This window comes from Dendrobates tinctorius, unplaced genomic scaffold (genome assembly GCF_039654945.1).
Source record: "Dendrobates tinctorius isolate UK_male_01 unplaced genomic scaffold, ASM3965494v1 ptg000043l, whole genome shotgun sequence".
In the NCBI taxonomy this organism is placed as follows: Eukaryota; Metazoa; Chordata; class Amphibia; order Anura; family Dendrobatidae; genus Dendrobates; species Dendrobates tinctorius.
In genome coordinates this window covers 4,859,337-4,931,425 of record NW_027361711.1, presented here as the reverse complement: position 1 = coordinate 4,931,425, position 72,089 = coordinate 4,859,337, and the positions used below count along the sequence as shown (strand labels likewise).

At 45.1% G+C, this 72,089-nt stretch overlaps 1 long non-coding RNA gene across 1 annotated transcript; it reads right to left on the bottom strand.

Annotated features, from left to right (window-relative positions):
- Positions 1-17,239: 17,239 nt before the first annotated feature.
- On the bottom strand, positions 17,240-65,731 carry LOC141089003 (uncharacterized). Its single transcript, XR_012232126.1, has 4 exons — positions 65,699-65,731; positions 65,347-65,564; positions 38,555-38,726; positions 17,240-17,329 (listed from the first exon to the last, which is right to left on the bottom strand). It is a non-coding gene; the product is annotated as an uncharacterized lncRNA (long non-coding RNA).
- Between the last annotated feature and the right edge of the window lie 6,358 nt (positions 65,732-72,089).

The window sequence follows — 72,089 nt, the reverse complement described above, 5'->3', positions numbered from 1 at the left end:
GAGGAAATACTCAAAACAGAGTGGAGACAGAGGGCAAATCAGAGAACATATTAAATCAGAGGTAGTCAGAAGTTGTAGGCAGCAGGAGAGTTTGCCGTACACACAGCAGGGGATCAGCTGACGTTACCGAACCCCACTTACACATGAGCGAGTGTTTTGTCTGTGCGGACAGCACTTCTGAGCAACAACGGGCGTTGCTGTAGCCCAGGAAATAAAGTTCTGGTCATAGAAACATGAACACAACAGGAGACCTGGATCCTGTTGCCAGCCAATTATTTATTCTGGAAGAGGACTGGCAAATTCAGGTGAGATCCAGGCCTTGTTCATTTTCACAAAAGTAAGCCGGTCAACATTATCGGCGGATAGTCGCGTTCGACGGTCTGTTACCACACCACCTGCAGCACTAAAGACACGTTCCGATAATACACTGGCAGCAGGGCAAGCCAGCACCTCCAATGCATACTGGCTAAGCTCTGGCCATGTATCCAGCTTAGAGACCCAATATTTGAACGGGGAAGAGCCGTCTGGGAGAACACTAACAGGGCACGACAAGTAGTCTGTCACCATCTGACGGAAACGTTGCCTCCTGCTGACTGGAGCCGTCTGTGATGGTGTAGCCGTGTCACGCGGGCTTAGGTCCACTAAGGCAGAAATACCCAGGGGCCCCTGAGGTGTCCCTGTCACTAGGGGAAACCCTGTCTGACCCTCAACTCAGGGTTTTTGCTGATGGTGCAAATGCCTGAGCCTCCACCCTTTCCTTATCTCCTGCTCAGCCCTAAGCTTAACCCTCCACCCTCCACCCAGTGACGAGACAAACCACCAAAGCCCCACACAATAATGACAGACAGGGAGAACTTAAACTGCACCGCGCCGCATACACACAGGACTATACAGTAATGTGAACAGGGCACATCAAAACACAAATATGGGAAGGCGAGAAGGTAACAAAGGATCATACGACATCAGATAACCCCCGATAGCCTGAGAAACTCAAGCCGGCGCCACTGAGGCTATCGTGGACGGAGGTGGAACTACCTCTGCCTGCCGGACGCTGTGGTGTGAATAGCGTCCGACATGACAAGTGGACGGAGGTGAAACTACCTCTGCCTGCCGGACGCTGTGGTGTGAATAGCGTCCGACATGACAAGTGGACGGAGGTGAAACTACCTCTGCCTGCCGGACGCTGTGGTGTGAATAGCGTCCGACATGACAGTACCCCGTCTTCTACGAGGGACCCCAGGGCCCTCAAGACTCATAGGACCCGGCTTGTCCGGATGACGACGGTGAAAAGAACTGACCAGCCGATCCGCATGTATGTCCGAGGCTGGTACCCAAGACCTCTCCTCCGGACCATACCCCCGCCAGTGTACCAAATACTGAAGAGTACGGCGCACTACTCGAGAGTCCACTACCTTGGAGACCTCAAACTCTAAATCGCCATCCACCATGACCGGAGGTGGCAACGGCGTCGTGTCCACAGAGCCTACCACCTTTTTTAATAAAGCCCTGTGAAACACGTTGTGTATCTTGTATACTGCAGGAAGTTCCAACCGATAAGCAACTGGGTTAATGATGGCAGCAATCTTAAAAGGCCCAATAAACCTTGGACCCAATTTTAAAGATGGAATTTTGAGTTTTATGTTTTTAGTCGCTAACCACACCCATTCACCCACACACAGGTCCGGACCTGGCACGCGTCTACTGTCAGCCACCCGTTTGTACCTCCCACTCATGCTCAACAATCACTGTTTCACCCTCCTCCAGACCGATGATAATTGAGCTCCTAGCTGGTCCTCCTCCGGGACGCCCCCCGAGTCACCCTGACGTAAGGTACAAAATTGAGGATGTTGACCGTAAACACAAAAGAACGGAGACTCTCCTGATGACTCTTGGCGGTGATTATTTAACGCGAACTCGGCCAGAGGAAGGAAAGTAGACCACTCCTCTTGGTTGTCGGACACAAAGCATCGTAAATACTGCTCCAGATTTTGGTTCATGCGCTCAGTTTGACCATTTGACTGTGGATGAAACGCCGATGAATGTGACAACTTGATCCCCAAACATGAGCAAAAAGCTTTCCAAAACCTCGCAACAAATTGAGTTCCCCTATCAGATACTATGTCCGACGGAACTCCGTGGAGTCTGACGACCTCCTGCACAAACACCTGAGCCAACGTCTTCGCATTGGGCAAGGAAGGCAATGAGACAAAATGCGCCATCTTTAAAAATCGGTCAACCACCACCAGGATGACCGTGTTCCCCGCCGAGGCTGGCAAGTCAGTGATAAAATCCATGGAGATTTCTGTCCATGGCCTATTAGGTACCCCCAGAGGCTGTAGCGTGCCAGCAGGACGGGCTCGGGGCGACTTGGCCCTAGCGCACGTGATGCAAGCTGCCACATACGAGACCACATCCTGCCGGATTTTGGGCCACCAGAAACGACGTGATACCAGCTCCAAGGTGCCCTTAACCCCTGGATGACCAGCCAGTACTGAGTCGTGATGTTCCCTCAACACCTTAAGATGAAGATGAAGGGGTACAAATGATTTGTTGGCGGGAAGTTCTCACGGTACCTCCTCTTGGGCCTCGGCAATCTCCGCCTCTACCTCAGTCGTGAGAGCCGAAACCACTACACCTTCCTGGAGGATGGGTACCGGCTCTTCCCGAGGTTCTCCCCCCGGAAAACACCTGGACAAGGCATCCGCCTTGGTGTTTTTAGCCCCGGGACGGTAAGTCACCAGAAAATTGAAACGTGTAAAAAACAATGCCCAGCCAGCCTGCCTAGGAGACAGACGCTTGGCCGACTCCAGATAGAGCAGATTCTTATGGTCGGTGATGACTGTGACCTGGTGAGCCGCCCCCTCCAAGAAGTGTCGCCATTCCTCAAAATCCAATTTGATGGCCAACAACTCCCTGTTGCCGATATCATAATTCCGTTCGGCTGGCGACAGCTTCTTGGAGAAGTAGGCGCATGGATGCATATCGCTCAAAGATGAGCCCTGTGACAGTACTGCCCCCACTCCCACCTCAGATGCATCAACCTCCACCACAAAAGGTTTAGACACGTCCGGTTGCACCAGAATGGGGGCTGAAGCAAAACTGTTCTTCAGACGCTCAAATGCACGTATTGCACCTCAGACCAGCTAGTCAGATCGGTACTTTTTTTTGTCATGTCCGTGAGCGGTTTGGCTATAGTAGAAAAATGTTTTATAAATTTCCTATAATAATTAGCAAACCCAAGGAACTGCTGGAGCGCTTTCAGATTATCAGGCCTTTCCCATAGTAGCACCGCTTGCACCTTCGCGGTGTCCATTTTAAACCCTGCGGCGGACACAATATATCCCAAAAAAGGCAACTCCTGAACAAAAAATAAGCATTTTTCCAGCTTAGCATAGAGCTTATTCTCACGGAGCAACTGTAACACCTGCCTGACATGCTCTAAATGAGTGTCCCGGTCGCTCGAATAAATGAGGATATCATCCAGGTATACAATCACAAATTTCCCCAGGACATCAGCAAATACATCATTAATAAAATGTTGGAAAACAGCAGGCGCGGTTGTCAACCCAAATGGCATAACCAGGCTCTCAAAATGACCCTCAGGAGTGTTAAAGGCAGTCTTCCACTCATCCCCCTGACGGACCCTTATGAGGTTATACGCCCCCCTGAGGTCAAGCTTGGAAAACCACTTTGCCCCCGCCACCTGGTTGAACAAATCAGGGATCAAAGGCATCGGGTATGGATCACGGATCGTAATCTGGTTTAACTCCCGGAAATCCAGACACGGGCGTAACCCCACATCTTTCTTTTTAATGAAGAAAAACCCCGCTGCTATAGGCGAGGACGAAGGCCGGATGTGTCCTTTGCTCAGACTCTCCGCGATGTAGTCTTTCAGAGCTTGTCTCTCTGGACCAGAAATATTAAACATCCTGGCCTTAGGTAATTTGGCCCCGGGTTTTAACCTAATCACACAGTCATAGGCTCGATGTGGAGGCAGTTCTGAGCAACCCCTCTCAGAGAATACATCCGCGAAATCCTGCAAAGCCTCCAGAAGGCTGGGCGTCACAGCGGACACACATGTGGCCAAGCAATTGTCCTGGCAGAAACCACTCCATTGGACTAGGTCTTGAGTTTTCCAATCAATCACCGGGTTGTGCCTGGACAACCATGGAAAACCCAGGACCACTTGTGCTGGGAGATTACGGAGGACCCTACATGTAACCCACTCAGAATGTAGGACCCCAATGTGGAGTTTCACCTCAGCCACAAACCCCGTAATCTCCCCTTGTGGGAGGGGAGTGGCATTAATGGTAACCACCTGAATAGGATGAGGGAGTTTTTCGATCTTAAACCCGGCAGTGCGTGCAAACTCCTCATCTATGAGATTGGTGGCAGAACCGCTATCCACAAACACTGATATTGGTAGCTCTCTGCCCGCGGTAATAACCTTGGCAGGGAGCATACATTGAGAAACCATCATGGAGGATATGCATATGCTCAGTTGGGCCTCCTCCATACCCACTGAGCTTAGCAGTTTTCCGCCGGTGTGACCTTCTTCGGTAGCACAGGACAAGCGTTAATATAATGATTTCTTTTACCACAGTAAAAACATGCTCCGGGCTTCCTTAACCCAGTAACGCGACGCTTAACCTGTGACACCCCCTCAATTTGCATAGGTTCAGTGGGCTCACCTGCAGCAACCACACTTGCACCTCTGCTTTCCCCCAGGGGTAGCGTCTCCTGTGCCCCCTGACGCAAACGGCGATCAATACGTATAACCAAACTCATGGCAGACTCCAACGATGCAGGAGTCTCATACATCAGAAGGGCCTGTTTAACTCTTTCTGAAACCCCATGAATAAACTGACTCCGCAGCGCTGGGTCGTTCCACTGTGTGTCTACTGCCCAACGATGAAATTCTGAGCAATAGTCTTCCGCCATACGTTCCCCCTGACGGAGGGCGCGGATTTTAGATTCCGCTAGAGCTAATCTGTCAGGATCATCATAAATGAGCCCGAGTGCAGAAAAAACATTATCGACAGAATGAAATGTAGCAGAGTCAGCTGGTAAGGAAAATGCCCATGCTTGGGGGTCCCCACTCAGTAACGATAACACCAGACCCACCCGCTGAGCCTCATTACCTGAGGAGACCGAGCGCATGCGGAAGTATAACTTGCAGGCCTCCCGAAATATGACAAATTTGCTGCGTTCCCCTGAGAATCGTTCTGGCAGCGGGATCTTCGGCTCTGCACCGATACCTGCAGATGCCGTTTGCACCTTCGCTACTACCAAGCCCTGCTGCTGAACTGCCCCTTGCAACTCGGAGACCTGTAAGGACAGCGCTGCCAACTGGCGGGTTATGGAATCCATGGGATCCATGGGCTCCTGAAAAAATATAGGCCCGATTATAATGTCACGCGGGCTTAGGTCCACTAAGGCAGAAATACCCAGGGGCCCCTGAGGTGTCCCTGTCACTAGGGGAAACCATGTCTGACCCTCAACTCAGGGTTTTTGCTGATGGTGCAAATGCCTGAGCCTCCACCCTTTCCTTATCTCCTGCTCAGCCCTAAGCTTAACCCTCCACCCTCCACCCAGTGACGAGACAAACCACCAAAGCCCCACACAATAATGACAGACAGGGAGAACTTAAACTGCACCGGGCCGCATACACACAGGACTATACAGTAATGTGAACAGGGCACAACAAAACACAAATATGGGAAGGCGAGAAGGTAACAAAGGATCATACGACACCAGATATGAATCTCTCTATCTCCAATACCTCCACTCCAGACCGGAACCACTTGGTATGACACACAAGCTATAATCGGCGACGCCCATAGGCCAGCACGACTATTTAAAGACCGTGGGTGTGACCAAACATCCAACCTGATCTCCAGCTAGATTAACCCCCGATAGCCTGAGAAACTCAAGTCGGCGCCACTGAGGCTATCGTGGACGGAGGTGGAACTACCTCTGCCTGCTGGACGCTGTGGTGTGAATAGCGTCCGACATGACAAGTGGACGGAGGTGAAACTACCTCTGCCTGCCGGACGCTGTGGTGTGAATAGCGTCCGACATGACAAGTGGACGGAGGTGAATCTACCTCTGCCTGCCGGACGCTGTGGTGTGAATAGCGTCCGACATGACAAGCCGTTTGTGGCGGTCCCACAAAACTTTTCCACATTTGGGCCATACTGGCCTTGCCTTGTCCTGCGGCACTGCCTCTGCTACCTCTTTGTGCAGAGCTTCCTCCACTGCCTCTACCCACATGGCTGGTTTGAAAAGCACTACCAGCAACACTTGTGGGGGGAATGGAGAACATGATGGCCTGCACAAGTGTTTCTTGGTACTCCCGCATTTTTCGCTCCCGGATCAACTGTGGTATGAGGCTTTGTAAGTTGTCCCGGTAGCGAAGATCTAGGAGGGTGTACACCCAATAATCAGCCGTGTGGAGAATGTTGGCGATGCGGCGGTCATTTAACAAGCACTGCAGCATGAAATCAACCATGGGCTGCAGACTGCCAACTGGACCGGAAACGCGGTCCCCAGCTTGAGGCAGCATCTCTGCCTGCTCAGCATCACCCCACCCTCGCTGTACACACTGACTACTAGAGCCTTGTGTACCTCCCTCCTCTGGAGAGATGTGTTCCTCCTCCTCTATTGACTCCTCGTCATCCTCCTCACTAAGTGTCCCCTGCCTGGGCCTTTGTGTGGAAGCACGTTGCGCAGACTTGCCAGAAGCAGATGGCATTTCTGACTGCTCATCCTCAACCTCTTCAAAAACCTCCTCACTTAGTGCTTGTAAGGTTTTTTGAAGCAGACAGATGAGGGGGACAGTCATGCTGATTAGTGCATCATCTGCACTGGCCATCCGCGTGGAGTCATCGAAGGCACGCAAAACTTGGCAGATGTCCCTCATAGTGGCCCACTCAGTGGTGGTGAAGTGTGTCCGGCGCACAGTGCGACTTGTTTGCGCCTGATGCAGCTGGTACTCCATTACTGCTGCCTGCTGCTCACACAACCGCTCCAACATATGTAACGTTGAATTCCACCTGGTGGGGAGGTCACATATGATGCGATGTTCTGGCAGGCGGAATCGGCGTTGCAGAGATGCAATGCGCGATCTTGCCATGCTGGAACGCCGCAAGTGAGCACACTCTAGGCGAACCTTGTGCAGCAGTGCATCAAGATCCGGATAGTCCCTCAGAAAGCTCTGCACGACCAAATTGAGCACGTGTGCCAGACATGGTATGTGAGTGAGGTTGCCTAGGCCCAGAGCTGCCACTAGATTTCGGCCATTGTCACTCACTACCAAACCTGGCTGGAGATTCGCTGGCACAAACCACACATCACTCTCCTGCTTGATGGCATTCCAGAGCTCCTGTGCTGTGTGACTCCGATTCCCCAAAGAAATTAATTTAAGGACGGCCTGTTGACGTTTGGCCACACCTGTGCTCATATCTGGCCTAACAGGCTCACGCAGTGCTGATTCCGAGGAACTAGAGTAGGAGGAGGACTCAATATGTACAGACTGCATTCCTGCAATCCTTGGAGTTGGCAGAATACATACAGAGCCACTCTCCAGATCTGTACCCGGCTCCACAACATTGACCCAAAGGGCAGTGAGGGAAAGGTATCGTCCCTGTCCATGGCTACTGGTCCACGCATCGGTGGTCAGGTGGACCTTGCTACTGACGGCATTTAGTAGTGCATTTTTAATTTTTCCCTCCACATGCTTTTGCAGGGCAGGGACAGCTTGCCTGCTGAAATGAAAGCGGCTGGGCACATTGTATTGTGGAACTGCCAATGACATAAAGTTCCGGAAGATGTCAGTCTCCACCAGCCTGAATGACAGCATCTCAAGGGCCAGTAGTTTGGCAATGCCGGCATTCTGAGCCAGTGCTCGGGGATGGTTTGCTGAGTATGGCCGCTTTTTCTCCCATGCCTGTGCTACTGATTGCTGGTGAGTGGCCTGGGAGTGTGCTGATGACTGCGAACGTGGTTCAGTGGGTGGAATTTCACTGGGTCTCTGGACAACAGTGGCAGTGGTTCTTCCATGGCGTTCCAGTGAGGAAGCCGAACCAGCTGTGTGTGAGCTGGAGGAAGAGGCCCCAACACGAGCTGAAGAGGTGGTAGGTGCTGCTGAAGGTTGGCCTACATCTTCAGTGTGTCTGTGTAACTCCACCTCGTGCTTGGTACGCACATGTTTCCACATATTTGTGGTATTGAGGTTGGTCACATTTTTCCCTCGTTTCACTTTCTGATGACACAGCTTGCATTTGACAAAGCAAATGTCATCTGCAACTGTGTCAAAAAAAGACCACGCACTGCAAGTCCTGGGAGCGCCCGTTTTGTGTTTTGGAAGAGGATTGCTCCTCACGGGTGCCAAAGTGGAGGCTACAGGCAACCAAGTCTGCCCCCGCCCTCTCCCTCCTCTTTTGGCCGTTCGGGGAATCTCTTCCTCAGAGCTGCTCCCACCACCTTCCTGTGGCTGACGCCATGATGGGTCAAGGACCTCATCATCTCCACTCCCCTCTTCAAGCACCGGCTGGTCCTGGGTTGTCTCGCCAGCACCGTACGCACCAGAAATTGGCAACTGAGTCTCATCATCATCTGATGCATACTGAGGTGTGCTGACCATAGGCACTGGCCCACCCGCCTCTTCAGATTCAGAGGGACAAAGCAGTTGCGCATCATTGCATACTCCCTCTTCTTCACGCTCTAGAATGCTGCTTGGCTGGCCACCTCTTTCCAAGCCAACAGATTCTGAGAACAGAAGTAAAGATTGAGATGGCTCCTGTCCAGGGCTCTCAGACTGCCTGGGCAATTTGGCAGGTGGTGAAGAGACAGATGGTTGCTCTTCAGTGCTCTGGCCTTGGGAGGATGCGGAAGTCATTGAAGTGGATGCGTTAGCTGCCATCCATCCGACAACGGCTTCAATTTGTTCATCACGCAGCAGTGGGGTACGGCGAGGTCCTACAAAGCTGCACATGAAGGACTGTTGCCTGGTAAAAGTGGGGGATGCCGGGTCACTGGTGGCCGCAGCAGATACAGAATCCCCACGTCCTCTCCCTGCTGAATCCCCCCGTCCTCTCCCTGCTGAAACTCCACTGTCACGACCACGTGCCTTACTCCCTGCCTTCTTCATCTTGGTAGACTGATAAAGATAGGCAGAAAAGGAAAAAAGGGGTGGCTTAGTGTTCTTATTCCTGAACACCTGCTAACCAGTATAAGAAACACTAATTTGGCTAAGAGTGTGTGTACTACTCTTTAATATGATCTAATGTGGCCTAGACAACTGTAAAGTGGAGTGTTTGGTGAACTTTATTTCCTTTTTTTTGGGTGGGTGGAAAGGAAAGGATGTGACCAAAGTTTGAAAGCTATAGTATCACAAACTTTTTGGAGCGATTACAATGCAGGAAGCTAACCTACAATGCAATTGATGAGGCTCCAAAAAATAGGGTGATACTAGCCTGGCTGGCCCTGAAGGGCACAAGCCAGCAAGAAGGCTCCTCTATCTAATCCTATATAGTGTTTGCCACCAACCAATGACAATGGATGCGGTTGGAAGCACACTAATATAGGAGCAAAAATCTGGCTAAATTAGCTGCAAAAAAAGGACTATGTATGAGGCAGTGACGCACGCTGAGCGGACTACAGCTAGCGGTGGCTGTAGAACACACTGCAACGTGAGCTGCACTCACACACAGAGAGACCTATCAGACAGCCAAAAACAGTGCAGAGAAATGGGCTATAGCACTGAAAGGCTGCTGAAAGGCTCCGCTGTCCACTCCTTTAGTGTTTGCAACCAACGTATATGGATACGTATGGAGGCACACTATACAGGAGAAAAAAAAAGCAGCAATAAAAGAAAAATGTGTATGAGGCAGAGACACACGCTGGCCGGCCTACAAGCAGACGTGCCTGCAGGACACACTACACAGCGTGGGTCTGCACTCACACAGCCCTTGCAGACAGCTGTGAAAACAGTGCTGCTAGGGAAAAGCAAGCTACAGTGGTGGTTTATGTAGCCTGGGTTAAGCACTATATGTTTTGTGGAATCGCTATTTCTAACTGTCCCTCACAGTCTTCAACAGCAGCCTGTCCCTAACTGAATTCACAGCAGAGTGACCAGAAATGGCGGCTGCAGCGCTTTTTATAGTGCATCATGACATCATTTCAGCAGCCAATCACAGCCATGCCAGTAGTTAACATGCCTACATGCCTAACAGGGTATGCCCACACTTCTGAGGATCCCCATTGGCTGAATCAAATCGAGCGGGCTCCTAGCATTATGGGAACTTCCGATTCCGGTATTCGATATGAAAAAAGTATCGGAACTAAGTATCGGAATTCCGATACAGCTAATATCGGCCGATACCCGATACTTGCGGTATCGGAATGCTCAACACTAGTTGTCAGCAATTTATAGAATGAAAGAGCAATTTACATTTTGTTCAAAATTTTTTCTTTTTTTCCACCCCCACCTGCCTTCTTAATATTGGTGTCTATTTGTCATCTGCAACTTTGCTGGTTATTTATATATATTGTCTGTGCTGGCATTTAATAAAGGATTTTGATATTTTTAATACTACTTGGATTCGTTTGCTCCCTTTTTTCTCCTAAATTTTTAAAATGAAAATAATATATATATATATATATATATATATATATATATATATATATAGATATATATATATATATATACTGTGTATATATATATATATATATATATATATATATATTGTGACGTAGTGATCACTAACGGGTTGGGGTGTACTCGTTTGGCAGCAATATAACCCCGGTCAGCACAACACAAACTCCTGTCCGATACCTGTTGGTGTCGGCCACACAGGTTCCCGGATGCCTCTTCTCCTCAGAGGTATCTCACAACGTCTCTCACTGACCCCGGTCAGTATCACTCACAGTTGTCAGTCCGTCCACTTCGTAGGTATCTCACATACCACTCTGTAGTGCTCAGCCAGTACACAGGAAGGTCTGTCCACTCTCACAGACTCCCACACACTCACTTCCATGTGCTAAACACACCTCAATTACATAGCCTGTAACCACACCCACAGGTGAAGTATAGATCACGTGGGCTGGTCACATGGTCATGATCTCTGTTCTGCCCATTCTGTGCAGCAAGACATTTCTTAAGTGCTGTTCCAGCTATGGCCATTAGATGTCATAGTTGCCCTGCTTTTTCCTGTTCATGGATTCAGAATCCTTTGTTCTCCCTAAATGGTTAATCTGTTCAGAACCGCCCCTTCTTCCTTCCCTGGTCAACAACATGTAACCATTTCTATCGGATCTCTGAGGAGTTCACATGTGCTCAGCTCCCTGCAAAACCACTGCTTATTTCAAGCAGATTCCGGTAAGGGTTTAATGCATTTATGTAAAATATGCTATGCATCTGTGTTAGCTGGCCATAGTGCATGCCTTATGATATTTGCAATGCATGTTCAGCTTCTGTAATGCTATTACAATGCATGTTAGTTACAGTATATGCATCCTCTGTTCAGTGAATGCAAGGCTGGCAGCCATAAGTTGTTCGGATATTTCTTTCTCTTTTACTGCTGTCTATGTTGTATTGCTCAGCCTCTATATAAAGCATGCTACCGATATAACAGCATCCTGTATCATTGCTACTGTTGTGATAGTACCCTGTATTGCTGTGATATTGTCTGCCAGTACTGACATGCTGCATTATCTGTTTCTTATAGTTTTTACCCGAATCATCCATAACTGTGTACAATAATCTCCAAAATCATCTACAACTTTGTTCAACAACCTCTGATATCATCTACTACTGTGTTCTACTATACCATCTGTTATCATCTCCCATTATTGTCCATATCATCCCAATAAACTAAGCACCCATACAGTCTTGTTTCTGGGAGTGGATGAAGGGTTTAGCCATATGCTGGAATCCACACAGCGTCATACGTGGAAGAAGGCAGAACAACCTCACTGCAGGTCCTTAACATACACAACCACACAGGCTTCATTAGTTATTCAGGCACACACACCTTGGGTGAGTATGTACAGTTGTGGCCAAAAGTATTGACACCCCTGCAATTCTGTCAGATAATACTCAGTTTCTTCCTGAAAATGATTGTAAACACAAATTCTTTGGTATTATTATCTTCGTTTAAGTTGTCTTAAATGAAAAAACACAAAAGAGAATGAAGCAGAAGGCAAAACATTGATCATTTCACACAAAACTCAAAAAATGGGCCAGACAAAAGTATTGGCACCCTCAGCCTAATACTTGGTTGCACAACCTTTAGCCAAAATAACTGCGACCAACCTCTTCCGGTAACCATCAATGAGTTTCTTACAATGCTCTGCTGGAATTTTAGACCATTCTTCTTTGGCAAACTGCTCCAGGTCCCTGATATTTGAAGGGTGCCTTCTCCAAACTGCCATTTTAGATCTCTCCACAGGTGTTCTATGGGATTCAGGTCTGGACTCAATGCTGGCCACCTTAGAAGTCTCCAGTGCTTTCTCTCAAACCATTTTCTAGTGCTTTTTGAAGTGTGTTTTGGGTCATTGTCCTGCTGGAAGACCCATGACCTCAGAGGGAGACGCAGCTTTCTCACACTGGGGCCTACATTATGCTGCAAAATTTGTTGGTAGTCTTCTGACTTCATAATGCCATGCACATGGTCAAGCAGTCCAGTGTCAGAGGCAGCAAAGCACCTCCAAAACATCAGGGAACCTCCGCCATGTTTGACTGTAGGGACCGTGTTCTTTTCTTTGAATGCCTCTTTTTTTCTCCTGTAAACTCTATGTTGATGCCTTTGCCCAAAAAGCTCTACTTTTGTCTCATCTGACCAGAGAACATTCTTCCAAAACGTTTTAGGCTTTTTCAGGTAAGTTTTGGCAAACTCCAGCCTGGCTTTTTTATGTCTCGGGGTAAGAAGTGGGGTCTTCCTGGGTCTCCTACCATACAGTCCCATTTCATTCAGATGCCGACGGATAGTACGGGTTGACACTGTTGTACCCTCGGACTGCAGGGCAGCTTGAACTTGTTTGGTTGTTAGTTGAGGTTCTTTATCCAACATCCGCACAATCTTCCGTTGAAATCTCTTGTCAATTTTTCTTTTCCGTCCACATATAGGGAGGTTAGCCACAGTGCCATGGGCTTTAAACTTCTTGATGACACTGAGCACGGTAGACACAGGAACATTCAGGTCTTTGGAGATGGACTTGTAGCCTTGAGATTGCTCATGCTTCCTCACATTTTGGTTTCTCAAGTCCTCAGACAGTTCTTTGGTCTTCTTTCTTTTCTCCATGCTCAATGTGGTACACACAAGGACACAGGACAGAGGTTGAGTCAACTTTAATCCATGTCAACTGGCTGCAAGTGTGATTTAGTTATTGCCATCACCTGTTAGGTGCCACAGGTAAGTTACAGGTGCTGTTAATTACACAAATTAGAGAAGCATCACATGATTTTTCAAACAGTGCCAATGCTTTTGTTCACCCTCTTTTTTATGTTTGGTGTGGAATTATATCCAATTTGGCTTTAGGACAATTCTTTTTGTGTTTTTTCATTTAAGACAAATTAAATGAAGATAATAATACCAAAGAATTTGTGTTTGCAATCATTTTCAGGAAGAAACTGAGTATTATCTGACAGAATTGCAGGGGTGTCAATACTTTTGGCCACAACTGTAGGTAACTGGACCCACCCGTCTCTCCAAGTCACCTGGAAGCCTCCCAATGTATAGAAAACCCCTCAGCAGTAGATATGCTGAGCAAAACATGCCCAGAATTCCATCACAGGGCCTCCCACCTCTGCAATACATACCACCCATCAACCACATGCCCAGTCACCATGTCACAATATATACTGCTCAAAAAAATAAAGGGAACACTTAAACAACAAAATGTAACTCCAAGCCAGTCACACTTCTATGAAATCAACACTGATTGTGATTCAATTTCTGCTGTTGAGCCAATGGAATAAACAACAGGTAGAAATGATAGGAAGATCACTAACATCCATGTGTCTGCTCAGTAAATGCCTTCCCTTTATTTTTTGAGCAGTGTGTATATATGTGTATATATATATATATATATATATATATATACAGTATAACACCAAGTTAAGTTTCATACCTATAACTGATCATCACAATAGATGCAAGAAATATAGTCAGGCAACTCCATATTATGATAACACCTACAAAAGACCTGCTGAGCTACAATGCCCAAAACAGTATTTACTCTAACGAGAAATCACACAAAACCATTGTTTTTGTGCAAAAATATACAATCAATTTTATTATATAAAATACATATCATCACAAATCCAATGAGTATATATAAGGTGGAAACAACAAACCACTCGACACAATGTGCACAAGATTTTAGCCAGTAAATAACGTACCCTGTACCAGATGCTATTGGTACCAGACATTAATACTCATTGGATTTGTGATGATATGTATTTTATATAATAAAATTGATTGTATATTTTTGCACAAAAACAATGGTTTTGTGTGATTTCTCGTTAGAGTAAATACTGTTTTGGGCATTGTAACTCAGCAGGTCTTTTGTAGGTGTTATATATATATATACAGTATATATATCTTTTTCTTAATTTTTTGTATTCCTATATATTCCTAATACTCGCACATGTCTTATAATAATACCACTGCTTGCCACATTTGTGAAATAAAGGCAATTTTATTGGAATACATGGTGTCCAGTATTTCTTGCTAGCCCATTGTTTCGGATATTTCGTTGGTTCTAATAGGTGTCCTGTGGATAAATTCTCCCACCTGAGCTGCAGATTAAGATCCTCTTGTTGGCTTCTCTAATTAGTACTCCCCTTGCTTGGTTTGTCATTTTAGGTGGACGGCTACGTCTTGGTAGGTCTGCAGTTGTGGAATACTTTCTATAGTTATATAGTTGTGGACTGTTTTCTATAACCTAACCCCTGCTTTACACTGCTCCACAACTTTATCCCTGACTTGTCTGGTGTGTTCAATGGTTTCATGATGCTGCTTGATCCCTAATGTTCTTAAACAAACCCCAGAGGCCTTCACAGAACAGCTGTAGATATACTGAGAATAAATTACACACAGGTGGACTCAACTTACTAATTATATGACATCTGGGGACAATTAGTCACTTAGGATTTTATTTAGGGTGTCAGACTGCATGGGGCTGAATACAAATGTAAATTAGAATTTTTAGATTTATACTTTTAAATTTATTAAAAAAAATGTATCATTTCCTTTACACATCACAAATACTTGCTGCTTGTTCGCATTTCACATAAATATAAAAAAAGGCGTGGGGACCTCTCTATTCTTGATAACCATTCATTATAAAACTGACAGCTGAGGGTTGCAGCCCACAGCTGTCAGTTTTGCAATGCTGGTTACTAAAAATAGAACAGACCCAATGTCTTTTTTTTGTAATTGTATCAAAAATTGTGTTGTATTTTTGTATTGTTTTATAGTGCAGGTGTCGGTTAATGGATATTCCCATCAGCGACAACAGGCATACGCTGATGCGGGTAGTATTCTATCATCAGCCGACGCCTGTGACTGGAGGTAAATTTTTTACTGTCGGTTACAGCTGATGGCTCACATTCTCATTTTGCAGCATGGGAACCACAGCTTTCTAACAAGCAGTAATGATCTTAGGCCTGTTTCACACTTCCGTTTTTTGACGTCAGTCAAAATCCGCCAGTTTTAGAAAAAAACGGATCCGCCCCTTTTTTGGCAGATCTGTTTTTTTCCCCATAGATTTGCATTAGCAGCGGATTTTGACTGACGGTCGTCCGTTGCATTCGTTTTTAGACGGATCCGTTTGAATTGTAGCGGATCCCGGGGGGAGCAGACGGACTTTGAAACTTTTTGTAGTGACGGTCCGCTTTTTGCAAGTGCGCATGCCCGGAAGATTAGTTCAGAGAAGAATTTTAACCCTGAATATTGCTCTCTCTCTCTCTCCTTTTCCAGACCGCGGTTTCTTTAAATTTCCTGCCCTTTGCAACTTCGCCGGATCCGTCCAAAAAACGGTCTGCTGACATCCGTTTGTTCAATAACGGAAACTGATCCGTTTTTTTCATCTTTGGCGGATTTCAACTGATCACAGAAAACTGAAGTGAGAAAAAGGCCTTATCAGGCAGTATTTGTTGTGCTGTCATGCAGATGACAGTGTGGCAAACAACGGATGTTCCACCCACCATTCATCTGAATATGGTTTAGATTCCGGGTACTGTTATGGTACCCGATCCAAACTTTTTTAATTGTAAAGCCGAACCCGCTGGACCCGAGCATCCAGGATTTCTACCCTCACTAGTTAATAATACTTTTTCATGACACTATATGTGCAAAAGTTTCCCTATACATTCCACATTGATATAATCGATGGTCATAGAGACGATCATTTCGATTCACGGAGAATCAAATTTGAGTTGAATGTTCGGAAATTCACAGGTCTATCTGAATTTGAACAGTTTTCAATTCTAGTAGCAAGGATGCCCTTTACACACACACACACTTAAAAAAAAAATAGAAAAAGAAAAAAACAATGGCCAGCATCATTTCACACACACTAATGAAGAATAACAGAATGGGATAATGACTTCAGGGGATGCCAGTCAGGCTTTCCTGTAACAGCCAGAATAAAATATGGGGGTCAGTAAAGCAGTGGTAGAGGTCAGAGCTTACAGCTCATGCCAGAAAGGGAAAGAAAAAGGGCAAAATTGAAGTGTGATAGACTACTGCACTGGTGTTGAAGAACATTGAAAAAAGGAGTGGTAGTCAGTCTGTGGCTAATAATGTACAGATTCAAGTAAGAAAGGTAGCTGCTGTGCTGTAATATGTATACACAGTATATAATATTACATAATAAATAATATACATAATATTTCAGTTTGGCGAAAGGATTCACAAAACCCTTTTCCAGCCTTTTGTTAACCATGACTCAACTTTTTGAGATGTGTTGCTGCCATCAGTTTCTAAATGAGTTAACATTTTTCAAATGAAATAGAAAAATGTCTTTCAACTTCTGATCTGTGTTCTATGTTCTCTTGTGAATAAAATATGGCTATAAGAAATTTCCAAATCATTGCATTCTTGTTTATGTAACAATTTACACAGCATCCCGACTTATTTTGGAATTGTGATTGTATTTATACTTATATGTAGCGGATGGTTGCATGAAAACCAATAGACATTTTAAATTACATTTTATTTAGTAATACTTACCGGATGATCTTTGTTGAAATTTGGCTCAAATTCCATACAAAGGTGCTGGCACTTATCCAGGTCTTGGACTTTTCTTGGAAAAGAAAGAGCTGTTTGAATGACATAATAAAACATACATTAGAGTCACAAGAAGAAGCTCAAATATACAATTATCATCAACTTTCAACATGCTTTTCTCAAATGATACATGATGATGTAAGACTGGAATATGTATAAAGTTGAAGGTCCTATATTAAGCATTAACATAAAAGGGCTGTCCATTTTTGGAAACAACTTTGCAATTATTTGGAGATAGAGATTATTTTTCCATTTGGGTTTTATTTAAAATGTTGCATCATTTAGCTTTTACAGGTTCTTGGTTTCCCATCTCATTCAACTTTGCTGTGATCATCAGTGTGCGATGCAACGGGATGGGGTGAGGGAGCTGGTAAAGGAAAGCCCTGATGATAGAGGGGAAAGATGGTGACCCCTCAACATTCCCCTTATGGTGAAACCTGCGTTTCAATCGAGCCATTGAAGCAGGTCACCGCCTGAGTGACGTCACGGAGGGCTCTTTTGCAACATCCTCCTTACAGCTCGTCACCTCAAGGCCCCCCTAATAGACAAAGACTATGTCTGAAATGGTAGATCTCCTTCTGAGAATATTTATTAGAACACGTAGGGGACATTAATAGGATGGAAGAGAAACCAGTGACCAAACACTTCTAGTCACATCATGGTGGGGACGCCCACTGTCTTAGGTTCCAAGGAGTAGAGGATGTCTGCCCGTCCTTTGACAACAGTGTCCTGAGTAAGGAGGCAGAGTGGATTTTCTGTTTTAATAGTGTAAGCCACTGGGTCTCAATGATGCCATCTCATATGTCCAATTTATTTGAATTTGGAATGACTCCTCTTTAATGTACCATTTCAGTGGCTTTATAATCTCCTATAAGTGGCAGTGCTAATTTCACAGCAGCATTTTATACTGTCTCTGCACATTATAATAATCCAACTTTGCTGATGGAGATGGTTTTAGTACTTTACCATCTCCTGTCAAGTATGTACAGTATATACATTACCACCTTATTTTATGTTGCTGGTGATGACTTTAACTCACTATAGTGGGATTTGTGTGAAATTGCTCATTTATTAGAAAAGTTATGTCTGGTTAATGACTGAAACATTTAGCCCAGTATGAAGAGGATGGTTCAATTGGATGTTGCGGACAAGCCACCCGTGACGTCACTCTGGCGGGAACCCGATTCTGCGGTGCAATTGGTCCAGGATGAACGTATTGCATTTGCTTCCGGTTATAACATCAGAATAGAGGCAGGGCCACATGGTTAACAGGGCCTGCTGTGGAACCATGGGGTCATATAGACCCCAGCGCTGAATAAATTGAAATATTTCTAAAACTGGTAAATCTCAGACATTGACCTTCTATGTATTTTCAAGTAACATATTTCTGCTTATGTTAATATTTTGAATTTGTTTTTCAATTTTGTTTCAAAGTTATTTTCAATTTTCTGTGTTTGGGACTCTCCTGACCCCATAGTACCTTTATTGTCTGACATTTTTTGGGGGGGAATATTTTCTGTTTATTCAAAGGTTTTGTAATATAATTGCAAATAAACAATGGCTAGACGAACTGTGATGACTCCTGATGAAATATTGGCAGCTTTGGATGCTTCTAGTGATGTGGATACTGATAATGAAGGTAATTTGGAAGATAATTTGAGCTGGGTCGAAAGTGATGCAGATCTCGATGCCGCATCAAATTCAGACAGTGAACAAAGTGCTATTCTGTCTGACATTGGAGACGCTAATTCCTCCGATGATGAGGACGACAATGATGATTCTTCACATGAAAGTCTTGGCAAAGATGGCTATAAGTGGTTGCTACAGCCAAAGACTATTTGATGAACTCCAATCCGAAACATTGTCAAGGCCAAACAAGGACCAAAGGGTGATGGGCGTCTTGCGGATACACCCTTGAAATCATTCGAACTTTTTTTCAACAATACTTTAATTGAAGAAGTAGTCAAATGGACGAACCAAAAAATTCAAAGTACTAAAATGAAATACAAGACCCAGTCTGGATATTTGTATGACACAAGCATTTTGGTATAAATTTCAGTTTGTGTTTGATGATGACAAATAAATCACTTCAAAGTTACGTTTGATTTCATTACTGTGTCCTGAAATGATGACAGAATAAAACTTGATTATTCTGAACAGCCAGCATGCTCATTTTAATGAACTATGACGTTTTTGAACCTGGGGTCATATAGATCCCATGGTACCAAAGCAGCATTTTTTTCATGGTTCCACAGCAGGGTTAAATGTTCGGTGCCTTGCCAGTGCCATTCACTATACAGAATGTAGGCAGGACACATCTTCAGCATCCTGCCTTAATGTACTATTATGTGGCACAGAAGTTATTTCGGAGCTAGAGGTGAACAGTCAGAGTGAGGTGTTAGGAACTCTGCGATACAATTATTAAATATAAATACTAATATGATTTTCAATTAGAGAAAGGTTAGATGGTGAAGTCCAGAAAGGATTGGTCAAGGGCAACAAGTTATAAACAATAACGTGTCCTGTACAAAGCAAAGAAAAGAAGTGTTAATGTTAAATAGCTATAAACAATGTGTCGTATACAGAAAATGGCAGCCCTTCCCCAAAAATAAAATATTGGGGGGGTTTCATGATAACACAGACCCTAAATAATCAATTTTGGTCATGGTGTTTTCATTGATTCTTGGTATTTATGGCCTCTAACAGCCACGGGTGGAATAGTCCCATTCAAAATTAAATAATTTAAAAAAATAAAAAATACACATATTTTGTATCACAGCGTTCAGAATCTTCTGATCTTTGAAGATATAAAAAGAAATAAACTGATCGATAAACGTCATAGCGAGAAAAAAAAGTCAAAGCGCCAGAATTACATTTCTTTGGTCGCCGCAACATTGCATTAAAATGCAATAATGGACGATCAAAAGATCGTATTCATCCCACAATGATATCAATAATAATAATAGTTTTCTATTGCGCCGATATATTCCACAGCACTTTACATTTCAGAGAGGACTTGTACAGACGATAGACATTACAGCATAACAATAATCACATAGATCATAACGGATACCAAGAGGAATGAGGGCCCTGCTTACAAACTATGAGGAAAAAAGGTAGACACGAAAGGTGGGTGGTAACAGTTGCCTTCATTGTTTGGACCAGCCATAATGTTAAGGGTGTAACAATACAGACACAGAGGGCTAATAGATGCATAAAGCATGTGGGAACATGATGCGGGGAACCTGGTTATGGTAAAACTTTTGATTGCGCCACACAGGGATAGTTAGGTTAATGTGTTGAGGCGGTAGGCCAGTTTGAATAAATGCGTTTTTAGGGCACGTTTAAATTGTGGGGATTGGGGACTAATCGTATTGACCTGTAAGTGCATGCCAAAGAATTGGCACAGCACGTGTATAGTCATGGAGACGGGAGTGGGAGGTTCTGATTATTGAGGATGCTAACCTCAGGTAACCAGCAGAACGGAGGGCACGGGTAGGGTGGTAGACTGAGACAAGGGAGGAGATATATGGAGGTGCTGAGCCATGGAGAGCTTTGTGGGTGAGGGTAATAAGTTTGTACTGGATTCTGGAGTGGATGAGTAACCAGTGTAATGACTGGCACAAGGTAGAGGCATCGGTGTATCGATTGGCGAGGAATATGATCCTGGCTGCAGCATTCAAGACACATTGGATGACATGTTTTATTTTTTTTAACAAACTTTGATTTTTTTTTCACCACTTAAATAAAAAACAACCTATACATGTTTGGTATCTATGAACTCATAATGACCTGAAGAATCATAAATGCAGGTCAGTTTTAGCATTTGGAGAACATGGTTAAAAAAAACCTAAGGCTGGTTTCACATTTGCGTTTTTTTTCGCGGTAATTTAGCGCTAAATAGCGCATGCGTTTTTTTTTCCTATACTTTGCATGGGATGCGCTTATGTGCGCATACACATGCGTTTGTACGCGTTTTACCGCGCATGCGTTTTTTTGCGGTATGCGCTCGGGCGCACAAAATGCAACTTGTTGCATTTTTTGTGCGTCCGATTTGCCTCAAAAAAACGCATGCGCGCGCAATGCGTTTTTTTACAGCAAGACACCCATTATAAGTCTATGGTGAGCATATGTGCGCATTGGCATGCTTATGTATGCGTTTTTTTGCACATGCGTTTTTTTTTTTACCATTAGTTTAGACAATGGAATTTAGGGGTTTGGGTAAAGTTAGGGTTAGTTAAGGGGGTTTAGGGTTAGGGTCAGGGTTAGGGTTAGGGTTAGGGTCAGGGTTAGGGTTAAGTATGGTTTGGTTAAGGGTTAGGGTCAGGGTTAGGGTTAGGGTTAGGGTCAGGGTTAGGGTTAAGTATGGTTTGGTTAAGGGTTAGGGTCAGGGTTAGGGTTAGGGTTAGGGTCAGGGTTAGGGTCAGGGTTAGGGTTAAGTATGGTTTGGTTAAGGGTTAGGGTCAGGGTTAGGGTTAGGGTTAGGGTTAGGGTCAGGGTTAGGGTTAGGGTTAAGTATGGTTTGGTTAAGGGTTAGGGTCAGGGTTAGGGTTAAGTATGGTTTGGTTAAGGGTTAGGGTTAGGGTCAGGGTTAGGGTTAGGGTTAAGGTTAGGGTTAGGGTTAAGGTTAGTTAGGGTTTGGGTTAGGGTTAAGTATGGTTTGGTTAAGGGTTAGGGTCAGGGTTAGGGTTAAGTATGGTTTGGTTAAGGGTTAGGGTTAGGGTTAGGGTTAGGGTCAGGGTTAGGGTTAGGGTTAGGGTTAGGGTCAGGGTTAGGGTTAGTAAAGTCATGGTTTGGGTTAGTGTGAGGGGCCACCTAATGTTGGAAAAAACCGCAAACGTGGTAAAAACGCACTAAAAACGCATACAAACGCATAAAAACGCTGCGTTTTTTTCATGCATGCTCATAAAAATGCTTGAAAAAAACGCAGCAGTTGTATGCTTTTGTATGCGTTTTTCAATGCGTTTTTTTGCGGGAAAAACGCGCTGCAAAAAAAAGCAAGTGTGAAACAGGCCTAAAACAGTTGTGGAATTGCACTTTTTTGCAAGCTGTCACTGACAACCATAGAGGTCTCCAGGAGACCTCCGGTTGTCATACCAACATGGCAGTGACCAGCGATCACATGACATGGGTCTCCGGTTGGCGTATTTCCGGCGTGATTGCCGTAAACTTTTGTTAAATGCCGCTGTCAGAGTTTGACAACAGCATTTAACTAGTTATTAGCCACGGGTGGATCACGATTCCACCCGCGGCTATTGCGGGCACATGTCAGCTGTTCAAAACAGATGACATGTCCTGGGAAAGAAGTGGACTCACAGCCGGAGCCCACATTGAAGGGAGGGAGTCCGACATTCGTGTAAATGTACGCCCGATGTCGGAAAGGGGTTATGCAAAAAAAAATATTCTTTCATCTTTTACATTTTAAAATTTACAAAAAGGAAATTAGGGTGATGCAAAAATTTGGGCACCCTGCATGGTACCTATTAGGACCCCTTTTGCAAGTATCGCAGCTTGTAAATGCTTTTTGTAGCCAGACAAGAGTCTTTCAATTTTTGTTTGAGGGATTTCCATCCTTTCCTCATTTGAAAATGCTTTCAGTTCTGTGAGATTCCTGGGTCATCTTGCATGCACTGTTATTTTGAAGTCTAATCACAGATTTTCAGTGATGTTCAGATTGGGGGACTGTGAGGGCCATTGTAAAGCCTTCAGCTTGCACCTTTTGAGGTAGTCTATTGTGAATTTTGACATTGTGTTTAGGATCATTATCCATTTGTAGAAGCCATCCTCTTTTAAACTTTAGCTTTTTTTGAAGATGTGGTTATGTTTGTGTAAGGATGTGAACAGGACTGTGGGTACCTGCATGACTGGTCCGGAACTGGAAGGGCTGCATCCTTTTTTTCCGGGGGAAGCCTGAGGGAGGCAGACCTTCCCCTGCTGCAGGAGGGAAGCAGAAGAGAGGTGGAGATTCCTGCTGACAGGAGGGGTGGAGAGGGCCTAAGGAGAGCACGCTGATACAGGAGGAGAGAAAGGAAAAGCATGCGCTGCAGGAGAGGTTGGTGCTAAGTAAGTGCAGCGTGCAGAGCAGAGGGGAGGGTGCTCTGCTTCCCCGACTCGAGTGTGCTGGCCCTGTGACAGGTCATGCTGCTGCTGTCCAGAATAGAAGCTGTGGTGCAGAAGGGATTAGTCATTCCAGTAGTGGAGAGCGGAGCTTGCAGAGCCATCTCAGCAGAGCGAAGTGTGCAGAGCCATTTCAGCAGAGTGGAGCCGTGTCAGCAGAGCGGAGTGATTGAAGTTAAGCCAGGTGCCGTACACTATGAGACAGTGAGTGCCGCACCCTCTCTGCCCAAGACTGACCGCATACTCGAAAGGGCCATCCGGCTGAGGACTGAGACAGACAGTATGTGGTGAGCGCCCTTTGTGTGAACGTGGACCCGCCAGCCTCCATGACCAGAGGAGACTCCACTGACAAGCCTGAGACAGATGCTAGTGCCTGCAGGCCCGGCGTGCACAGTGACAGACCTGATCCCTGAGAGTAGTAGCTGGACTGACCGAGGAGCATGGCATCGTTCCTACGGTGACACGTTCTGAGTGTGGACTTGTGACTAAGAGTGGTGAGAGCAGGACCCACTCTCACTGCCCAGCATCCTGTTGCTTTCCCTGGAGGCCATTTCTTCATCCTGGACAGAGACTTGAGAAACTGCATGTGCAGCTGTTGACGGTGCCAACGTTGGAGAATTAGACCCTAACATCCCTGTAAATAAACCCTAACTCTGCTTCTTCGTGCGTGACTGCATCCTGCGTTCCTGCAGGTTATTACATTTGCATCAAGAATTTGTTGAAATTTCATTACATCCATTTTTACTTTTACCCATGAAATGTTTGCTGAGACATTGGCTGCAACACAACCACAATTCATGATTGATCCACCCCTGTACTTAATGGTTGGCGAAATGTTCTTTCATTAAAATTCTGTGTCCTTTTTTTCTCAACACACACCTTTGATTATTGTGGCAAAACAGTTCTATTTTAACCTCATCGGTCCACAGGACTTTACAAAGTTTGTTGAAATTTCATTGAATCCATTCTTCCCTCTACCTGTGAAATGTGCACTGTACCATTGGCTGCAACACAACCCAAACTCCATGAAGGCCATATTTGTGCAGGTGCCTCTGAACAGTAGATCAATGTACCACAACTCCAGAGTCTGCTAAATCTTTCTAAAAGTCTTTTGCAGTCAAGCGGGCATTCTGATTTTTTTCTCTAGCAATCGTACAAGCAGCTCTCACTAAAATTTTTCTTGGTCTTCCAGACCTTACATTAACTGTTCCAGAAGCCACCTTCAGCAGCACTACGGCTGCATTCTGTGAAGGTGGCTCTTTTGTTTCTGATCCCCATTAACGCCAAAATATAGACTTTTATAAATAGGTCCCCATGCCTGCATTCCGTCACAGAGGTATGGAGTGTCCCTCTGTTTAAGCCATTCCTCGAAAATAGTCATAACAAAATAGTCGAAAAAAAGGGTGACAGATTCCCTTTAAGTTGCCCTTTTCTCAGTTTAAATTTGAATTAAGAAATTGTAGTTAACAGGAACAGTGGGGGTTAATGTAAGGTTTGCAAAAATTTTAGTGAGAGCTGCTTGTAGGACTGCTAGAGAGGAAAATCAGAATGCCCTCTTGACTGCAAAAGACTTTTAGAAAGATTTAGCAGACTCTGGAGTTGTGGTACATTGATAACTCTGGAACGCTTTAATGGATCCCGCTGATTCTGAGACTGTTTTTTTGTGACATAATGTATTTCGTGATAGTGGTAAAATTTCTTCAATATGACTTGCATTTATTTATGAAAAAAAACAGAAATATGACACTAAATTTTAAAATTTAGCAATTTTCAAACTTTTAATTTTTATGCCCTTAAATCAGAGAGATATGTCACACAAAATACTTAATAAATAACATTTCCCACATGTCTACTTTACATCAGCACAATTTTGGAAACAATTTTTTTTTGTTAGGAAGTTATAAGGGTTAAAAGTTGACCAGCGATTTCTCATTTTACAGCAAATTTTACAAAACCATTTTTTTAGGGACCACATCACATTTGAAGTTACTTGATGTACATGACATAAAATAGCCAAAAATGACACCATTCTAAAAACTGCACCCCTCAAGGTGCTCAAAACCACTTTCAAAAAGTTAATTAACCCTTTACGAGTTCACAGAAACTGAAGCAATGTGGAAGGAAAAAAATGAACATTTAACTTTTTTTTTTCACAAACATTTTATTTCAGAACCATTTTTTTTTATTTTCACAAGTGTAAAAAGAGAAAATGAACCATAATTTTTTTTTGGAATTTTTCATGAATATGATGATATCCCATATGTGAGTGTAAACCACTGTTTGGGCGCAGGGCAGAGCTCAAAAGGGAAGGAGCACCGTTTGACTTTTTCAGTACAGAATTGGCTGGAATTGAGATCCGACACAATGTCACGTTTGGAGAGCCCCTGATATGCCTAAACAGTGGAAACCCCCAACAAGTGACCTCATTTTGAAAACTAGACCACGCAAGGAGCTTATCTAGATCTGTGGTGAGCACTCTGAACCCCCAAGTGTTTCACTAAAGTTTATAATGTAGAGCCGTGAAAATAAATAATTTCTTTTCCACAAAAATGATATTTTAGCCCCCAATTTTTTATTTTCCCAAGGGTAACCAGAGAAATTGGACCCCAAAAGTTGTTGTGCAATTTGTCCTGAGTACGCTGATACCCCATATGTGGGAGGAACCACTGTCTGGGTGTATGGCAGAACTTAGAAAGGGAAGGAGCGCCGTTTTGGAATGCAGACTTTGATGGAATGGTCTGCGGGTGTCATGTTGCATTTGCAGATCCCCTGATGTACCTAAACAGTAGAAACCTCCAACAAGTGACCCCATTTTGGAAAATAGACCAGCAAAAGAACTTATCTTGATGTGTTGTGAGGACTTTGAACCCCCAAGTGTTTCAATAAAGTTTATATCGCAGAGCCGTGAAAATAAAAAATAATTTTTTTTCCACAAAAATTATTTTTTAGCCCCCAATTTTTTATATTCACAAGGGTAACAGGAGATAATGGATCAAAAAAGTTGTTGTCCAATTTGTCCTGAGTGATACCCCATATGTGGGGAAAAAAACTACTGTTTGGGGCCATGTCAGGGCTCAGAAAGGAAGTAGTGATGTTTTGGAATGCAGATTTTGATGGAATCGTCTCCAGGTGTCATGTTGCGTTTGCAGAGCCCCTGATGTGCCTAAACAGTAGAAACCCCCAACAAGTACCTCATTTTGGAAAATAAACCCTCAAAGGAACTTATCTAGATGTGTTGTGAGAGCTTTGAACCCCCAAGTGTTTCATTAAAATTTATATCGCAGAGCCATGAAAATAAAAAATCATTTTATTTTCAAAAAACTGATATTTTTGCTCTCAATTTTTTATTTTCACAAGGGTAACAGGAGAAATTATACCCCCAATTAGACCCCCAAAGTTGTGCAATTTGTACTGAGTACGCCGATAACCCATATGTGGGGGTAAACCACTGTTTGGTCGCACGGCAGAGTTCGGAAGGGAAGGAGCACTGTTTGAATTTTTCAATGCAGAATTGTCTGGAATTGAGATTGGATGCCATGTCACATTTGAAGATTCCCTGATGTGCCTAAATAGTGGAAACCTCCCAATTCTAACTCTGACCCTAACCCCAACACACCTCTAACCCTAATCCCAACCCTATTCATAACACTAACCCCAACACACCCCTAACCCTAATCTCAACCCTAATCCCAACCCTAACCCTAATCCCATCCCTAACCCTAACTCTAGCCACAACCCTAACCCTAACTCTAACTTTAGCCCCAGCCCATCTCACTTTATCCTAACTCTAACCCTAATGGGAAAATGGAAATAAATACTTTTTTATTTTAATAAAAAACTAATGTTCTAATATAGTGATAAACCCATATACAAGCGCAAATCCACTTATCATTACCAAATTCTAATACAACAAAATGACCATAGGTAGTTATATTACTAAGCTCAAAGAAGAAATGGTCTCAAAGAATTTTTTGTTAAAAAAAATTACATTTTATTTGATCATCGTATTTAAAACATAAGAAAGGTGCAGAAAAGGAGGAGAATAGAGAGACCGGAATATGTAAATAAATTTTGCAACAGGTAGGTGGCCAGTGAATAAGTAGATACATAATTTGACGAATCATTTGAAATAAATTCTTACTGATTGCACAAAAGCCACATATCCATATTATTGCACAAAATCCCAGAAAATAGTCATCTGGAGTTGGAAAGCTCTTTTTTCCTATTATGTTTATTGCTCACGATGAAAATCATTTTTAAGGTAAAAAGCATCAAAATTAAAAAAGAGACTATATTCCATTCAATTGAGAAGAAGGCTAAAAAATAGACTATTAAATCATTAGGAGATTCCACGCTATATATAGCAGCAGCGCAATAAACCATTAACCATAACATATCATCAAACAAAAAACATATTGGAGCTGGAGTTTAGTACCTGAAGTTATGAGCAATGTGTGAAGGTTAAACACACCGGTCCCTCTGCCCCCTGTCTTTTATTCTTGCTGAGATGGCCTACGTGATTAGCTGTGCTAGACAATTTGATGTGATACCTGCATTGCATTATGTGGAAGCCTGCCTGGCTATTATTAGCGCACAGCAGTGTGTGATATTCCCTCATTTTTATTTTTGACTGATTGAATCGCAGTGTTCAAATTTGTGAGGTCTTGCATGTTTCAGGACATTTGACTGAAAGTGAATTTTCCATTGATTGACTCCACTCAATTTTAAATCTCAGTTAACTGAATTCTGCAACATAGAATGCAAATGGAGGAAAATTTTTAATGAAATCCAATTACTAAAAATACTTTTAGCGTCAAAATACATTCATGTAAAAGTAAGCATGCTCTGGGTCATTTATACCTAGGGTTTACTTGTATATCACTTAATTATATATTGCTGCATGATATTTCATTATTCTTGTGGCTTGTGGATTAAATGTTGGCGGATATGCACTGTCCAGTACAAATGACCGTAGATTACTGTCCTGTAGTCGCCCCTCACTTCTCTGCACGTGCGCGGTATTGACTGTCACTGGGTGCGCGGCATTCTCTATCTTCTCTATCCCACTAGTGGTACAAGGAATTGTCAGCTGCAATCCATTGCAGCGCAAGCGCTCAGGGTGCGCTGCGTGCTGCTCACCCTGCTGCACTCCTCCTAACAGTGGGAAACTCTGCTTCCCTTTGCACACTTTCTGCTTAACTTCCGGTTCACTGAGGTCCCCTCCTTATCAGTCATGGGACCTGTCCGATCCCCTATTCTTTCCCGTGGGCAACATAGGACACAGCCTCGACAGTTCCGGACCCGGCTCGGTACAGGTACCAGCAGCCCTGTCTTCCGCTTTACACTCCCCTTCTCCTTTAGCTCACTATTTCACAGGCGAGAGTTCCTCCAGTAGACGTTGAAACTCCTCCATCTCTCGAACGATCCGCTGCCAAATAAATTGTTCTTGTTCATAAGGAGTGAGAGATATTCCAGCTGTCGTCCGCTCGGTACGGCGTAAGTCGGGTCGAATGGTAGAGGATGGGGCTACACCCGGGTTCAATGGAGCAGCCATCTCAGGAGTTTCAGGCTCACGTACTTCTCCTGTACTGGTGGGTGACGAGCCATCCATGACAGAGAACGAGGCAAGTGGTTTTTCCTCATCCTGGCATTTCAGGGACACTTGGTGCTCTCTCCCCTCCTTTGGTATCTTGTGAAAGGCAAGACGCAACATATATCGGTGGACTATTCGGGTAGGCACCTCTTCTTCCCCTTCGGGTTGAACTTCATAGACGGGACCTTTGGATCCAATTCAGCTTTTCACTCGATACAGAGTCTTTTCCCATCAATGTTCTAACTTGCCTCAAGGTCGCTTGTCTCGGACCAATACTCGGTCTCCGGCCTTGAGAGCTGTCCCTCGAAGGGGCATCACTTCACAGTTTTCAAATTCTCTTAACTTAGTCTGCACCAGCAGATGAAGAGTCTGCAACTGTAGTCGATGTTCACGAACCCAAGAAGACATCCCCGTCTGTGTTAAGTCTTCTTCTAGATCCAATTCCAACTCTGCAATTTCCCATCCTTTTCGCCCGACCAGCAGGGTGTACGGCATATATCCAATTGTACTGTGCACCCGATTGTTGTATACCGAGACCATTTCAGCCATGTACTCAGGCCAATGGACTTTCCTATCTTCTTCTAATGTTCTCAACATCTGAATCAACGTCCGGTTGAAACGCTCACAGGCACCATTCAATTGCGGATGATAGGGCATTGTCCTGGACTTCTTGATCTGGTATAAGTGGTGGAGCTCCTCCATCACTAGGCCTTGGAAACAAGCGCCTTGGTTGGAATTAATCCTCTTTGGACAACCGTACACCCAGATGAAGTCCTGAAAGAAAGCCTGTGCAGCTGACTCGGCAGTCTGATCCCGGGTCATAGTCACCACAGCGAATTTGGTAAAGTGGGTAAGCGGTCCTCAAGGTCAGTTCTGTCTCTGGAAGGGTTCGGAGCCACAGGGGAGACTTTTCTGAGGCCAGACCACTCTTCCCGCATTTCCTGTATTGCCTTCTGGATATCTCTGACCCATCCTGGTTCAGCTGCGGGTGAAGCGGGTACCTCCACACGTCGGACTATCCCTGCTGAGGCTGCCGTCCCCTGCTCCAGCTCGCATGCGGGTGCCTCTGTCCTGATCTCCAAAAAAAATGTGCAGATTAACATGCAAGTGTTCCCACAAGACCTGCTTAAGCAGTGCATCCCTGAGACCTGCTACGTTTGTCTCTCAAAATCACGTCAGGAGGCCCCACGCCCACTCATTCCGCTTGGTGATCACTGTGTGGACCTCTTGTAACACGTTCATATATTGGGTCATGGATTCCCCCTCCCTCTTGATGCGTCTAAAGAAGTGCATCCACATTTCTCCGACATCTGTGGGGTCCCCATGCATCTCTTCCAAAATTTGCAAAACCTTGGTGAAAGTGTTCGGATCATTTGGGTCCGGAAAATGATGGAACATCTAGCTTCCCCATCTAGGGCCATCACGTCAATCTCTGCCTGCATAGCGGGGGTCATGGGTTGTATCCTTAGCATGCTTTAACCTGCTCCATCCAGTCCCACAGCATTGAATTGCTCCCTGTAAACTTTGGGAGATTGCTGATCATGGCCCCAGCGGCAAGCTGGCCCTTGGGGCACTCATGATCGCTTGGTCTGCCGCCTCTGCACCAGTGGACTGCATCCTGCCGACTATGCCAAATGTAAGCAGGTTGCGGGATACAGTGACACAAGGAAGGCAGTGCAAGTGGGTCGTCCTCACACACCCAGGCCAGCAGGGTACTTGGTATTGGGCCAGTGTCAAGGCGGGAATGTGTCACAGCAGCGGTGACCCGGTCCGTGGCCCTGGATGCCCAATATCAATGGCGGTGATGTTAATGGTGTTAAAGTCTATTAGAATAGTTCGTGATGCCACCCGTGGTGTTTGGCAAGTAAGACGCTGCATGCAGATCCGCTGGGACTGATGGTGTGGTGCAGCAAAGATGGTGTAGCTCCCCATAGGTGGAGCTGTAGTCCCAGGGCAGTGTAGGTGCAATGGATGAGGAGAGGCGCAGAATGGTATAGATGTTGTTACCCAGGTGCTGGAATAACTGGAGGACACCAGGGTGTGCGGTTCCAAGGCTTTACTCACTGTTTGCAGTTCACACACACGCCTGCCTCCGTACTGTGTTCTCCAGGTCAGGGCTCCAGCCAACCTCCAGGCCAGATAGGGTTCTCCCTTCCACACTCCGCCAATATGTACCTTCACTGAACGACTCCTCCAATGCGCCTTTAGGTGCGAAGCACTCCAGCACTTAGTTACCCTGGAATGCCTCTCTCTAGGTGTTCCTAGTCTCTACTTGTATGACAGACAGCTGTAGCCTGCTTCGGGGACTACTCACTGCATCCCGGCTTTCTATTCAGTTGCTGTTGTGTCCCAAGTCTATGATGGGAGCAAGGCGTTAGTGGCTCACTACTCCTCCGATGTCTGTTGCCGGACATAAAGATCCAATCAACCTCGGGGACTGGGCCCCGGCCTATGCGCTCTGGACAGGAAGGGTTCTATATCTTTCTTCAACGAGCTTCCCACCGTCCTTCTATTCTCCTTCGTTCCGATCTGTTCTATCTCTTTTATGGAAGGTTAGGTTATCAATCTTATCAGTCTCTTTCTCTGGTCTTTCTCGTACCAGCAGCCCAGATCACTGGGACCTGCTGCAGCACATCCTTCAGACACCCATCTTCACTCTTCTCTCTCTCTCTCCAACTAACCAACTAACTCTCACTCTTCCCACTCTTTTGTATCATCTCACTCCACCCGCCTCCCACCACATCTCGTGTTACGAAGCAGGGTTCCATGAGGGGTGCTCGGCTAACCCCCAGCCTGAAGCTGTTAGGTGGCCCCACTGAACTATCCTGTGTGTGGAATGCAGGTGTGGAGCGTGGTCAGGAGTTCCCACCTTACCTGGATGGTGGGACACTACACCTTAGGAGAAGGTGCAGTACCTCTGTGGCGACAGAAGCCTCAGGGGCGCCACACAAGGGTTATCAATTTAATTTTACAGTGGAGGTACTCCTTGCAGGGAGATAAAAAGTTAAATGGGGAACAGATAAAGTAACATGGCAACGTAGCAATAGTTCACTTAGGAAACTTATCATGTCCGTGGTTTCCTCAGCCGTAGATGATCCGTTGAGGGTCGTAGTACCAGCAACGGACGGAAAAATGTCCTCAGATGGGGTTCCACAGGCAAAGGTCCAACTTCTGGCGGCAACAGGCGGTCTTCGGTTTTACCTGTTGAGCCCCTAGTCCATGAGCCTGTACAGCCAAAGTAATAAGAGCTGCGGCAATCCTGGGGTTAAACGTGGGAGGATATGCACTGTCCGGTAGAAAGGACAGTAGATTACTGTCCCTCACTTCTCTTCACGTGCATGGTATTGACGTCACTGGGCGCACGGCACTCTCTATCCTCTCTATCCCATTAGCAGTATTGGGAAGTGTCAGCTGCTGTCTGTCACAGCACCAGCACTAAGGGCGTGGAGCATGCTGCTCTCCCTGCTGCACTCATCCTGAAGGCAGGACACTCTGCCTCCCTTTGCATACTTTCTGCTTAAATTCCCTTCCACCCGGGCCCCCTGCTTCTGGGTCATGGGACCTGTCCAGTCCCCTATTCTTTCTCCCGGGCAACATGGGACGCAGCCTTGACAGTTCCGGACCCAGCTCCATAAAGGTACCTGCAGCCCGGTCTTCCTCCTTACATAAGTAACAAAAAGAAACAGCCTCAAAGGTGAACAAGCCCTTTAAGTAGAAAAAATCTGATATTGTCAGATGTAAAAATAGATAAACTGAGTGGAGCGAGGGCTGTCATTAAGTCTGAGGCTGCAGATAAGTCCATAGTTAAAAGCAATTTCATAGTTGTAATAACTGTGTAACTGTGGTAATGTTGGGGAATTAGCTGTGTTGATTGTCTGGGGGAGGGTTAGAGCCTGTTTTAAGAAAAAAAAGGGGGGGGAGGCTGTGATTGGTGCATGTGATCAGACATCTGTGAGGTAAGTGTTTGTTAAAGAACTTTCCAGCAGAGAAACCTGTGCAGTGCTGCTGAGAGGACTACAAGTTTCAGACACTAAGCGAGGGCTGCTGAGCGGCGTGAGGGCTGTCATTAAGTCCGAGACTGCAGATAAGTCCATAGTTAAATGCAAATTCATAGTTTAACACAAGAGCATAGTTTGGTGTTTTTCTTACTAGCTTCAACTGTCTAATTTTGTTCTGCTTTTATCTGTACGGTTCTCTTAATTGAATATGTGCTTTATGGAAAATGCCACCAGGTGTGCATCTTGTGAGATGTATGTATGCCTTGAACAGCCATTTGAGGATGAATATGTCTGCACTCGATGCAAGCGAGTTACATGTTTGGAAGCCCAGGTAATGGATCTAAATATGCAGCTGGCAACACTCAGGAGCATTGCAAACCTGGAGAGGAGTTTTAAGCTTACTGAGCTTGTGCTGGCTGGGGCAAGTGATATGGAGGAGGGTGGAGGTGTGGAAAATCAGAAAAGGGAAGTAAGCAGCTGGGTAATTGCTACAAGAAGGGGTAGGGGTAGGGATAAAGTGTCAGGGAGCCCAGTCCTGATCTGGCACAACATCATGACTCTTCTGTCGCTGCCCCATATGAAATGAATGGGACCCGAATTTTGAATCATCCATGCCAATCGAACCTAAGCACCTCCTGAATATGGCTATAAACTGGAATTTAGACAAAGTCAGACCATCCTGATGAATCAACAAAGAACCCCTGGCACAGCCCCTTACCAACAAAAATTGAGACGTTCTATATACTGGGCACTCCATTAATCCTTCCTCCACCCACAGTTCCACCATACAATCCTTTCTATAGATATCTGTCTTCGACCTTGGAAGTATACAATGGATAACTCTGGGTTCACATACCACATTATGGAATTGCAAACCCCCTTGATGACAACAATTCTTACTCACTAATTCGCTTATTCAAAAAGCGCCAAAGAAAGCTAAACTAAAAGCCATCTGAAACCGCAAAGTCTCATATTTAGACAGACACACATTCTCCAACAGTGCTAACAGTCTACCCAACATATGAAATGAGATCGCATGCCTCCAATCCCAAATCGCCCTTCCTTTCCTGTTCCCCTTCAATGCTTGTCATATCACAAAAGCCTTGGTAACGTCTTCCACGCCAGACAATTTGAATAAAAATGCCATTGCTGTCATTCGATCATTTGACACCGACACTCCTTCCCTTTCTCACATGACCTGCCGATCATGTATAACAACAGATCCATACTATCTTCATCTGACTGACAACTCCCTGTACTCGACTTCAACCTACACCAATGGTCCCACACTGAATTATATCAATGCCATGTCCCAGGAGCCACCGATGCCGCAATTAACCTCATTGCTGATCCGATACCAGATTCCATAAGCTCGACGACCATTGTGTTCCATGCTGCTCCGACTCTGGCGTCAGCTTCCGAAACAGACCCCACTGAAAGCGAGAAATTGCATCAGCAATCGAGTTTTTGACTCCTGGGACATGCTTCACCCTCAACCATACATTCAAATGCAAGCATTGAAGTACCAAATGACGCATCAAATTCACCACAGGGGGAGAATAAGCTGACAAGTAGTGTTGAGCATTCCGATACCGCAAGTATCGGGTATCGTCCGATATTCACTGTATCGGAATTCCGATACTGAGTTCTGATACTTTTAGCATATCGAATACCGGAATCGGAAGTTCCCATAATGCTATGAGCCAGTTTGATTTGATTCAGCCAATGACAATCCTCAGAAGTGTGGGCACATCCTGTTAGGCATGTAGGCATGTTAGCTAATGGCATGGCTGTGATTGGCTGCTGAAATTATGTCATGATGCACTATAAAAGCCGCCACAGCTGCCATTTCTGGTTCACTCTGCTGTGAATTCAGTTAGGGACAGGCTGCTGTTCAAGACTGTGAGGGACAGTTAGAGATAGCGATTTTCACAATCATAGTGTGCTTTACTCAGGCTACATAATCCACCACTGTAGCTTTCTTTTGCCTTGCAGCAGTGTTCACAGTTGTCTGCAAGGTCTGTGTGAGTGCAGCTCACGCTGAGTAGTGTGTCCTGCAGCCACGTCTGGTTGTAGGACGCTCAGCTTGTCACTGCCTCATACATATTTTTATTTTTTTGCTGCTCATTTTTCATTCTCCTATTAGTGTGCACTGTGCATCCATCCGTATCCATATACGTTGGTTGCAAACACTATAGGAGTAGACAGCGGAGCCTCTCTGCAGCCTTTCAGTGCTAGTGCCCAGTTTGCTGCACTGTTCACGCCTGTCTGAGAGGTCTCTGTGTGTGAGTGCAGCTCACGCTGAGTAGTGTGTCCTTCAGCTATGTCTGGTTGTAGGCCGCCATTGCTACAGCCAACCTCCTGGTAAATATTCTACCCATGTGTAAAATCCTGCATGCAAAATTCAATTTACTCAGTAATGATTGCAACTGGCACAACCGAATCTTGCGGGCTCTCAACTCCTCGTGTATGACCATTTTCAAATCCTCCAGCTTCTCAACTGGCAAACAACATTCCATCAATGCCGTATCTATCTCAATGCCCAGAAAACACAGAGTGGTAGTTGGACCCACAGTCTTCTCTGCGGCCAAAGGAATCCCAAACCTCTCAGCTACTTGTTCAATCGTTTGCAATAATATTGCACACACTGGAGACCCAGCTAGTCCAATACACAAAAAATCATCAAGATAGTGAATAACAGAATCTGCGCCTGCCTCTGTGTGAACCACCCATTCAAAAAAGGAACTAAAATTTTCAAAATATGCACATGAGATAGAACAATCCATGGGCAAACAACAATCAACATAATAATGTCCTTCCCAAAAACATCCCAACAGGTGAAAACTGTCAGGATGAACCTGCAACAATTGAAAAGCCCCCTCTATGTCCATCTTGGCCAACAGTGCACCATGACCATACCGCCTTACCCACTCCACCGCCTTTTCGAATGACACATAAAACACCGAGACCAACTCTGGATCAATGCCATTATTGACCGACTCCCCATCTGGGTACGATAAATGATGTATCAACCGATACTTATTTGGTTCCTTCTTTGGGACCAAACCTAACGGAGAAATCTTTAAACGCGGTAATGGTAATTCCCGAAACGGACCGGCCAACCTGCCCAACTCCACTTCTTTACCCAATTTTTGACCAACTAACTCCGGTTGCTCCATAGCAGACCTCAAATTCTGAACCAAAACCAATACTTCCTTCACAGCTGAAGGGATCTTGAAACCATAACGAAAACCCTCCTTCAACAGACATGTTGCCTCCCTATCAAGGAAATTATCTAAATACTGCTTTATCCGCTCTACCCTCACTGAGGTCGTCCTTCTTATCCACAGCTTCCCCAGGCTTTCCTTTTCCTCTTTTGAAACACTTTGTAAAGTCCTGGAATAGAGCCTCCATCACGGTATTGTGTCCCTGAGTCAGATTTACTAATAGACTGTACCTGCCCCTTCCAATCCCCCTTATATACCTAGTCCACTTGACCAATCAAATGGCCCCATTCACACCCCTTTTTACTAACTCCCACCATAATTTGAACCGAAATCCCTCCTACCTTCCCTTATTCCACCATTTTAGATCTTAACTCCCCCCAAAAAAGCTCCATTTTAGCTTACTTCTGCTTAATCTCTATTAGGGCCTGGCATACATCCTGGTCATGAGACCCTCCCCTCTACAGCCTGTGGCTTGCAGTATGAGCACCACTTTTACGTCTGAGTAATTTAAACATTGACAAATCCCCTGTCCCAGATGGCATTCATCCATGGATACTGAGGGAATTGAGCTCAATAATTGACAGACCACTGTATCTCATATTCTTAGACTCTCTTGTAACAGGGGTGGTGCCACAAGATTGGAGGATGGCTCACATGGTACCAATGTTTAAGAAAGGTAAGAAGGTGGACCCGGGCAACTACCGTCCGGTAAGCCTGATATCGGTAGTGTGCAAAATTTTTGAGGGCATTAAAAAGAGATGACCTGCAGAAATATATTGCAGAGATTAATATAATAACTGACAACCAACATGGATTCATGAAGAATAAGTCCTGTCTAACTAACATGTTGGGTTTCTATGAGGAGGTGAGGACAAATCTGGATGTAGGTGATGCGGCTGATGTGATTTATCTGGACTTTGCAAAGGCATTTGATACAGTACCACATAACAGACTTATACTGAAGTTACAGAAGCAAGGACTGGGGGAAACTATATGCAGATGGGTAAGGATCTAGCTAAATAACAGGAAACAAAGAATCGTCATAAATGGTACGTTCTCTAAATGGAATATATTCAGTAGTGGGGTATCACAAGGATCTGTGCTAGGACCGATTCTTTTTAACCTCTTTATTAATGACCTTATGGATGGGATTGAGAGTAAAGTGTCAGTCTTTGCTGACGACACCAAACTATGCAGGATATTACAATCTGACCTTGACATTACAATATTGCAAATCGATCTGAATAAGATGACTGAATAGGCAAACACTTGGCAAATGAGATTTAATATAGATAAATGTAAAGTAATGCACCTATTCCGGAGTAATCCTATTGCTGCATATACATTAAATGGGAGTTTACTCGGGACTACAGATCAAGAGAAGGCCTTTGTATTCTCGTTACAATTAAGCTGAGCAGCAGTACTCAATGTCAAGCAGCAGCAGCAAAAGCAAACAAGATATTAGGATGTATAAAAGAGAGATAAAATCCTGCGATCCCGACGTATTACTACCCCTTTATAAATCACTGATGAAGCCACATCTAGAATATGGGATACAGTTTTGGGCTCCACATTTTGAAAAGGATATTCAGAAGTTAGAATCAGTTCAACGACGGGCAACCAGATTATTACAAGGGATGGAAGGCCTCTCATATGAAGAGAGGTTGGAAAAGTTGGGCTTGTTTAGCTTAGAAAAAAGACGCCTCAGAGGGGATCTCATTTACATGTATAAATATCTGTGTGGCCAGTACAAAACACTGGCATATGACTTGTTCCTTCCAAGAACTGTGCTGAGGACTAGGGGGCACTCATTATGGGAGGAAGAAAGGCAATTACGACTGCTAAACAGAAAAGGGTTATTTACAGTTAGAGCAGTCAGACTGTGGAATGCCGACCACAAGAGTTAGTAATGGCAGATATTATAACAGCTTTTAAAATAGGGCTGGATGATTTCCTTGATACACATAGCATTGCTGGTTATAGTTAGATTAGTGACGAAATGTACAGTTGGTGGAGAAAGGTTGAACTTGATGGGTCTTTATTCAACCTATGTAACTATGGTTATGGTTCATCATTTTACTTGATTAGGTTTGCTTAATCAATGAAGATTTTGCAGTTTGTTGGTTTTGATGTTGTTTGAAGATTATTCTTAGCTGAGTGTTAGTAAGGTGTAATCCTCTCAAAAATAATTAAGACACAGACATTAGCCATCTATAGATCGATTATTAATTGAACTTTTAAAAATGCAATACTTACTGTATATTGACACCTTTATTTAATTTAATATCCTATATTTAAAAAGAGAGCGATAACCTTACTCACATGTTAGATCCTTGACAACTTTCATATCACTTGCTATTTTCTTCAAGGAGGATAATAAAGAACAGATGGAAGGGTTTGGAACAAGGCATTTCACAAAGCACTCCAGTTCTTTTTTCTCCTTGCACCAACCACCAGGTCTTGTTTCCATATGATAAATTAGAGAGCCATGGTTCTGCAAACAAATAGTACAAATTCCCATTTGTTAAGTACAAACTATGCTGAAACAATTTAGTAGGATCACACTAAAATACTACATGAAATCTGTAATTTAATATGTAAGAGAATGTTCACAAAAAGTTCTTGACTAGAGAAGAGCGAATATTTCAGTGTTCGGTTTGGTTCACGATTGCTGAATTTGCAATATTCGCCAATTTAATCGTCGATGAAATCGCCGAATATAGACGAACATGCACAGCACAAAAGCTGATGTTTCCCAAGCTGTGTGGAAGCGTGGGAAACACCGACGTAGTGCTTCTGATTGGCCGTGAGATCATCCCCGCTAGTCAGAGACCTGCAGTTCCCACACTGTCAAAAGACAGAGTGAGTGTCACGATACTAGTGGATACAACTGGACACCAGTGGCTAGGTCAAAGAGACTACAGACACAGTGGGTTGTGCAAGCAATATTGTATTAATGATCTGAATGCAATATAGCATATAAGTCCAGATAAATGTTCAGTCAATATGATAAAAGGTAATAGCAGAGCTGATACTCTGCGACACAGCATGCAAAGTCACTGAGCAATGCGGGCACAAGACACAGACTCTTGCAGAGCGGAGGAACACACTAGCTGGCTGGAGTTCTTACTTCAGGTGTAGTCAGGCAGAGGTTCCTGAAGTCAAGTGTTCAGCAATCACTCGGTCAGCAGGCAGGGATCCAGACGTGCAGGTTGGCAGAGGACTCCGCCGTTAAGAGAGGACCAACAGGGATAGTAAGTCCAGGCTTGGGATTGCAGAGGCACAAAGTCCAATACATAATACACAAGCAATGAATCAGAGCAGGTGCTGGCTTTATATACAGCTTTGGCAGGAAGCAAGATGGCCGACGTGGAAACATCAAGATCCATGTTAACTAAGGGCAAGTCTAAGGGCAAGAGAAACAGATTCCAGGACTAGATACTGACATTACTCCCACCTCAAGAACGGCCTCCGGACGACCCTAAACCAGGCTTGCCAGGGTACCTTTGATGGAACTGCTCAATCAGTCGGGAGGCGTTAATATTATCCACGGGTTCCCAGGAATTCTCCTCTGAGGAATAGCCTTGCCATTTAATCAAATACTGCAGTCGATTTCTGTAGATTCTTGAATCCAGAATCCTCTCAACGATGAACTGCTCTTGACCATCCACAAGAACGGGATCGGGAGGAGGAGATGAACGTCCTGGAAAAGGATTTGGTACTACAGTCTTTAGTAGGGAAGTATGAAAGACAGGATGTATCTTCAGTGTTCTTGGGAGTTTTAAGCGACATGCAACAGCACCTACCAGACCACTGATCCTATAAGGACCAATGTACTTCTGTCCCAACTTAGGGGAAGGGATCTTCATCTTTAAATTCTTCGTAGATAACCAGACTAAATCTCCTACCTTAAATGTTGGTGTTGGTTTGCGAAATCTGTCAGCTGCATTCTTGTACCTCTCTTGTGCGGAACCCAAAGTCTCTTTCAGAAGTTCAAGGTTCTGTTGAAGTGAAGAGATCCTGTCGGCAACTGCTGGTAAAGATGTATCTACCGGTAATCTGGGAAGAATGCTAGGGTGATATCCCAGGTTAGCGTAGAATGGTGACTGTTTGGTGGAGGCACTCTGGGAGTTGTTATAAGAGAATTCGGCCAAGGGGAGTAACCTTACCCAATCATCTTGCAAATGGCAAACATAGCAGCGAAGGTATTGCTCTAGTGTTTGGTTGGTACGTTCTGTCTGCCCGTTGGACTGTGGGTGGAAAGCAGAAGATAAGTTAACTTCTATGCCTAATGCTGAACAAAAGCTTCGCCAAAACTTTGAAGTAAATTGAACTCCACGGTCAGAAACAACTTCATCCGGAACCCCGTGCAGGCGAAAGATGTTCTGGATAATTAGGTCAGCAGTGTCCTTCGCAGAGGGTAAACCGGAACAAGGGATGAAATGGGCCGCCTTGGTCAGGCGATCGACCACCACCAAAATCGTACTCTTTCCCTCAGAAAGGGGCAGTTCTACAATAAAGTCCATAGAAATGGATCCCCACGGGCGAGACGGCACCGGCAAAGGCTGTAACAGACCAGTAGGGGAGGCACGTGGAACCTTGAATTTGGCACATACCTCACAAGATGAAACGTACTTCTGGACATCCTTCCGAAAACCTGGCCACCAGAAAAAGCGAGATAAGAATTCTTGAGTCTTCTGAATTCCTCTGTGCCCTGCAACCTTGGAATCATGAACCAATCTCAACACTCTTAACCTCACGGCTTCAGGAATGTAGAGGCGCCGTTCCCGGGTCCAAACTCCATTCCTAAAAAGAAGGCTTACCTCATCAGATAGCTGAGACAGGAAAAGATCAGAGTTGTAAGCTTCTTTGATGACCTGCAGCAAATCTTGATTCTGAATGACTCCTACAAAATTGCAATCAGAAAGTATGGTCTTAGGTGGAGCATCTGGAACAGCGTCAGTGGAGAACATCCGGGATAGAGCATCTGCTTTTCCATTGCGAGAACCTGGTCTATAAGAGATTGTAAAATTGAATTGATTAAGGAAAAGACTCCAGCGGGCCTGCCGTGGGGTCAGGCATCTTGCTGACCTGATGAACTCAAGGTTGCGGTGATCCGTGAGGACCACGATCGGCTGTGAGGCTCCTTGCAGAAGATGTCTCCACTCCTTGAAGGCGGCGATGATAGCCAGTAATTCTTTATTTCCTACATCGTAGTTCTTTTCGGCAGGAGACAGTCGCTTGGAAAGAAAAGCACAAGGATGAAGTAAATTCTTCTCACCTGTTCTTTGGGACAGTATAGCCTCGGTGGCACAGTTTGAGGCATCCACTTCAATAATGAAGGCGAGTTCCGGGTCAGGGTGGATCAGTACTGGTGCTGACGTGAACTTGGTCTTGAGCCGAGAGAATGCTTCTTGGGCTTGAAGGGACCAAATAAATGCTGTCTTCTTTTGTGTCAACCGGGTGATGGGCGAGACGATGTCAGAGAAGTTCTTGATGAAACGTCTGTAGAAGTTAGCAAACCCGATGAAACGTTGGACCTCCTTGACGTTCTTGGGGATTGGCAACTCCTGAATCGCCTTGATCTTGCTGTTATCCATACTCAGACCCTGTGGAGAAATTACATAACCTAAGAATTGAATCTCCGACTTGTGAAGTTCGCATTTCCCCAGCTTGATGTACAGCTGGTGTTCCCTCAACCGCTGTAAGACAGTCTTGACATGTTGCTAATGTTCCTCCATGGAGCTAGAAAAAATCAGAATGTCATCCAAATAGATTACGACAAAAATATCAAGAATGTCTCTGAAAATATAATTTACGAGATGTTGGAACGTTGCTGGGGCATTGCAAAGTCCAAATGGCATGACCAAATACTCAAAGTGTCCATATCGAGACCTAAATGCTGTTTTCCATTCGTCTCCAGGTCTTATACGGACTAGATTGTATGCCCCGCGTAGGTCCAATTTTGAAAAGACCTTGGCCTGACGAACTCTCTCTCGAGAAGCTCCGGAATTAATGGCAGGGGGTAGCGGTTCTTGATGGTTACCTTGTTAATTTCCCGGTAATCAACACAGGGTCTGAGGGATCCATCCTTCTTTTTAACGAAAAAGATGGGTGCACCGGCTGGAGAGGATGAGGGGCGTATAAACCCCTTAGACAGGTTCTCGTCGATATATTCTTTGAGAGTCTTGAGCTCAGGACCGGACAATGGATAAATATTACCAAAAGGAATGGTAGCAGCAGGCAGAAGCTCGATTGGGCAGTCATAAGAGCGGTGTGGTGGTAATTTATCTGCATTCTTTTTATCGCACACGTCCGAAAATTCTTTATAAACTGCCGGTAACTCTAGGTCCGATGATGGGTTGGCCGGAGATGGATCAGTCGATTTCTCAGAAGTTACCTCTTTAGCTGGGAAGCGCAATCTCTTAGTCTCCCAGTCAGTGATGGGATTTTGAGCCTGCAACCAGGGTAAACCCAAGATAATAGGGAAATGTGGAGAGGAAATCAGAAGGAAGGGCAATTTCTCCTGGTGATCATCTCCCATGAGGACCTTCAGTGGTTCAGTCTGCTGGTCTACGGGCCCCGAGGTCAAAGGGGACCCATCCACAGTCTCCATCAGAATTGAAGACACTCTTCTCTGTGATCGGATTCCATATTCCTTAGCAAAAGAAGTGTCCATGAAGTTACCGCTAGCCCCAGAGTCTATCATGGCGGAACTGTTCACCCAACGGGAGTCAATCCAGATCTTAATAGGAAGGTAACAATGTGAATCTTTTTTCTTATTGCAAGGGTATGAAACTGCAGAAGATAGAATAACAGCATTAATGGGTAGTATCGTTTCGGATGTAACAGAGTTCATATCTGAAAAGTCATAATCAGGAGTGGTTGCTGCAATTTCGGGTGGCCCTGATTCGGAAGTCATGGAGTATGATTCAGAGAAGTCGCGTTCTACCACGGCTGCGGTTGTTCTGCGAGAACGATTGGGGCAGTTGATAATAAAATGTCCTGACTTCCCACAGTAAAAACATAAATTCTCCTTGAAGCGAAATTCCTTCCGTTCGTCACTTACTCGACTTCGTAGGGAATTTACCTGCATCGGCTCAGGTGTGGACTCCTGAGGACTTGAGTCCGGAATCTCCTTAGGAAGGAAAGGAAGAAGCGATTTATTGCTGCGGTTCATCTCAGACCACCTTTTTGTTTTCGTTCGGAGATGCGAGCGTCTAGGCGAATACAGTGATTGATGAAATCACCTAGAGCAGTGGGAGCCTCCGCACGTGCAAGCTCGTCCTTGATAGAACTGGACAACCCCTTCTTAAATATAGAGTACTTCGCTGCACTATTCCAGGTGGTGTCCTGAGCCCACCTTCTAAAATCCATAGCATACTCAGTCACTGGGCGTTTACCTTGACGCAAATTCAGCAGGGCCGTCTCAGCTGTAAGGCCACGGTTCGGATCGTCAAACATCTGCCCCATGGTGGCAATAAACATATTGAAGTCATTCAGACATGCATCCTGTGATTCTATCAGAGGGTTTGCCCAGGCAAGGGCCTTATTAGTCAGCAACATGATGATAGTCAATACTTTGGATCGGTCTGTAGGAAACTGTGTGACATGTGCAGCAAAGTATAAACGACACTGGTTCAGAAACCCACGGTACTTGTCTCGGTCGCCACCAAACCTAAATGGTGGTAGTTTGGTGATGGTAGGAACAGAAGCCTGAGATTGTGCCTCCAGAGCCGCAACTCGGCCACGCAATTCCTGAAGGGTCTGACTGAGCACTTGTATATCATATTTAGTCTGCCCCTCTAGGCCTTCTATTCTGCTCTTCCGTGTCTGCACTTCAGCGTGTACAGTGGCAGTGATATTATTTAGCTTCTTAACACGCACTTCTAAAGTCTCTGACCCAGCGGCATCCATTTTTAAGGCTTGTGTATCCTGTCACGATACTAGTGGATACAACTGGACACCAGTGGCTAGGTCAAAGAGACTACAGACACAGTGGGTTGTGCAAGCAATATTGTATTAATGATCTGAATGCAATATAGCATATAAGTCCAGATAAATGTTCAGTCAATATGATAAAAGGTAATAGCAGAGCTGATACTCTGCGACACAGCATGCAAAGTCACTGAGCAATGCGGGCACAAGACACAGACTCTTGCAGAGCGGAGGAACACACTAGCTGGCTGGAGTTCTTACTTCACCGCAGGTGTAGTCAGGCAGAGGTTCCTGAAGTCAAGTGTTCAGCAATCACTCAGTCAGCAGGCAGGGATCCAGACGTGCAGGTTGGCAGAGGACTCCGCCGTTAAGAGAGGACCAACAGGGATAGTAAGTCCAGGCTTGGGACTGCAGAGGCACAAAGTCCAATACATAATACACAAGCAATGAATCAGAGCAGGTGCTGGCTTTATATACAGCTTTGGCAGGAAGCAAGATGGCCGACGTGGAAACATCAAGATCCATGTTAACTAAGGGCAAGTCTAAGGGCAAGAGAAACAGATTCCAGGACTAGATACTGACAGTGAGCCCACAGCTGTGATGGGAGGTATAAAGTTTACCTCCGGTCACTGGTGTCAGCTGATAGGACTACAGGTCCCAACAGCTGACACCTGCTGCCTCTAATAACAGTGAGAGCAGGAGCAGCGGATGAGTGTATTCATCAGCCGTTCCTGCAGTGTAAATAAATAATAAAAAAAAACCTGCATGGTTCCCCTGTATTTTTGATAACCAGCCAGGGAAAACTCACTGCTGGGGCTGCAACCCTCAGCTGTCCGCTTCAGCAAGGTTGGTTATCAAGAACAGAGGGGTCCCCCCAAATGCCGGCTACTCATGTGTTGCATTCAGTAAAATCAAAGTGTGAAAGGTTAGAAAAGAATAGATAGAATACATATATACACATAGAATACATATATATATACTCATGTCAGTGACACACATATATAAGTATGTATATTACATTGATAGAAGAAAAGCTGGTAATTCAACAGCCGCGGTAGTGTAAAATGACAGCAGGAGCCGACAGGATAGAAGAGATGGATTACACACAATGAATACAAATAGAAAAGGTAGATATATAGATGTCAGTGACAAATACAATTAGTACAGTGTGTGTGAAGCTTACTGTACATGTATTTAATTAATACAAGATTATTTTTCTGAAAAAAATGGCGTGGGCTCCCGCGTAATTTTCATACCAGCAGAGGGAAAGCCGATGGCTGGGGGTTGATGTTTATAGCCTGGGAAGAGGGTAATACCCATGGAGCTTCCCAGGCTATTAATATCAGCTCACAGCTGTGTACGTAGCCTTCACTGGCTATTAAAATGGGGGACCCTAAAAAAATGATGTAGTGTCCCCCTATAATTAACAACTAGCAAAGGCTATGCAAACAGCAGCGGGCTGAATTTAATAGCCAAAGAAGGGGCCATGGATACTGCCCCCAGGCTAAAAACATCAGCTCTCAGCCAAACCCGAAAAACACATCTCTAAGATGTGTCAAATCTGGCACTTAGCCTCGCTCTTCCCACTTGCCCTGTAGTGGTGGCAAGTGGGGTAATGGATGGGGGGTTGATGTCACCTTTGTATTATCCGGTGACATCAAGCCCATGGCTTAGTAATGGAGAAGCGTCTATAAGACACCTATCCATTACTAATCCTAAAGTTGTATGGTAAATAAAGACACAGCCAGAATAAAGTCCTTTATTTGAAACTAGCTGAAGAGCCCGGCGTTGCCTGGGCATAGTAACCAACTGTGGTTAGTTATAACCTTATAATTATTATATTGCACATAAAAACATTTCACATCATATATTCAACACTACAGATTTGCAACACAAATTAACGAAACGATTACCCAAGTATTGATAGTATTTTATTTTCAACTCATTCAAGAGCCTTTTGATAAACAACGTGTGTATGTGTATCTAACCCTATCCTGTGTGATAATGTCTGCTGAGCTGTGTATCTAATCCTATTGTGTGTTACTGACTGCTCAGCCATGTATCTAATCCTATCCTGTGTGATACTGACTGCTGAGCAGTGTATCTAATCCTATCCTGTGTGATACCGTCTGCTGAGCCGTGTATCTAACCCCATCCCATGTGATACTGACTGCTGAGCCGTGTACCTAATCCTATCATGTGTGTTACTGACTGCTCAGCTGTGTATCTAATCCTATCCTGTGTGATACTGACTGCTGAGCCATGTATCTAATCCTATTCTGTGTGATACTGTCTGCTGAGCCGTGTATCTAATACTATTCTGTGTGATACTGTGTGCTGAGCTGTGTATCTAATCCTATCCTGTGTGATACTGTCTGCTGAGCCGTGTATCTATTCCTATCCTATGTGATACTGACTGCTGACCTGTGTATCTAATCCTATCCTGTGTGATACTGACTGCTGAGCCGTGTATCTAATCGTATCCTGTGTGATACTGACTGCTGAGCAGTGTATCTAACCCTATCCTGTGTAATACTGACTGCTGAGCAGTGTATCTAATCCTATACTGTGTGATACTGACTGCTGAGCTGTGTATCTAATCCTATCCTGTGTGATACTGACTGCTGAGCCATGTGTTTAATCCTCTCCTGTGTGATACTGACTGCTGAGCTGTGTATCTAATCCTATCCTGTGTGATACTGACTGCTGAGCCGTGTATCTAATCCTATCCTGTGTGATACTGGGCTCCCCCTGCAGTCTGTGTCAGAGGGTGGTCTGTGTTGACACGGTAATAAATTGTGTTATTTCCAGCTTTACAGAAGGACGATCACACCATAGAAATGATAAGAATAATAGGCAAAATTGTTTGGTGATTGGAACGCGCGGGGTTAAAATTTCACCACACAACATAGCCTATGATGCTCTCGGGGTCCAGACGTGTGACTGTGCAAAATTTGGTGGCTGTAGCTGCAACGGTGCAGATGCCAATCCCGGACATACACACATACATACACACAAACATTGAGCTTTATATATTAGATAATACTAAACACAGTTTTTCATTTTTATTTAAACGACTAATTCCAGTGAAGCCCTTAATCTCCTGTAATAAAAGTAAAATAATAAAATATCAATATATCATATCTGTCCATCACTCTGTCCCATGCAGTAATCCATGTCTGGGGGATAAAGAGTTTTCAACCTGGACGGTGCAAAGATGCGACCGTCCAGGCTGAAATCCACTGGTGAATGAGATGCTGCTAGCGCAGCCTCAGTGACTAGCGGTGACGTCACTGAGGCTGCATTCCCAGCTGGGCTGAACCACAGTAACCTCAGTGAGATCCCCGCTAGCACAGTGAGAAAGTCGCATGGTGCAGAAGCGAATTCACCGGGAGTGCACCTTGAAACTTTCTCACAGTCCTAGTGGGGATCTCACCGATGTCACCGCAGTTCAACTTGGATGGGAACACAGCCTCTGTGACGTTACCGCTAGTCACTGAGGCTGCGCTAGCAGCAGTTCAGTCACAAGTGGTTTTCAGCCTGGGCGGCTGCATCTTGGCACCGTCCAGGTTGAAAACTATTTCTCCCCCAGACATGGATTATGGCGTGGGACAGAATGACAGACAGATATGGTATATTAAGAACCGAAAACTAACTAAATCAGTCAGGGATAACAGAAAGAATTTCAATAGGATGGGCAATAATTAGCGTTAATGAAAATGACTCATGAGTCAACTATCCAAGTTTCAAAAGCCAGTCACCAAGATATTATCAAAAATATTAACTGGAGTTGAAAAATAATCCCTGAACAAATAGAGGCCCAAATCAAAATATTGTGGAAATAATTACAAATATTTTATTAATGATAATAAATACATAAAGTGACAACATGCTTAGCATAAATCCAGAGTAGAGCAAGAGGCAGCAGGTCAAGTATATGAGGTGTGGCACAATATATACTACAACATAGGGAGATATGATTTTCCTCATAAAGGATAGATAAATATATATATTGATACCGCAATCACAAATAGATTAATATGTTTTTAAAGATAATATTTATATATATATTGTGGCCCAATATTAATCTAACTGACAAAAGAGGCATATATCTTCCCAAATGTGAGAGGAAGTAAATGTGTACACCTGACAGAGAGCGGGTAGTCTCACAGGGCTCAATTGCATGTGTCCAGCTGCTGAGAGCGGGTAGTCTCACAGGGCTCAATTGCATGTGTCCAGCTGCTTTAAAGCAAGTCAGAGGGAAGTAGTCCCATCTTAATCCAGCCCATAATTCCCGGCTAATGTGCTATGTCAATAATAAAGTTGACACAAATTCGCTAGTCAGTGAGTTACGGTGAGCTGGAGATGGGGAAGGCACACTTCGGTCATGGTGCGACTGGTATGGTATATTGTTGATTTTAATTTTAGGTTTTTTTTACAGGAGATCGAGGGCTTTGCTGGAAAGAGGCAGGGTCATAAGTATGGTTTAACTGAGATTATTAAAGGGGTCTGTGTCATTATTTCAATTAAAGGACAAAATTGAAAGAAGAGGATAGCACTCACTGGTTAAAAAACCTTCTTTATTCCAATACTTTAAAACATCGGCATCGGGAGGATGGGAGCAGGAGTGGAAGGGACAAAAGTAGAAGCGCAACTGCAGCGCGAAACAGCTGTCACCTCTTCCATTCCTGCTCCCATCCTCCCGACGCCGATGTTTTAAAGTATTGGAATAAAGAAGCTTTTTTAACCGGTGTGTGCCGTCCATTTCTTTCAATTTTGGCATTTATTGTGGCTGTTTTCTTTGGAGTGGCACCTCGGCTCACGGAGCATTCATTGCTGTATATATGCCTGCAGCTTAGTTCACGCAACACCTGTGCAATGAGTGGGCTTCCCCACTGTGCGGATTTACACTTCTTTGTAAAGTTGCTCAGTGGTTATCCTGGGTTCGAATCCCACCATGGACAAGATCTGCAAGGAGTTTGTATGTTCTCCCCATGTTTGCGTGGGTTTCCTCCTGGTACTCCGGTTTCCTCCCACATTCCAAAGACATACTGATAGGGAATTTAGATTGTGAGCCCCATTGGGGACAGTGATGATAATGTGTGCAAACTGTAATGCACTGCGGAATATGTTAGAGCTATATAAAAAAATAAAGATTATTATAAAAAAAACTAAAGATTATTAATTAAAGGACTTTATTCTTGATGTGTCTTTATTTACCATATAACTATAAGATTAGTAATGGATAGGTGTCTTATAGATGCCTCTCCATTACTAACTTCAGGGCTTGATGTCATCTGACAAAACAAAGGTGACATCAATCCCACAAATATGAACACCACTTGCCACTGCTACATGGCAAGTGGGAAAAGCAAGTCAAAGTGCCAGAATTGACGCATCTAATAAATGTACTTTTTCTGGGCTGCGTCCTGGTATTTTTAGGCTGAGGGGGTTAATATCCATGACCCCTTACCTCATGCATGGCCCATGGCTGACTGCTGCTGTGTCATTAGTAAATTAGAGGGTCAATTGATGTCACTTTTCATGGTGTTTGCCCCCTAACTTTAGCTATTTGAGAAGCTTTTTGTCACCCCTTATGGTGTTCTGTAGACGTTTGGCTTTGCCTCCCATTGAATTTAATGAGGTTCGGGTGCGTTCGGCGAACATCGGGACATTCGGTGAACCAAACCTTGGAAGGTTCACTCATCCCTAATCATGACTTAGGGTATGTTTACCTAAAATGCGTTGGTGGAATTTTAATTTTATTATCATGATATTTTAACTCATTTCTTTATACTTTTTTACACCGAGAATAAAGTGTTTACCATGATCACGAAGCTGGACTTCCTCTACTTCTTTTGGACTGCTTTATGTCAGGACACAAAACTTTCATCTTCTCCAAGTCACATGAATCTTGCATGTGGGTGAGCTAGTCTTTTTCTTTTTACTGTAATTCTCAGTATGTGCATTAATCTATTTACATACACTGCACAGTACCTCGTCTCCTGTCCTGTATACTCAGTGTAATTCTCAGTATCTGTATTATTTTGCATAAACATACTGCATAGAGATGAGCGACTTTGCCTTTTTTCGGGTCGAGTCGGGTTTCATGAAACGCGACTTTCGCAAAAGTTGGGTCGAACGAAATCGGCCGATTATCGTGAAAAGTCGAAGGCCGACTGAAACACGAAACCCAATGCAAGTCAATGGGGAAGAAAAGTCGGCAGTGAGTGGAGAACAGGAAACACACCTACAGTGCCCATTTTAATGCCAAAAACATCAATTATTATTTAAGCTTGTCAACCTTAATTTACTTTATAATAATAGTTAGGCATTGAAAACTGGGGGTTATTTGGCTAAAGTTGTGGGGGGGTAGGGCTGCCTCCAGATTTTCGTGGGCCCAGGGCCAAAGAGTGTCGATGGGCTCCTTTAACACATGCCACAATTCATGATCCTCTGATACGGCAGAGAAATAGCGGTATAGTACAATGAAAAATACTTCGCTTCTTACATCACATGACTGATATCCATTTTAATTTCTCCAATAGCTCCAAAAACAGACAGTACATTCCTCCATACAGTATTATGGCCACCGCATAGTGCGCTATACAGAGTAATGAGGCCCATATATTTCTCCATACCGAATCATTGGTCCCATATAATGTTCGATACAGTATATGATGAGCTCCACATAATGCTACAGTATATGTTGATCCCAATGGATGAAGCTCTACTGTCTTATGGGGCCAAATAATGCTCCATATATAGTGGGCCCCATTTCTAATGCTCCAGTGTATAATGAGCCTTGTAAATGCTGCTCCAGTGTCTGATGTCCACCTTTGGAATGCTCCAGTGTATGGTGGACCTCATATATCATTCTCCAGAGTATAGTGCTCCCCAAAAATAGCTGTCCCAACCTTTAAAACAATTAAATAAGTCTCCATGCTAGGGAATCCCTGTACTAGTCTGGACTCCTCGTCGTCCCCATCTTCCATCTCTCTGCACTTGGACTGTTTAGGCAGAGGGCGTACAGACGTGATGTCATTGCGCTCTCTGGCCAGAATGTCACTGTCAGGAAATGCGGAAGACATCACGGCGGTGGAGCAGGGAGAGGTAAGTATTTCAACTGTGCAAGTGTTGTGATCCTGAGCAAGCAGGGGGGGCCCCACTCGTTGGCGACGGCACTGGCACAGGGCCCCTCATAGTACGGCAGTGTGTCTGACGGCGGGTGGGCCCTCTCACCGGCAGAGACACTTTTGCGTACTATGAAGGGCCCTGTGCCAGTGCCGTCGCCCATGAGTATGCTCCCCCACCTGCTCAAGGAACCTGCACTTTCATCTGCACCTTCCCCTTTGTTACCGTGTAAGGTGGTATAGTATGCGGGAAGGGGAACCTGAGTTTCATCAGGGTCAGATTCTGGCTCAGTACACTGCGCGGACAATGTAGTGCTCTGAGTGAATGTACCAGCAGAAAAATCTAGCAGTGGCTGTGCATCAGTGCACTCCATGTCCGATTCATCTTGGACTGGGGAATTCACGATTTGACTTGATAACCCAGGCATGGTATGTGAAAAGAGCTCCATGGTGTAATCTGTAGTGTGGCCTGCCGCATCCTTCACTTTTGGCAGGGGTGAAGGACACAAGGAAAGGTGTTGTTCCTGACCAGGAGCCTCCACTGACGACTCAGTGGTTTTATTTTTTGAAACTTCAGAAGAGAAAGCATTAGAGCTGGAGGCTGTGTCAGCAATGTAAGCCAAAACTTGTTCCTGAAGCTCCGGCTTTAAAAGCGGTTTACCTACTCCCAGAAAAGGGAGCCTTCGAGACCTTGTGGAGCCAGACGATGACGCAGGCTCAACACCTCCTGCCTTAGGTGCTATTGTGCTTTTGCCACTACCAGCAGATGCACCACCCCACCACCATCAGTACTAGCTGGTAACCCCCACCCACTTCCATGGCCTCTTCCACCATACTTCCTCATTTTTGGAAAAATATACCCAAAATACCACCAGCTATATGGTACTGTAAAACAAGGTACAAGGTGTATATAGTATTGGGGAGAACTGGAAGTTCCCTAGAGATTTTAGGAGGCTGAACTATTATCTCAGGCCCGCTATAGATTACACCTCAATTTAACAGGCTGAAATAGGCAGGTGTATGACCAGGTATAAGGTGTTTATATAGTATTGGGGAGAATTGGAAGCTCCCTAGAGATTTTAGGAGGCTGAACTATTATCTCAGGCCCACTATAGATTACACCTCAATTTACCAGGCTGAAATAGGCAGGTGTATAACCAGGCACAAGGTGTGTATATAGTATTAGGGAGAATTGGAAGCTCCCTAGAGATTTTAGGTGGCTGAACTATTATCTCAGGCCCACTATAGATTACACCTCAATTTAACAGGCTGAGATAGGCAGGTGTATGACCAGGCAGAAGGTGTGTATATAGTATTGGGGAGAATTGGAAGCTCCATAGAGATTTTAGGAGGCTGAACTATTATCTCAGGCCCACTATAGATTACACCTCAATTTAACAGGCTGAAATAGGCTGGTGTATGACAAAGTACAAGGTGTATATAGTATTGGGGAGAATTTGAATCTACCTAGAGATTTTAGGAGGCTGACAATGATGCTCTCAGTCCAAGTATGGCAGCAGGCAGCCTAATAAGCAGGGCTGCTGCACACAAAAGTGTGGAAAAATGAACGCTTGGTAACTGCAGAAAAGAGGAAGAAAAGTATTTTTGCTTTTAAAAAAATAGTTTGCACAGCAATGAAGCTATCAGGGAGCCTTATAAGGCAGCCTAATAACCAACAGAGCTGATGCACAAAAAATATAGCCTCCCCTGTCACTGCACACAAACTGTTGTGTTGTACAGTGGAAATCGCTACCAGCAGAAGCAGTTTTTTTGTTCTTCTTCCCTGCCTAATGCTCTTCCTTATTCAGAATCAGCAGCTGCAACCTCTCCCTATGCTAAGATCGGCAGAAGTAAGATGGCGGTCGGCGTGCACGTCCTTTTATAGCCCCTGTGACGCCACACAAAGCAAGCCAATCACTTGCATGCCCTTCTCAAAGATGGTGGTGACCGATGCCCATGTCATCGCGTTGCCCACAGTGTGCGTCCTCCATCATTGGCTGAAAAAAGGTGCTGGAAACATCATTTGAAACGTGACTTTGGCGCTTGGGTCGCCGACCTCGTGGCCGACCTCACGCTATGGTCGGGTTTCGTTTCATGAAACCCGACTTCAGCGAAAGTCGGCGACTTATGAATTTGACCGACCCGTTTCGCTTAACTCTAATACTGCACAGTACTACTTCTCCTGTCCTGTGTACTGGGTGTAATTCTCAGTGTCTTTACTATTCTGTATTAGAGTTGAGCGAAACAGGTCGAAAAAATTCAAAAGTCGCCGACTTTTGGCAAAGTCGGGTTTCATGAAACGAAACCCGACCCTAGGATGAGGTCGGCCACGAGGTCAGCGACTTACGCGCCAAAGTCGCGTTTCAAAAGTTTGTTTTGTGCTCTTTTTCAGCCAATCAGGATCCACGGACACTGTGGGCAACGTGATGACCTAGGCACGGGTCACCACCATCTTTCAGAAGGGCATGCAAGTGATTGGCTTGCTTTGGTGGGCGTCACAGGGGGTATAAAAGGGCGTGCACGCCGACCGCCATCTTACTTCTGCCGATCTTAGTATAGGGAGAGGTTGCTGCTGATTCTGTAGGGAGAGCGTTAGGCAGGGAAGAAGACAAAAAAATTGCTTCTGCTGCTAGCGATTTGGCCTGCACAACACACAAGTCACTGTGTGTGCAGTGCAAGGGGAGGCTATATAGTGGTGTATCAGTGGTGTTGGTTGTTGGGCTGCCTTTTAAGGCTTCCTGACACGCTGGCATTGCTGTTTACCCACTGCTCCGCAAACTGCTTTTTTAAAAGCAATCCAATCTCCCTTATCCTCTAGTCACTTTTGTCACAGCTGTGCCATCGAGCCTGTCACATAGCGCTCAGATATCAGTGGGCCTCACACAATCCACAAGTGTCCAGTGTCCAAAAGTGTGCGCAGAGATTCAAAATCTCCATTATCCTCTCGTCACTTTTGTCACAGGCAGCTGTGCCATCGAGCCTGTCACATAGCGCTCAGATATCAGTGGAACTCACACAATCCACAAGTGTCCAGTGTCCAAAAGTGTGCGCAGAGATTCAAAATCTCCATTATCCTCTCGTCACTTTTGTCACAGGCAGCTGTGCCATCGAGCCTGTCACATAGCGCTCAGATATCAGTGGGCCTCACACAATCCACAAGTGTCCAGTGTCCAAAAGTGTGCGCAGGGATTCAAAATCTCCATTATCCTCTCGTCACTTTTGTCACAGGCAGCTGTGCCATCGAGCCTGCCACATAGCGCTCAGATATCAGTGGGCCTCACACAATCCACAAGTGTCCAGTGTCCAAAAGTGTGGGCAGAGATTCAAAATCTCCATTATCCTCTCGTCACTTTTGTCACAGGCAGCTGTGCCATCGAGCCTGTCACATAGCGCTCAGATATCAGTGGGCCTCACACAATCCACAAGTGTCCAGTGTCCAAAAGTGTGCGCAGAGATTCAAAATCTCCATTATCCTCTCGTCACTTTTGTCACAGGCAGCTGTGCCATCGAGCCTGTCACATAGCGCTCAGATATCAGTGGGCCTCACACAATCCACAAGTGTCCAGTGTCCAAAAGTGTGCGCAGAGATTCAAAATCTCCATTATCCTCTCGTCACTTTTGTCACAGGCAGCTGTGCCATCGAGCCTGTCACATAGCGCTCAGATATCAGTGGGCCTCACACAATCCACAAGTGTCCAGTGTCCAAAAGTGTGCGCAGAGATTCAAAATCTCCATTATCCTCTCGTCACTTTTGTCACAGGCAGCTGTGCCATCGAGCCTGCCACATAGCGCTCAGATATCAGTGGGCCTCACACAATCCACAAGTGTCCAGTGTCCAAAAGTGTGCGCAGAGATTCAAAATCTCCATTATCCTCTCGTCACTTTTGTCACAGGCAGCTGTGCCATCGAGCCTGTCACATAGCGCTCAGATATCAGTGGGCCTCACACAATCCACAAGTGTCCAGTGTCCAAAAGTGTGCGCAGAGATTCAAAATCTCCATTATCCTCTCGTCACTTTTGTCACAGGCAGCTGTGCCATCGAGCCTGTCACATAGCGCTCAGATATCAGTGGGCCTCACACAATCCACAAGTGTCCAGTGTCCAAAAGTGTGCGCAGAGATTCAAAATCTCCATTATCCTCTCGTCACTTTTATCACAGGCAGCTGTGCCATCGAGCCTGTCACATAGCGCTCAGATATCAGTGGGCCTCACACAATCCACAAGTGTCCAGTGTCCAAAAGTGTGCGCAGAGATTCAAAATCTCCATTATCCTCTCGTCACTTTTGTCACAGGCAGCTGTGCCATCGAGCCTGTCACATAGCGCTCAGATATCAGTGGGCCTCACACAATCCACAAGTGTCCAGTGTCCAAAAGTGTGCGCAGAGATTCAAAATCTCCATTATCCTCTCGTCACTTTTGTCACAGGCAGCTGTGCCATCGAGCCTGTCACATAGCGCTCAGATATCAGTGGGCCTCACACAATCCACAAGTGTCCAGTGTCCAAAAGTGTGCGCAGAGATTCAAAATCTCCATTATCCTCTCGTCACTTTTATCACAGGCAGCTGTGCCATCGAGCCTGTCACATAGCGCTCAGATATCAGTGGGCCTCACACAATCCACAAGTGTCCAGTGTCCAAAAGTGTGCGCAGAGATTCAAAATCTCCATTATCCTCTCGTCACTTTTGTCACAGGCAGCTGTGCCATCGAGCCTGTCACATAGCGCTCAGATATCAGTGGGCCTCACACAATCCACAAGTGTCCAGTGTCCAAAAGTGTGCGCAGAGATTCAAAATCTCCATTATCCTCTCGTCACTTTTGTCACAGGCAGCTGTGCCATCGAGCCTGCCACATAGCGCTCAGATATCAGTGGGCCTCACACAATCCACAAGTGTCCAGTGTCCAAAAGTGTGCGCAGAGATTCAAAATCTCCATTATCCTCTCGTCACTTTTGTCACAGGCAGCTGTGCCATCGAGCCTGTCACATAGCGCTCAGATATCAGTGGGTTTCACACAATCCACAAGTGTCCAGTGTCCAAAAGTGTGCGCAGAGATTCAAAATCTCCCTTATCCTCTCGTCACTTTGGTCACAGCTGTGCCATCGAGCCTGTCACATAGCGCTCAGATATCAGTGGGCCTCACACAATCCAAAAGTGTCCACTGTCCACAAGTGTGTGCAGAAATTCTAAATCTCCCCTGTCCTATAGACACCTTGTACCTTGTTTTACATTACTATATAGTTTGTTGAATTTTGTCTACATTTCTACCAAAAATGAGGAAGGCTGGTGGAAGAGGCCGTGGAATTGGGCGGGGGTTGGCAGCTGGTAATGATGGTGTTGGTGGTGGATCTGATGGTAGTGGCAAGAGCAAAATAGGACCGAATGCAGGAGGTGCTGACCCTGCGTCATCGTCTGGCTACATAAGGCCTCGAACGCTTAGTTTTCTAGGAGTTGGCAAACCGCTTTTAAAGCCAGAGCATCAGGAAAAAGTTTTGTCTTACATTGCTGACTCAGCCTCCAGCTCTATCGCCTCCTCTTCTTCAGTTGTAAAAAGTAAAAGCACTGAGTCGTCATTGGAGGCTCATGTTCATGAACCACACCTTTCTTTGTGTCCTTCACCCCAACCAAGATTGAAGGATGACGCAGGCCATACTACTGATTACTCCATGGAGCTGTTTTCACATACCATGCCTGGATTATCAAGTGAAATGGTGAATTACCCAGGCCAAGATGAATCTGACATGGAGTGCACTGATGCACAGCCGCTGATGGATGATTCTGCTGGTACATTCACTCAGAGCACTACATTGTCCGCGCAGTGTACTGAGCCAGAATCTGACCCTGATGAGACTCAGGTTCCCCTTCCCAATACTATATAAACACCTTATACCTGGTCATACACCTGCCTATTTCAGCCTGTTAAATTGAGGTGTAATCTATAGCGGGCCTGAGATAATAGTTCAGCCTCCTAAAATCTCTAGGGAACTTCCAGTTCTCCCCAATACTATATACACCTTGTACCTTGTTTTACAGTACCATATAGCTGGTGGTATTTTGGGTATATTTTTCCAAAAATGAGGAAGTATGGTGGAAGAGGCCATGGAAGTGGGTGGGGGTTACCAGCTAGTACTGATGGTGGTGGGGTGGTGCATCTGCTGGTAGTGGCAAAAGCACAATAGCACCTAAGGCAGGAGGTGTTGAGCCTGCGTCATCGTCTGGCTCCACAAGGTCTCGAAGGCTCCCTTTTCTGGGAGTAGGTAAACCGCTTTTAAAGCCGGAGCTTCAGGAACAAGTTTTGGCTTACATTGCTGACACAGCCTCCAGCTCTAATGCTTTCTCTTCTGAAGTTTCAAAAAATAAAACCACTGAGTCGTCAGTGGAGGCTCCTGGTCAGGAACAACACCTTTCCTTGTGTCCTTCACCCCTGCCAAAAGTGAAGGATGCGGCAGGCCACACTACAGATTACACCATGGAGCTCTTTTCACATACCATGCCTGGGTTATCAAGTCAAATCGTGAATTCCCCAGTCCAAGATGAATCGGACATGGAGTGCACTGATGCACAGCCACTGCTAGATTTTTCTGCTGGTACATTCACTCAGAGCACTACATTGACCTCGCAGTGTACAGAGCCAGATTCTGACCCTGATGAGACTCAGGTGCCCCTTCCCGCACACTATACCACCATACACGGTGACACAGAGGAAGGTGCACATGACATAGAAGAGGAGGTGATGGATGACCCAGTTGTTGACCCAGATTGGCATCCATTGGGGGAAGAGGGTGCTGCTTCCAATAGCTCAGATGAGGAGCATCCACAGCAGACATCGACATCGCAACAGCTGTTATCTGGCAGGCCCGGAGCACTCCAAAGACAGGTTCCAAACATCAAAAGAGTTGCTGGACAGCTTGTCCAGAGGGTCAAAAGATCACAGCGTGCTAGGCCGCAAAATGTCTGCCAAAGTAGGAAGAGTGCAGTGTGGCACTTTTTTGAACAAAATCCTCATGATCAGGCCAAGGTTATCTGTAAGAAGTGCGCAAAGACCTTTAGCCGAGGGAAAAATCTGAAAAATTTGAATACCAGTTGCATGCTTAGACATTTAACCAGCATGCACTTGCAAGCGTGGACACAACACCAAACCTCAAGTGCCACATGTGCAACTGATCACAACGAAGGTAGTCAGCAACGCTACATTGTTTCCCCCACTGTAAGCCCACCGGTTAGCACAGCAGCAAATGTTGAGGTGTCGTTGCAAGACCACAGCAGTCAGGGAATCCCACTGTTATATCAACGAAAGACTGATTCTAGGCCATCAGAATGAACACCAACTCCATCACCATCATCAACCCTCTCTCAGTCCGCCCTGTCCACCGCTACTTCCACCATATGCAGCTCTCAAGTCCAGCTCACCCTCCCAGACACTATGAGTAGGTCAAGAAAGTACTCAGTCTCTCATCCGCGTACACTGGGTTTGAACGCCCACATTGCCAAACTAATCTCGTTTGAGATAATGCCCTTTCGGTTGGTGGAAAGCACAGCTTTCCGCGAACTCATGGCCTATGCAGTACCACGCTATGACCTACCCAGTCGCCACTTCTTCTCTCGCAAAGCCATCCCAGCCCTCCACCATCATGTGAAAGACCGCATTGTCCATGCACTCAAGCAGTCAGTGAGCGGAAAGGTGCACCTCACAACTGATGCATGGTCCAGTCGGCATGGCCAGGGCCGTTACGTGTCCATCACTGCGCACTGGGTTAATGTGGTGGATGCAGGGTCCACAGGGGACAGCGGTGGTGGGACAGTGCTGCCTAGCCCACGGTATAGGAAACAGTTGGCTGTAGGCGTTCGACCCTCCTCCTCCTCCTCCTCCAGAAGCGAAAGCTCGTCCACAGAGCGCCGTCGTACGAGCACTCCATCTGCAGCTGCCACTGTTGCACACGATGTGTCCCCCTATCGAGCAGCTAGTGGAAAGCGTCAGCAGGCTGTGTTGCAGATGATGTGTTTGGGCGACAGACACACCGCCGAGGTGCTGGCCGAGTACTTGAAGCGACAAACTGAGTCATGGCTGGGCAGTGTACATCTTGAGGCAGGCAAGGTAGTTAGTGATAACGGCCGTAATTTTGTGGCAGCCATAGCCCTTTCAAAACTCAGCCACATACCTTGCTTGGCTCACACCTTGAACCTGGTGGTGCAGTGCTTCCTCAAAAATTATCCGGAGTTAACAGCCCTGCTCCAGAAGGTGCGAAGACTGTGCGCGCACATCCGCCGGTCGCCTGTACACTCCGTTCGTATGCAGAAGCTGCAGCGATTGCTCCACCTTCCCAACCACCACCTCATTATCGACATTGCAACAAGGTGGAACTCCACCCTGCACATGGTGGAGCGGCTGTGCGAGCAGAGGCAGGCCATAATGCATTTGTGGGAGGATACACAGCCAGGCACTTTGAGAGCAGACATGGAGTTGACAGGCGTGCAGTGGTCGAAGCTGAAAGACCTTTGTAAAGTCCTTCAGTGTTTTGAGGAATGCACACGGCTGGTAAGCGCAGACGACGCCATCCTAAGCATGAGCATCCCACTTATGCGTCTGCTCATGCAAACTTTGACGCACCTTAAGGAGCAGGCGTCTGCAGCCAATGTTGATGAGGAGGAAGAGGAGGAGGGAATCCTTGATGACATTCAGCCATTGTCTGCTCAGGGACCTCTCCTGGACGAGGTGGAGGAAGAAGAGGAGGAGGAGGAGGATGATGGGGATGATTACTTAGGGGAGGATGATGCATCTCGTGGGGCAAGTGAAAATGTTGGCGTGGCAAGGTCTGGAACAGGGTTTGTGCGTGACTGGAGGGATTTGGATTTGCCAGAAAGTGCTCCTCCACCCAGCACTCGCAGTGCATCATTGATACCGGGAACATTGGCCCACATGTCAGATTATGCCTTGCGGATCCTAAAAAGGGACCCCCGCATTGCCAAAATGATGAACGATGACGACTACTGGTTGGCCAGCATCCTGGATCCACGCTATAAAGGCAAATAACAAAACATCATGCCACAGGAGAACCTTGACCTAATATTGGCTAATAAACAAGCAACTCTGGTAAATCAGTTGCTTGAGGCATTCCCAGCACACAGCAGCGGTGATGGTTCTCACACGAGCCGTACGGGCCGGGGGCAGCTTGGCAGAGGTGTTCGTGGTGCACACAGCAGAAGTGGCGTTGGAGACAGGGGTTTCATGACAATGTTGTGGACTGATTTTTCAAATACCGCTCACACAACTGGTAATACTGCATCGATGGAAAGTGACAGGAGACAGCAGTTGTCAACTATGGTTACAAACTACTTTTCCTCCCATATCGATGTTCTCCCACACAGGTCATTCCCCTTTGACTATTGGGCCGCTAAACTGGACACCTGGCCTGAATTGGCCCAATATGCCTTACAGGAGCTCGCTTGCCCAGCTGCAAGTGTGCTATCGGAAAGAGTCTTCAGTGCAGCTGGATCAATCCTGACAGAAAAAAGGACCCGTCTGTCAACCCAAAATGTGGATGATCTAACCTTCATTAAAATGAACCACGCATGGGTTTCCAAGGATTTTGTCCCACCTTCCCCTGATGACACATAGGGTGACAGAAAAATGGCTTGCTTTGGTCCACCTCTTCCTGGTACTTCACTTATTTCGCCTTTTGCATCAGCTGAATGTCCAACATCAACATATGCCACTTTCTAAAACTCCCTAACTGTGCTGCCTCCCCCCCCATGGCCGGGGTCAACACCTAGCGCACGACACCGTGCGAGTGCCGTTGCCCTGGACAGGTGGGTAGGCCGACTCTTGGGCACGGGCACTGGCACAGGGTCCCTCATAGTGCAATCAAGTGTCTCTGACGGTGGTGGTGCACACCCGCCGTCAGACACACCGCTGTACTATGAGGGGCCCAGTGCCAGTACCGACGCCCACGAGTGGGCCCCCCTTGCTTGGGCAGGGCCCCAGCATTTGCAATCTTTACCTCTCCCTGCTCCTCCGCTGTGTAATCTGGGCCGTCAAATCCATACTGGGCCTAACAACGTCTGAGCCTGCCTCCTGAGACATATATTTGGAATGTGTACGCTATCCATACATGTTATCCAGGGATACGGTACCCTTTCTAACCTTTGTGCAATCACGTGCAATCCATACTGGGCCTAACACCGTCTGAGCCTGCCTCATGCTGTATAGACATATATTTTGAATGTGTACGCTATCCATACATGTTATCCAGGGATACGGTACCCTTTCTAACCTTTGTGCAATCACGTGCAATCCATACGTGGCCTAACACCGTCTGAGCCTGCCTCCTGAGACATATATTTTGAATGTGTACGCTATCCATACATGTTATCCAGGGATACGGTACCCTTTCTAACCTTTGTGCAATCACGTGCAATCCATACTGGGCGTGAGAACGGCTGGCGAGCTGTTAAGCAAGCTACAGCACCTGTCCAGACAAGTACAGGGATTCCCTAGCGAGGAGACTTATTTGATTGTTTTCAATGTTGGGACAGCAATTTTTGGGGAGCACTATACTCTGGAGAATGATAGATGGGGCCCACCATACACTGGAACATTCCAAAGGTGGACATCAGACACTGGAGCAGCATTTACAGGGCCCATTATACACTAGAGCATTAGAAATGGGGCCCATTATGTTTGGAGCATTATTTGGGCCCATAAGACAGTGGAGCTTCATCCATGGGGACCAACATATACTGTAGCATTATGTGGAGCTCATCATATACTGTTTCAAACATTATATGGGACCAATGATTCGGTATGGAGAAATAGATGGGCCTCGTCATGAGATGTAAAAAGTGAGGTATTTTTCATTGTACTATTTTTCAGTGCGTAACTTGTATTATGAAGTTAATTAAGGTTGACAAGCTTAAGTAAGAAGAATTGATGCTTTTGGCATTCAAATGGGCACTGTAGGTGTGTTTCCTGTCCTCCTCTCACTGCCGACTTTTATTCCCCATTGACTTACATTGGGTTTCGTGTTTCGGGACGACCCCGACTTTTCCCTATAATCGGACGATCTTGCTCGACCCGACTTTTGGAAAAGTCGGGTTTCACGAAACGAAACGCGACCCTAAAAAAACAAAAGTCGCTCAACTCTATTCTGTATATATACACTGCACAGTACTACTTCTGCCCTGTTTGATGGGTGTATTTTTCAGTATCTATATTATTCTGTATATATATACTGCATGAACTCTACCACTTCTGCCCTGTATACTGGGTGTAATTCTCAGTCCCTATTATTTTGCATATATACACTGCAAAGTACCACTTCTCCTGTCCTGTATACTGTGTGTAATTCTCAGTGCCTGAATTATTCTGCATTTATATACAATACACAGTACCACTTCATCTGTCCGGTATCCTGTGTGTAATTCTCAGTACCTGTATTATTCTGTATACAGTGGGTATGAAAAGTATTCAGACCCCTTTAAATTTTTCACTCTGTTTCATAGCAACCATTTGGTAAATTTAAAAAAGTTCATTTTTTCTCATTAATGTACGTTCTGCACCCCATCTTGACTGAAAAAAAGCAGAAATGTAGAAATTTTTGCAAATTAAAAAAGAAAAACTGAAATATCACATGGTCATAAGCATTCAAACTCTTTGCTTATACACTCATATTTAAGTCACATGCTGTCCATTTCCTTGTGATCCTCCTTGAGATGGTTCTACTCCTTCATTGGAGTCCAGCTGTGCTTAGCTAAACTGATAGGACTTGATTTGTAAAGGCAAACACCTGTCTATATAAGACCTCACAACTCACAGTGCATGTCAAACCAAATGAGAATCATGAGGTCAAAGGAACTGGCCAAGGAGCTCAGAGACAGAATTGTGGTAAGGCACTGATCTGGCCAAGGGTACAAAAGAATTTCTGCTGTACTCAAGTTTCTTAAGAGCACAGTGGCCTCCAAAATCCTTAAATGGAAGAAATTTGGGACCACCATAAGTTTTCCTAGACCTGGCCATCCAGCCAAACCGAGCAATTGTGGGACAAGAGCCTTTGTGAGAGAGGTAAAGAAGAACCCCAAGATCACTGTTGCTGAGCTCCACCGATGCAGTAGAGAGATGTAAGAAAGTTCCACAAAGTCAGCTATCACTGCACCCCTCCACCAGTTGGGCCTTTAAGGCAGAGTGGCCCGACGGAAACCTCTCCTCAGTGCCAGACATATGAAAGCTTGCATAGAGTTTGCTAAAAAACACAAGAAGGACTCCCAGACTATGAGAAATAAGATTCTCTGGTCTGATGAGACGAAGATAGAACTTTTTGTTGATAATTCTAAGCGGTATGTGTGGAGAAAACCAGGCACTGCTCATCACCTGCCCAATACAAACCCAACAGTGAAACATGGTGGTTTCAGCATCAAACTAAGAGCGTGTTTTTCAGAAGCAGTAAATACGACTGGTTGCAATTGAAGGAAACATGAATGTGGCAAAGTACAGAGATATGCTGGATGAAAACCTTTTCTAGAGTGCTCTGGACCTCAGACTTGGCCAAAGGTTCACCTTCCTACAAGATAATTACCCTAAGCACACAGCTAAAATAACAAAGTAGTGGCTTCAGAACAACTCTGTGACCATTCTTGACTGTCCCAGCCAGGGCCCTGACCTAAACCCAATTGAGCATCTCAGGAGAGACCTGAAAATGGCTGTCCAGTGTCCACCAACATTCATCATCCAACCTGACGGAACTGGAGAGGATCTGCAAGGAAGAATGGCAGAGGATCCCCAAATCCAGGAGTGAAAAACTTGTTGCATCATTCCCAAGAAGACTCATCGCTGTACTAGCTCAAAAGGGTGCTTCTACTCAATACTGAGCAAAGGGTTTGAACACTTATGACCATGTGACATTTCAGTTTTTCTTTTTTAACAAAATTGCAAAAATTTCTACATTTCTGTTGTTTTTTTTAGTCAAACATGAACTTTTTTGAATTTATCAAATGGCTGCAATGAAAGAAAGAGTGAAAATGTAAAGGGGTCTGAATAGTTTGTGTACCCACTGTATACACTGTGCAGTACCACTTCTCTTGTCCTGTACACTGGGTGTAATTCACAGTCCCTGTATTATTCTGTATATATGTATGCAATGCACAGTACCACTTCTCCTGTCCTATATACCAAGTATAATTTTTCAGTCTCTGTATTATTTTGTATATATATATATATATATATATATATATATATATATATATATATATATATACAGTATATATATATATATATATACAGCTGCACAGAGCCACTTCTCCTGTACTGTATATATACATTGCACAGTACCTCTTTTCTGATTCTGTATACTGGCTGAAACTCTTAGTATCTGTATTATTCTGTGCATATACTCTGCTTCAATGCTACAGTGATTTAGTATGTCGGTTGCTGTTGTTTGTGTGCCAGGGCTGCTTTTATGAGCTCATACCTATCACCGTGAAAAAAAGTTCCGATTTCGGTCCTAAAACATCTGACGAGTGTCATGCAAGTGTCATGCAATTTTCATGCAAGTACAATCCGAATGTAACACCCAGCATCTGATTTAAATCCAATTTACATGCGAATGTGATCCGACTGCAATGCGATTTTAAATTGAGATTTTACATAGAACAATTATTTATGTAATTTACACACAGTTTTACAGGGAAATATTCTTCAAGATATGCGTATATATATATATATATATATATATATTCATACAGTATATACAGTATTGTATATGTATAAATATATATATAAAGAGATTAGATAGATACGTCACTGCAGAGATGAAAAATAGATTAGTAATATGATTTCAATTCAAGAAAATGCATATCTTATATGAGAAGCTTTACGTATAGGAAGCCGAAGAAGTTTAGCTGCTTGGTGCAGTTTTTATAACAAGCAATAGTTGTACGGCTAAATTACCCATCAATCAATATATACAAGCTGATGTTGTAGTACATTACATTGACTTCTTTCTTCATTTACTTATAAGTCGTACTAACTGGGAATAATGTAAAAAATGAACATTACCTCTAAAATCTTGAGGCTGCTAGAAAAATGAGAAGCAGTGGTGTTCCTGATTGTAAAAATTATATTCAAGATGCTTCTGCCTTCATCAGGATGATCAGATGTTACAGCCATGGGATCAGATGCGGTCACTTCTGGCACTTCTTTCTCCTTCTGAGCATCTTCTATTAGACTTTGCTTTCTGGACAGAGAAGTTCCTACTTCAGACTTCATAGTTTAGTCTATAGTCAAAGTAAAATGATAGTGTTCATTATACAAATATTCCCTTACCAGTAGTAATTAATCGTTAGCTCTCATTTTGTACAAGGATGCAGGTAAATCACTTCCCAATTTTGTAAATCAGAATTGAAGATACCTGAATTGTCAATGGTTCAGTGCACAAACTCTTCAGTTGTGCCTTACAGAATGGTCTTCCGACTTATATAGCAGCAGAGGAACATTTATGAATATTCATTGATATACCTTCAATTATTTCATATTCATCCTGAATGTGGACTCATTGTGATCAGATTCTCTGAAGCATTGTACGCATAGGAAATAATAGGAATAATGAACTGAATGTTCTTCTTTTCATTAACAAAATGATGTATCTGGTTGGGTATATCTTCAGTTGTTTTTTCCTTGCCATTATTAGAAATTTTACTGCAGATAGCCAAATATATTTTGTTTTGTATTGAGTGATAATGTATAACATGAGTTAACTTACAGAGCTCTCCATGGTGCTGGTGTAAGGGAAAAGACCGGGCTGCGGGTACCTGCTTGCTGGGACCGGAAGTGTTGAGGCTGCCTTCCCTGCTTCCTGGGGGAAGGAATAGGGGATCTGATATGCCCCATGACCGAGGAAGTGGGAGTGTGTTCAGTCTGAGGTAGAAAGCGCACAAAGCTGCAGAGAGGCCGCCGTCAGAGTGTGTGCAGCAGGGCAGGCAGCGCACTCCGCACCTGAACCGACGGCGCTGCGACAGACTGCAGCAGACAGACCCGGTGGCCAAGAGACAGTTTTGGCATGGTCAGGCGATGTGCAGCAGGCTGAGTGGAGTGCTCCATCCCCAGAGCACTGGTGCTGTGCAGGCCTGTGTCCGTTAACCCCCGCCGCCAACCGTGGGGATTTGAGATAGAGAGAGAGGTGCAGGGTGCCCGGTGACTACCAAAGAGCAAAGTGCCGTATGTTACATGTCCGTGAGTACAGCACATGTGCAACATAAGAGAAACTGGGTACGGGAAAGACACTTGCACCCTGATTTGCCAGTTGATACTTGCCAGACTAGATTGGACCTGGACAGCGCTGCAGCCTTAATTGACTCGACTGCATCAACTTATGGACTAGGGACTCAGCAGAAGGTACCGGAGACCGACAGCTGCAGCCAGAAGACAGATCCACGTTGCCTACACGACCTACCTGGATAAGCACCTCGCCAGCCGTTGTTGGCGCTATTGACTTCCCAGCAGGAGTCACAGTCTGAGGAACTTCTAACACTACAAGTATTTCACAAGAACTGCCGTTACCTGATTCATTGTTCCTGAAGTCTGCATATCCTTTGCAAATTCAACCATTTATTCCCTCATTTAACTGTTTACCTCCTTGAATGGTTTATTCCCCTGTTAAAGTAAAGCTGTTAACTCTTGCTCTGCCTTCTGTCTGTCACTGCATCCCGCAACCTGCTTAGACTTGGCGTAGTCGGCAGGATGCAGCCCACAGTCATGGAATCGAGAGACAGAAGGCAGAGTAAGAGTTAATAACTTTACTTTAACAGGGGAATACTCCACACAGGGAGGTTAACAGTTAAATGAGGGAATAAACAGTTCAATTTGCAAAGGATATGCAGAGTTCAGGAACAATGAATCAGGTAATGGCAGTTCTTGTGAAACACTTGATGTGTCAGAAGTTCCTCAGACTGTGACTCCTGCTGGGAAGTCAATAGCGCCAACAATGGCTGGCTCGGTGCTTATCCAGGAAGGTCCTGTAGTCAACGAAGATCTGTCTTTTGGCAGCAGCGGTCGGTCTCCAGTACCTTCCGCTGAGCCCCAAGTCCATAAGTTGATGCGGCCTAGTCAATTAGGGCCGCAGCGCTGTCCGGGTCCAACGGAGACCGGCAAGTATCAACTGGCATTTCTCTTATGTGGCACGTGCACTGTACTCACGGACATGGAACATACGACACCTTGCTCTCTGGTAGTCACTGGCCACCCTGCACCTCTCTCTCTCAAGTCGCCACGGCTGGGGGTGGGGGTTAACGGACGCAGGCATGCACAGCACCGACACTGTGGGGACAGAGCACTCCTCTCAACCTGCTGTACGCCGCCTGCCCGTGCAAAAACTGTCTCTAGGACACCTGGACTGTCTGCTGCAGTCTGTCGCTGCGTCGTCAATTCAAATGCAGCGTGCACTACTTGTCCTGCTGCACACACGCTGACGGCGGGGGTCTCTCTGCAGCTTTGAGCACCTTCTACCTCAGCTTCCAGCCAGGTTCTCAGACTGAACACGCCCCCTCTTCCTGGGACATGGGGCCTGTCCGGTCCCCTATTCCTTCCCCCAGGAAACAGGAAAGGCAGCCTAAACAGTTCTGGTCCCGGCAAGCAGGTACCTGCAGCCCGGTCTACTCCCTTACACTGGTCCATACATTGTGCCTGACATCAGGGATTATCTTGTCAAGGAAGAAAAGTCTGTTATTCTATGTGAATAAACCAGAAAAATGAACTATAAGAGTTAGATACAGTCCCAATTGCGGTACACCCTGTCGTGGTGGGATGGCTTTTACATTTTTTTAATAAAAACATTGCTAACCAAGTCCTCTATGTTATTTGCATGAAGTATTACAATTTAGGGGGCGTGGCCTAGCTCACTAGCATGTGAGACTTAGGAATAGGGAGCTCCTGAGAAAAACCTCCCAACCCGACTCTCACCTCGACTATTTCATGCCATTCTGCCTGGATACCTTTTAGGAAGGACCCCTGACCCTATAAGGAACATTTTGACACCAAAACCAACATTTTTGGACCTCCTGGAGCATAGAAACCATCTGAGGCCTTCCACACCACTGGGCCGCAAAGCCTCGGACTAAATTACCACTGTGCAGCCACCCGGACTTCCAGGGCTGCAGCCTCCCTGCTTCCAGAGCCTCAATCAACACTCCACAACCCTTCAGGACCTGCTCCCAGCTCACCCACACTAGCGACGCTAGTCAGGACCCTCAGCCTGCAAGTGGGAATCAGCATTTTATTGTAAGGCTTACCCAGCCTTCCCCTCTGGTTCCATAATCAGGGACGCAGCTGCGTCTCCCTTGAGACCCCGGTCCAGACGCTGCAGCCTGCAAAAAGAAGCTCACCACGGGAGATCATAGGGGCTGTGAGTATTACACGACAGATCGTCCCGACCTCCTCCCCTTAGCTTATATAGACTTTCTGGAGAGCCATAACTCTGTCTAGAGTCGGCGCTCTATCAGCAGAGACGCGAGATCGCAGCTGCGTTATAAACGGTGATGCTGCAAAGTCTCAGAACGCATCTCAGTCTCCAATTCCACCACACCTGCGACCTCTCCTGAGCGTCTTCCATTGGGATCGCAGCTGTGATCCCGGCAGAACGCATTCTGAGATAAATAATATCGCCCACTGCGACCCCTCTGCGCATCCTTGTTTGGAGTCACAACAGAGATCTCAACCAACTTTATTATCCCTCTGAGATCGCTGGTGAAGTTTTTGCGGTTCAGCATCTAAGTGGATCCTCTTACAGCATCATGAGCGGCATTAAAACCAGGGGGAAAAATTTAACCTCGCCCTTAAATAAAGCTCAAAACCCTCTGAAATCTGACAAATCATTTAACAACCAACATCATTCAAGGGACCAAGTCAATGCTCGGAGCCCCATTAGATCCAGATCTCCTCCGAGAGACCTCTATCACCAAGCGGATCGTGGTAGAAAAGTTACATTTGTACCAGAAGTCCAATTACAAGAAAGCATGGACTCCTCCATAAACGCCAAGCGGAGAATGCCGGGAACCTATGTTGAAAAATACTCAAATACGGCAGGGATATCTGAGTCTGAGGAGGAATCTAGTGACTACTCCCCAAACACAACTCCAGCCAAAAGCAGATCCAATATGGAAACACTTGGGTCTAATTTGGATCTCGACATTCCTCCTCCGAAATCACAAACCTCGGATAACATGGAGGTCCTATTCAATAAGTTAAGTGCCCTACTAGACAAAAAACTCGACATTCAAAGTCAAAGACTTGACCTGCAGTTTCAAGAATTCCGCGAGACGGTGGAGAAAAAATTAGTAAACCAGGAGGAGAGGATACATAAGCTCGAGCAGAGATCGTCAGAATACTCAGTGGACCTGGAATACCTATCTTCGGAAATACATAAGCTCAGGACCAAGATGGCGGATCTCGAAGATAGAGGCCGCAGAAATAATCTAAAGATTAGAGGAATCCCGGAGAGCATTTCCCAAGATGAACTTTCGGGCCATATTCAGGATATCTTTAAGCAGGCCATCCCTGATCTAACACCATCTGACCTTATCATCGACAGAGCCCATAGGCTACCCCGTCCTCCTAAGCTCCCTATAGAGGTCCCTAGAGATGCCATTCTCAGGGTGCACTTTTATCAAACTAAAGAGAAGATTCTAAACTATCTGAAATCCAACAAAACTTTCCTGGATCCACACAAGGATCTTAAAGTGTTTCCTGACCTTTCCAAGGAGACTCTGGATCTACGCCGATCATTCAAAAGCATAACATCAGCACTGAAGGAGAAAGGCATCCTTTACAAATGGGGATTCCCCGTGAAGCTGCTGGTTTTCTACAGAGGGAGGACAATACCTCTGTTCTCACCGGAAGAAGGAGCAGACTTCCTCAGGTCTATTAAAGAAGCTCAACCTAACCACGGCAAATGACTTAGGCCTTCGCCATGGAAGATTACCTTGTTTTAACAGGCAGCTTTGGCCTGATTAACCTCGTATTGGAGGTTTTCTCTTTTTTTTTTCCCGTCCACATTCTGGAACCCGTTGTAAGGAGGTAGTTTCGTAATTGAACTACTTGAACAATTTCTTTATTGTGTTAACCCTTTCGTTGCAGCTAAATTCAAAGTTGACGACAAGTTAACTAAAGGTTTGGTAGTTAGCAAAGTTCTATAAGTTTTGGTGTTGCTAGTTCAACCTTCTCCTTGAGCTTCCAGCGTAACTCCGCTGCAGACTAACCTTAGTCAGTCACACCGCATTGTAACCATGAGCTTCAAAGTGGCATCGTACAATGTCAGGGGCTTGAATAGTCCCAGAAAGAGGCATAGCCTCTGGAAGGAACTCCTAGATTCTCGTGTAGACATTGCCTGTATCCAGGAATCAAAATTCCTACACGAGAATCACCCTTACTTTAATCATCATAAATATCCGCATATTTTCGAGTCCTGTAACTCTAAAAAGAAAGCTGGAGTATTGACAATGATTGGGAGTTCTATCCCCTTCGAAGCCTTGGAGGAACACAAGGACGAGGGGGGTAGATTCCATATCTTGGTGTGCCGACTGAATGATCAGGTATGTACACTGGTCAATATCTATGCTCCTAACCGAGATCAAGTGTCATTCCTAGAGTTGAGCGATACCAGCCGATACTTGAAAATATCGGATCGGAATGGATCGGCCGATCTTAAAAAAAAGTATCGGTATCGCCGATTCCGATACCGGGAACCAATGCAAGTCAATGGGGCCAAAATATCGGAATTAAAAAAAAACCTTTCTTTCCTTGTAGGTTAATTCTACATGAAGAAAAACAACTAAGAATAATGTAGAATGTATTGTGGGAGGTGGAGGAGACATTAAAGCCATAGAGGTTTAGCCCAATCAAATGGAATAGCAGGAATTAAACTTTTTTTTTAAAGATGTTAGGAGTTACAAAGATATTGACTATGTTAGCCTCATTTATATTTTGCCAGACATGTATGTCTTCTTCTTCTTTCTTCTTCTTTCTTATTCTTCTTCCTTTTTTTTACCTTCTTCTTCTTCTTATTCCTTTTTTTACATTCTTCTTCTTCTTCTTCCTCCTTTTTTTACATTCTTCTACTTCCTTTTTTTACATTCTTCTTCTTCCTTTTTTTACATTCTTCTTCTTATTCCTTTTTTTACATTCTTCTTCTTCTTCCTTTTTTAAATTCTTCTACTTCCTTTTTTTACATTCTTCTTCTTCTTCTTCTTCTTCCTTTTCTTACATTCTTCATATTCTTCTTATTCAACAATTATTATTCTACATATTCAACTTCTTCATCTTCTTCCTATTCTTCTTCATCATATTCTTGTTTGTGTCAGGCATTCCTGTAGTTGTTATCTGGAAAAGTTAGAAGTTTACACCTTCCGTTCTGCCTGTCACAAAAGATTTACAACAGGATTTGTCCGCGTTCAGTTTGGCCTGCAGCAGCAGGCCTTTTCCAGGGGCACCACGAGGAGGAACGGACTCACCCCCATACACTGCTTAGTCTTCTTCTGCTTATAAATAAGATAATATCATTTGCTCAGAGTATTAGTCTTATGCTTAATGTTCTTCTGCTTTGTTTTTTTTATGCTTCTTGGTCTTCTCTCTCTTGTTGTTCTGCATCTTGGTGATTGTCTTCCTGTTCTTTGTCCTCTTGAACCAGCTGACGGTACTGGCACCGGGAGGGGCAGCAGAAGGAACAAGAGCCAATGGCACTACCGAGGACCAGCTGACGGTGCTGGAACCCGGTTACTAAGCAGGAGGTACCTGTGCTACAAAGCACTACC